The sequence below is a fragment of the Haliotis cracherodii genome, unplaced genomic scaffold, assembly GCF_022045235.1.
Source record: "Haliotis cracherodii isolate W230 unplaced genomic scaffold, xgHalCrac1.p SCAF_13, whole genome shotgun sequence".
In the NCBI taxonomy this organism is placed as follows: Eukaryota; Metazoa; Mollusca; class Gastropoda; order Lepetellida; family Haliotidae; genus Haliotis; species Haliotis cracherodii.
In genome coordinates, this window is record NW_027266268.1 from 35651428 (window position 1) to 35723516 (window position 72089).

At 40.2% G+C, this 72089-nt stretch overlaps 4 protein-coding genes across 4 annotated transcripts; all 4 read right to left on the reverse strand.

The window, feature by feature from the left end:
* Nucleotides 1-9540: 9540 nt before the first annotated feature.
* LOC139458657 (neuronal acetylcholine receptor subunit beta-4-like) lies at nucleotides 9541-10659 on the reverse strand. The gene has a single exon (XM_071240072.1). The coding sequence runs from the start codon at nucleotides 10657-10659 to the stop codon at nucleotides 9541-9543; it is 1119 nt and encodes a 372-aa protein (XP_071096173.1).
* An 11606-nt stretch (nucleotides 10660-22265) lies between these two features.
* On the reverse strand, nucleotides 22266-23198 carry LOC139458658 (acetylcholine receptor subunit delta-like). The gene has a single exon (XM_071240073.1). The coding sequence runs from the start codon at nucleotides 23196-23198 to the stop codon at nucleotides 22266-22268; it is 933 nt and encodes a 310-aa protein (XP_071096174.1).
* Nucleotides 23199-39579: 16381 nt separating this feature from the next.
* Nucleotides 39580-40707, reverse strand: LOC139458659 (neuronal acetylcholine receptor subunit beta-4-like). The gene has a single exon (XM_071240074.1). It carries the CDS (start codon nucleotides 40705-40707, stop codon nucleotides 39580-39582), a length of 1128 nt encoding a protein of 375 aa, XP_071096175.1.
* A 26367-nt stretch (nucleotides 40708-67074) lies between these two features.
* LOC139458660 (neuronal acetylcholine receptor subunit beta-4-like) lies at nucleotides 67075-68193 on the reverse strand. Its single transcript, XM_071240075.1, has one exon. It carries the CDS (start codon nucleotides 68191-68193, stop codon nucleotides 67075-67077), a length of 1119 nt encoding a protein of 372 aa, XP_071096176.1.
* Nucleotides 68194-72089: the final 3896 nt, after the last annotated feature.

The window sequence follows — 72089 nt, forward strand, 5'->3', positions numbered from 1 at the left end:
GGCGCCTTAGACGACTGGGCCACCCGTGCCCCCTGTCCTGTGAGGACTGAGTGATCTCCATATCCAGGTCCAAACAAGTTCTGTAGAGGAACTTCTGAAGATGCATGTAGGGACGGTTGGTGTTGTATTCTATTTAATTTTTCTTCTTTCTTTTTTTTTGTCAAAGGAACGGTGACTGGTTGTGAAACAGACGTTGGAGATTGTTTCTCAGGCTGACTGTCTGAGATCCAGCACTAGACTGAGTGACTAGGGAAATAGGCTGGGAACGAGTTGAGGTCTGATTTGTGAATTGTTTCTTGGCATCTAGGTATGATTTTTCACATATTTTTAATTCTCTTTGCTACACGGGGCAGAACCTTGATGAAGCAGTATTTGGGCCATGACAGTTAAAGTAGTTGAAATCATTTTCACAGTCAGAGTTTTCGAGGGTACCACCACAAAGATGGCATACCACAGAGTTGTTACGAGACTGTGATCCATGACCGAACTGTTGGCATTTGTAACATCGGAGTTGAATGGGGACATACACCTCCACTCCGATATTGAAATAATCTGCCTTAATTGATTGCGGAAGCGATGTACGCACAAAGGTCAAGAGATGAGTGTTTGTATTTGTGATGACATCATCTTTCTTGACAGTGATACGTTTTACTGTGGTGACAGTCTGCTCCTCCAACACTGCAGCAATGTCCTCTTTCGACATGTTGGACATGCAACCAGTCCGGTCGCGAACGATGCCTCCACAAGAATTTTATGTTCTGTGCACAGACACAGCAACCTCAATATTGGCAAATGTTTTGATAGACAAAAGATTGAGAGATCAACCAGAAGTGAGCCACTACGAAGACGGGTGACAATTTTCACCTCCCCACAAACTCCAGAAACTGCTTTAGGGAAAGCAAACGGGCTCTGTTTGATAGATAGTTGATCACTAGCCTCAATAACCAGGAATCTAGCCCAAGAATCAAAGCTTGGAGAATTATTTCCAGTTGAGTGATCTATATCCTCAATACGTCTCTTCTTTTCATTCCGAGATGAACCAAATTGTTGTAGTGACATGATGAAATAACATTATTCCGCACCCCTGCTCCCCAGCCACCACCGAGTGACAACAAGGATGATGTCAAATTGCACCCGATATCCAGGATCCTGACACAAGGAATACAGGGATGTTATACTCCAGGGAATATGATGCGAGCAGCTGTATTTGTCTTCTTCGTGTTCGACACCTGTCCATACGCTCAATAAATTGACTGTTGCTTTGCATGAACAATTGGACAGAATTCAATAGAATCAAATCCAGACATTGATCCAAAGAACGAGGAGGCATCTTGAAGCAGTTGTTTGGGTTCAGGGAGGTTACACAAGATACTGTTGGAAAGTCAATATTTGGACTTCCTCAATTCCGTGAACCAGAAGTGTGCATGGTACTGACAGTTTAGTCTGTGCAACAAAAGTGACATTCAAAATTTTTTGGACGTAATTGAAAATCTGTAACATCTCCAAAAACACACATTATTTCATGATAATCTTGGCTATGTTCCTCCTCAACCATTTTTTTCACTAAATAATATATTTGGTATGGAATTCCTTTACACATTTCATGCACAAGTTTATTGAGGATGCCCAGTCTGAGAATATACGGGTGTATCCATATGTCATGTAAGTCCATTTGACAATAGACTGGTTCTGGGAACTGATTGATCACTTATAATGTGACGTAATATATAAATGCGCACATTCCAGGAAAATTTGTAATGTGTGTGGGAGATGGGCGAGTGAGTCACGTTTAACAGTATTCCAGTTATATCACGGCTTGTCAGCTGTGTATGGGAGGAAAGCCCGAAGTAATGCAGCTCTCAGACGTTTATCACTTCGGTGAAACCCACGAGCACGGGTATGGTGCTGACAAACCTAGAAACTTAATACGGGCGAACCAGGATTCGAACCCACAATCATAGGTTTCTGGCGTGCCTAAGGGACGTAACTCTGCACAGCGAATCGCGTCGCCTCAGACGACTGGGCCACCCGTTCCCCTTTGTGTGAAGAGCAGATACCACAAGGCTGCGACACATGTTGCATGAGAAATATTGCCGACGTAATCCGAATGCTTATTTGTCTGAGCATTCACTTGTTTTCAACTCGCTGGGTTCTTTCGTTGGTTAAATACAACGGCAACACCAATAATCTCTAATGAACGTGATATATACAAACATGTGACGCAATGACGATGGAACGTAGCTGGTTATGATTGTCTGTAGGAATGCCAGTTAACCTGAAAGATTATGAACGCCGCCGAACACGCCTGAAATTCTACTTGGCCTCAAGCTTGAAACCGACTCGGACTAGCGAGGCGGTGCAACTTGTATCCCTGGTCTGTCCATCAACTGAAGATTCCCTCGCTTATGGTTTGTTTCGGTCTTATGCTATCTGTGTATGGGGCGCTGGGGTAGCCTAGTATATAGTTGAAGCGTTCGCTCGTCACGCCGAAGGTCTGGGTTCGATTCCCCACATCGGCCCATTTGTGAAGCCTATTTCTTTTGTACCCGGCAGTGATATTGCTTAAATATTGCTAAAAGCGGCATAAACCATACTCACTCAGTCACTCACTTACTACCCGCAGCCTGTCAACAGAATGAGTGACTGTGTGAATAAGTTGGTTTTGGTGAAAGTAAAACGTCGTATAGGTCCTTGATGTCACCACATCAGACAAATTCAGGATTCTGACAGACAATCTCAGGTTTCTGGCACGCTTTAGCGTCGCCAATCAAATTTGTCCCCAAAGAGATATTTTTTGCATGTTATGGGGATGGGTAAGAACAAGGTTTTAGCAGGCATTAAAAGCATGCGTCCAATATTGTGTTGTGCTTTTCCCAATGGTATTGTCTCGTGGGTGTTACTACATGTGATAAGTTGTTTTTAGTGTGTACACTGCCCGTAATGACGCAATATGAGCATGGTTGCAGCTGAGTCAGTCAAAAAGGACACAAACCACCCGTCTAGATTAGTATTTAGATCGTCTGACCTCAGCTGGCCTAAAATCAATGCCTAAAAAAATGCCTTCTCTTCAAAGAGATTCAATTTCTTAGGATTGCCGATATGATGTTAAAAATTAACTGACTCACTCGATTGTTGAGGATATGTTATTTCGGCTGACGGTGTTCACACCCAGCTGGAGAAAATGGAGGCAGTGAAATGTTGGCCTACCATAGATTCCGGGTTACCTTGGCCAGCCCAGTCACCAGATTTGTCCCCGATTGAGCATCTGTGGGACGAGTTGGATCGACGCGTTCGCAGAAGGAATCCACCGTCCCAAACACTTCCGGCGCATGAATGGCAGCACATCCAACAGCGTGTTATTGACAACTTGATTGCATCTATGGGTCGTCAGTGTCAAGCGGTGATTGATGCACGTGTTGGGCACAACCGATACTGACATTTTCTGTTTCCCTGTGACATTAACTGTATCGTGTACGTGTGTTTGTCTAGGTGACACGATTAATGTTTTGAACATTGTGTACATTAATCTTCAACCAGTGTTTCAGTTATGGTTTCTGTGTCCGATGTTGAAACAATCGCATTATATTACATTTTGAAAGTCAGTGTCAAGTTTCCTCTTTTTGAAGAGTATATATTCTGGACAATGTTCCTCATTCTGTCATAAGAATCTATACCGAAACGTTGCCTTTACAGTATTAAAGAAGTTGTTATCCATAAATTGTGTCTACATTGTCATCTGTCAACTTCTGAGTAATGTCTATCAAACAGGGTTACTGCCTATAACAACAATCCCAAACGAAAAAGGACCCCTTGAATGGAGGAGTATTGCGTGAGCTGCTTGGGAAAAAAGAACAGAAGACGCCACTTGGTACTAAGGAGTGAAGAAGACAACGACATATTTCTCATCCAATCATAATTTACTTATGAGGCTGTTGTTTTTCTCGGCCATCCATAACAGAAAGGAACAAGAAGTCTGCACACAAACACTCGGAATGCCAGACGATGTGACATTTAATACCGTTATACTAAAGTTGCAGGCCGACAAAAATAGTACACTTGCTTATTTCAGTTGGTGCAGATTTAGGGGATAGTTTATCTGGACGAAGAACATGACAATGACGAAGGACCCTATTGACTTAAGCATTGCACACTATGGGTTGTGTCGAAGTTAACTTATGACGCTGTTACGAGTTTGGTTGGTTGGTTGGTATGTTGTTTAACACCGCACTCAGCAATATTCCAGCTATATCAGGGCGGTCTGTGTAAATAATCCAGTCTGGACCAAAAAATCCAGTGATTATCATGAGCATCGATCCACGCAATTGGGATCGATGACATGCATCAACCGAGTCAGCGAGCCTGACCACCCTGTCCCGTTAGTCGCCTCTTACGACAAGCATAGTCGCTTTTTAAAGCAAGCATTGGTTGCTGAAGACCTATTCGACCCCGGATCTTCACGGGTCCTGTTAAGAGGAGACTACGAAATTGGAACGCAGTTTAACCCAGAAATCGGTAAGTACAGAACTCAATTACAGTAAATTCTAAATTAAAGAATTACAAAATTAGTAAATAAGCAGACAACATCAATTATAGAAATCGTATTCAAAGACATAGTTGACGATGAAAAAATCAACGCAATGAGTAAAAAAGGGGCAGCAACATTAAACAGTTTCTGTAATTAATATAAGTGCACCCACGAATGCACAGAATTTTGACACTTTCAAACGTCCTAAAACAGCCTTGATCTGAGTTTTTGAATTCAGAATAGTGTGGAAGGAATTCAGTGCTTACAACTAGGTATCTAATCCGCACTTGCAACGTAGATTAGACAAACGTCTCTTGTCTCTCGAAGGGTGGGTAAAACGTGGCTTATTTTTCAAAAGAATGATGTCTGATGTCTACACTCTTCTGTCAACGATTCTGGAGTACCTGGTTACTGTTTGGTACAGAAGGATTCCACATGGTGGTGTAAAAAAGTCCCCCACAGCAGTAACGGCGTCATCATCATTTGCATAATTCTTGTCATATTGTTCCTACTTCAAATGGAAATCTCACAGTGCCAAATTTGGTGAATATGGAGGATGTTCAATGACTTTAGAGCCACGGCTATTCATTGCAGCACATGGCGGCATGTGAACAGTTGAATTGTCCTGGTGGACATACCATGAGTTGTCCATGACGTTTAGCCTTGATATTCTCAGACAGTTGCCATAGCAGCTTAGCGTAATATTAGCAGTCAATTGTCTGGCCTTTCGAGAAGTAGAAGGGCAAGCTGTTTTTACATTTTAAACGGAAGTACTGATATCTTCGATTGTTTAAAAGATATCAATAATGTTTTCAAGACATCAAATTTCAATTAAAGATATCTTGAATTCATTTCTGATATCCAAAATACAGTAACTGATATTTTAAAATGTTACTGTGATATCAACAAAATATTTCCTGATATCTCTAAATGTATTTATGATATAATTAAACAAGTACCACCCTGCTGTACATAATGATATCAGAAATAATAAGTGTAAGATATCTTAAATTCAATTCAAGATATCTTGAAATAAGTTATACATATCCTAAAATGCATTACAGATACCATTTACTCGTTTTAGATGTCTTTAATTCAATTTGAGATATCTTTAATTCAATTAAAGATATAATTAATTTTGACGGTTATTGAAAATAAAAATCAGTTTAAAAATATTATCAATAATTGTGAAGATATCTTTATGCCAATTGTTAATGTCTGTAATATAATTTAGGTAACATGAAGGAAAAGCAAAAGAATTATTAAGGTCCCGAAAAGTTCGGGAAATGATTAACAGATATCTTCAAATATTTCCTGTTTGGCTACATATCCGTAAATTCTTATCGTTCCAAAATGGCGGCAAACCATGCCCAACTTGTGCAAGAACTAGCTTCAACAACAAGTCAAGCAATTCGCGGAGGAGTTGAGGGGAGTGACAATGACAGCAGTGATCAATTTTAAAACACTTCTCCCTAGAAAGTACCAAGAGTACTTAACAGACAGAAGTACTTGAAAGTATCTATAAATATTAATCTATTAATAATGGCAACAATTGAAGACATCAATAATTAATTCTACCATGAATTTGGAATTTACTCGACTCTGATTGGTCAATCAGAGGCTATTAAATCACAACAACCCCCTCTGATTAAAACAGCTGGTTTGACGGCCGCATCACCACGGAAGCTAATATTCATAGAATAGTACTATTTTCAGTCATTGTCGGTAGGCATATTTATATCTTTTGAGTCACAATGATCGATATGACGTCATAATGGTGACGTGCGATGTTAATTCCGTAATTCAGATCGATAACCCACTCAAGACACTGGACTCAACCCGTGCCGCTTCACTCAGTATATTTGCTAACACCAAAGAGTTCGCGTTTTATTTAGTCATGGTAGAATGGAGATAAACATACCGCGCTAAATTTAACATTTGAAATCTCACGCTGCACGTTCGGTTCCAAATTCAATTTAGCGGGGTTAAATCTACAGGTAACCTTGCTCTACATTGAAAACACAGTATGTTTATCTCCTAATAAATCTATTAATAATGGCAATAATTGAAGACATCAATAATTAATTATTGATATCTGTATTTAGTTTCTATATATCAAGAATTGAATAATTGATATAAAAAAACATGACTTTTCGATATCTTTAAATCACATTTTGTTACTAATCTAATTCAAGATATCAGCCATTCTTTTCAAGATATCAGTAACAAGCTTCACCATAACCTTAATTCATTTCGTGATATCTTCCATTCCATCCACGAGATCTTCTATTCAATCAAGACATCTTCAATTCAATTCAAGATATCAGTAATTCCGTAATAGATGTGACAACGGCTTGGCATAAGGTAGTTCACAGGGAGAATGCTTCTGGAATCCCAGCAAATCGAAATCTATCTTGACATCTGATGGAACAGACGGTTCATGTTTCTGGGAAGATGTTATTCAATGCTTTGACACTGTTGTGTAGTATCCAGTTGATGAACCCAAGACCCAAATCACAAATCGCTCAAACCAATTCAGCTGGGTCTGCTTCAAACCGATGTAAAATCACAAGAGACGATAGCTGAAATCTCATTGTCATTCCCAATACATTCATCTGTCATGAGAGTTGTCTTCTGTATTGATAATGTGACGTGTGGTGAGTCGTCGGTCATCCATAATCAGATCATGTACTTTATAAAATAATTCCTCAGTGTTGGTAGATCTTACGGATCTTGGATCATCTTCGAAGCTCTCTTCCCCTCCTGAAATCTGCTGCCCACCTCTTAACAGTGGCACAGGAAGGAACATCTTCCCATAAAGTTGACAACCATGTCAGCATGGATGGCTGTTAGCCCTTTCAGTTGGAGATGAACATTGTGACAGCCCCTTATTTTTTCATTTCAATCAACGGAGATGCCTCAGTTTGATGCCTCCAGAAATAGGCAGGAGATCTGGTTGTGTATTTGGCTCAAACATAGAACGAATTGAACGTATTGAACGTAAAACATGCAAACTGTAAACGGTACATCTCTCATATTTAGGCTCAGAACTCCTCAGCAACCCCTTGCATATCCCGACGACAACCAGGGGTTACAACACATAATTTTAAACTTTGGGTCGTATCGAAATAACCCAAAATGAAGCCCTTGAAATAGGTCAAATTATTAGTTCTACTACTACATCAAGGATCTGAAGAATGTATTTAAACTTTGGGAAACATTCTGCGCATCATCCCGGCCACGTTATATGTATGCACGTCGTTGTTTTCCTATATTTTTTTACTCTTTATACCATTATTTTCCCTAAACTTTCTTTGTTATTACTGCCCAGTGTCTGCTCTTTCCACAGATACCACACTGTTAAGGTTTTTGACATTGGTCTTGAAGCGTAAAGGGCTATTGATAAACAATTACAAGTCACCAACATTATTGAAAGTTCCAAATGCCAACCAAACTAACCTTGCGTTACCGGCTGATTTTGGTCTTTGGATTTTGGTGTTTGCGTCGTTTTATTTCATCCTAGACATGTCCCATGAGTGAGAGGTCTGGAACAACACTCGGACAAGGCAGTACAGCAATGTTATGCTGCCTCAAAAAGTCACGAGCAACATGGGGATGGGCATTATCCTGCTCCAATGTGACATTTGCACAAAGGGTAGAAGGTATGCCTTTCAAACTGCCAGTTTGTTATTCCATGAGTTGTTATGCATTGATTTTCTGCAAGCCATGGATTTTGTGTAAATATTTTTTACGGTTAAACAAAGGTGTTTCATAAGAAATCTCTGCTAAACTCAGTGACCATTGTACAGTTCTGACGAGATCATAAGCATGTGCTTATGAATCACTATCAAATAGCGATGATACCAGATATTCGCAAAAAGGTGAGCGTATCCTGCCCCGTCCGTGGCACAGCTAGTCACAAATGCATGCAAAGGGAAGTCAATTGTTCACCTGGAAAACAGGGAACATGTGGAAAGGAAGATAGGGAATTGCATCGGACATCACACGACTATCATAAAGCGTTTTGAAAGCCTTGCCAAGGCCTAGAATGGTGTCACCTTGATCAAACAACATTTGAAGAGTCGTTGGACACACTTTGAAATCTTCATACACAGAGCATGCTTGATTGTACATCAGACGTTGCCAAATGTAGACACAAAAGGGTTGAATGTCATGAAAGGAAATTTAACTTTTAGAAAGTTCAATTCATCCCACTTGTTAGACAGTATTTCGGACAGCTTTTTGTCACTCTGAATCTTTATGGATGTAACTAAACATGAAAGAGATGAGGCAGTTTCGCTGGTGTCCTTTGTTACCAGTGCATATGCGTAAAGAAGTGGAAGTGAATTGGCTGTCTGACCGTTTTTGAAAGATTTCAGATCATTATTCCATGTTTGATTTAAGAGACACAATGAAACGTGAGCGTGCCCCAGATGCTTAGAATGTTGTTCATGTTGTCAATCACTGGTTTGACTGGTCCAGTCTAGAATATTTACAGGCCGTTTATATCATAACTGGAATTATACTGGTTGCGTGGTGAACAACAGTCCCTATTTCATCAAGTTAATTCAATAATAAGGAATGTCGTACACAGCTTTAATGTAACTTTCCAAATAGAGGAACACAACAAATGGACTATAAGCCTACGTGTCAAATAATAACATTGAAGTTAACAATAGAGTCTTAAACACATGACTGAAGGATCCCACATTTGAAAATCCAATTACACATTCGAAATTCAGGAATTGATATCCGGCCGAATTCCTTCCTATGCAACATACACCACAGGGACATCAGTGCCAGAAGCAGAAACAACCCGAACAAAACGTGATGTGGGCGGCGGACGTCTGGGACAGACTTCACATGGAGACTTTCAGCGTTGCTCGTCTTAACATTGTCGTTCGCTGTACACCCGTCTGAAATAGGAAACCGTTATTGCGGACATTGAGTGTGGCCATGGTGGTGATGATAACACAGTGTGGGGTTCGGACGTCGAGGTCCGGACGAGTTCCTTCTTACACACAAAACACCAGCAGGGACATCAGTGCTAGAAGCAGGAAGATCCCGAACAAAACGTGGTCTGCGCGGCGGACGTTTGACGCAGACTTCACATACGGACGTTCAGTGATTTTCGTGTTTACAAGGTCATGTTCTGGCTGTACATCCGTCTTGGTCTGAAATAGGTGACCATTATTGCGGACATTGAGTGTGGCCATGGTGGTGATGATAGCCAGGCAGCTCTGACAGAGGATGAGGGTCAGGTACACAGACAGTCGACACACGTCTCCAGACTTGGGGATCGAGTCGTTGACGAAGTTCATGAATACTGCATAGGACACACATATTGAGATGAGGTAGGACATCTTCTCTCCGGAGTCAGCTGGTAGGAGGAACACACAGGCGTTGAGCAGAGAGAGAAGAGCCATAGGAAAGATGATACTAACTATATAGAACATGCTCTTGCGTTTCAAAAAGAACTCAAACGATACCAGACTTGATATCTGTTTCATTTGGACGTCTACGTTCTTGGCAAGTATGTCAATCAACTCCCATTCACTGTTCTCAATAAAGAAAGAAGGTAATCCCGTAATAATAGAACCGGTGCTGTCAACTCCAAGATCGAAAGTATTTACAGGCGTGAACAGGATGCTACATCGCTGCTGATCAAACGGGTACCGAGTGATGTCTATTTGACAACTGGTCTTTAAGCTCTCAATGAATTGAAGTGATGCAATTCCATTACTGGATATCTTTGGAGATTGTATTGAAGCCAAGGTAGCGCTGTCGATACCGTTAGGGATGGCAATGGTCGGTATCCATACAAACTTCTCAGAGACGGTCACTTCCGTAATATTATCATAATCAGTTTTGTTCCAAGCCAGATTTGGGTCGAGCCACGTCATGCGGATACCAGCACTGAAAGTGAATATCTGCTCGGCAGCATTGAGATTGGAGATGGACATCAGCAACATACTTATGTTGACCTGTTTGTCATCGGAGAGATCAACACTGATGCCATAAGCATCAGTTTCCCCTTGGAGATATGCCTTCAGTCTTCCTAATAACGACTCAGTGCTATCACAGGTACTGGCGATTGATAATATGACGACTAAGTTAAGGATTTTAGCCGGCATGTAAAACATGATTTCAGTGTTCAGTGGTGATGTTCCAAATGACAGATATTGTCAGGCAGGTGTTTATCCATTTATAATTTTGCTTAAATTATGACAATGAACCTTTGAACTGGAATACGAGTCAACACGGATCACGCAATCAATAATGCCAGGCGCCTTGCGCACACCCATTAGTGAAAATGTAAGTAAGCGCTTTAGATTAATATTAATGATTCTATAGTAATACCTGTCCCCACCTTCATTGGACAAAGCCGTATCTCTTTATAGCCCCTACTGCAATTACGTACAAATAATGGAGGTGGTAATGCCAACAGATTGCCATGGAAAAAATCTTTTATTAAATTCTCAGTAATCAGTGTTTCCAAAGCATCGTTAATATACTTTTTAGTGACAAGTACTGTGTGTATCTTTGCTTTCTGCAATATGAGTAGACTGGAAACATTTAAATGCGTCATGTCCCTGGAATGCATAGGCAACGTAAATACGCATTAATGTATGGCCAACGAATTGATTAATGCCATTGCCTGAGAATATATGTGGTATGCACTTCAATTTGTGCAAAGGCATTACACAGACAACGCAATTAAATGAACCTGGTGCTGACACGGACGTTACTACACCTACATACGATTAAATATGAAATTAAAGCTGGGGTTAATACAGAGTGAGTGAGTAAGTTTAACATTTAACGTAACATCGGCAATATTTCAGCCATATTATGACGAGAGGTTATTCATTAAGAATACATATATTAAGACTAAATAAAAACCTGTCATCGATGGACAGTAAATAACTAGAATATCACAGATTAAAACTTAAGACTAGCTTACAACTATAAAAATATATCACTATATTCCACAATACAATATAAAAAAGGGCTGTAGATCGCCAGCAACTAAAGGTAGATCGCCATACCTGGGGGGGGGGGGGGGGGGGGGGGGGGGGGGGGGGTGGTGGTTGCGAATACCAGGTATCATAACTATTTGTTAGTGATTCATTATGAAATGCTTATGATATAGTCGGAATTTGTCAATCGAATCTGCTTTATGCAGAGATTTCTATTGGATATTGAAAGCGTTTTGTCGCCTTATTTACAGTACCTTTGCTACCTGCATGGATCCCAGCAATATTTCAGAGGCTGGCGTTTGTACGTAATGTTATCCACAATTAAAATTACAAATATTCTACGCTTAAAGGAATAGTAAGCAAAATATTCATTTGACACGAACAAACGAGGGGAACAATAATTTTACACTACTTCAACCCGCTTCGATGAAATAGCCACTTATATAAACTCAGATAGAAATTCATTATACCAATTTTAAAGGTATTTTATTTCATACAAAACATATGATCAAAATTTATTATACAATTCTTTTTCTTTTAAAAACCAAATAATTAAAAGAGAACTAATATTTTCATAAATATCCTTTATGGATTATCACTTGTGATGGAAAAATCAACACAGTTAAGCTGGACATGCTTGACGGTGTGATTCTCTCATCTTGGGTTCTTGGTGTGGTTTTATAATCAGAAGAGGTGTTACAGATTTGTTGAGTGCTGCTTCTGCATAGTTCGTTGAGGAAGAATTTTTAGCCACAGTTTAACCAAGTTTTTTGGCAATATCAGATTTATCCGTTAGTAGTACATCCTCATTCTTGAGATGGTGGATGCTGGATTCGGAACCCATACCTTGTATTTTCTGAATCATGTTCCATACATTAGACATGGTAAGTATATTTTTGAGACATAAGTTTGTCAAGACGTCGGCGTTTATTTACAATAAAGATAGAAATTAAATTTTGACGGTATTCAAATTATGTATCATGGGGTGGCAACGGAAATTGTGTTCAGCCATTTTCCGTGCCGTCCTTGCTTGTTTGTTTGCAGTCATTGTGGTTTACGGGTGTGTAGAATTGCAGAGGACTTTGGAATACATTCATCAGCAATTTTGTTCATCAGAGAGTATTTGGACATGATCAGGAACGTAACGGTTGATAAACAAATCAGGTGTTAATTTGTTTGAGGACAGTATTCCAAACAAAGGCAACTTTGTCTTCGTAAAGTTCCATCTTGATCATAGAGGAACATCAGATGGGGTAAACGTTTTTAGAAAGGTTGGAAAGTGGTCACTCCAAAAGAGGTCATCGTGAACTCACCACTCAAATTCATTCAACAGATTAGAGTCTGTAATGGTTGGTTGGTTGGTTGTTTAACGCCTCACTCAGCAATATTCCAGCTATATGACGGCGGTCTGTAAATAATCGAGTCTGGACTAGACAGTCCAGTGATTAATATCATGAGTGCGTTGGATTTAACTCTTCTTTATCATTATTCAAGTTATATCACGGTGTGCCAGCTTAATGTGGGAGGAAAGCCCTAAGTGATGCAGGTCTCGGACGTTTACCACTTTGTTGAAAGCCACGAGCACGGGTATGGCGCTGACAATCCTAAAACATAATCGGGGCGAACCGAGATTCCAGCAATCATAGGTTTCTGGCGTGCCCAAGGGACGCACCTCTGCGCAGCGAACCGCGGCGCATTAGACGACTGGGCTACTCGTACCCCCGAGCAATATCATGAGCATTGGTCCACTCAATTTGGTGAGGTGAGTTGAAATGGGGTTTAACGTCGCGTCCAAGATTATTACACTTATATAGCGACGTGCATGTACGTGTGTGTGTTTGTGTGGCTGCTTGTACTAGTCCGGACTGATGCCGATTTATAGTGCTAGCTCATTGAGATACCATGCCGCAGTTTAACATGAATACCCCACTCAGACTCAGTATACTGACTCCAAGCCGACCAGTCCTTGTTTTAGCCCCTTAATGCCGAGCGCCAGACAGGGTAACAAGAAGGAACCATCTTTTAACTTCTTTTGGTATGACGCGGTCGGGTATCGAACCCCGGACCTTCCGCTCTCCGGGTATACGCTCTACCACTAGACCACGGAGGCGGTCTCACGCAATTTGGATCCATGACATGCATCAACCAAGTCATAGAGTCTGTAATGGACAAATCAAGAGTATGTACCTGTGCCAGGATGTAAATATGTTTTAGAGTTCAGAGGGAAAAAGCATTGTTGGAAATAAACGTTTCTGGACTCTTTCCCTTACTGCTGGTATGATCACTTCCCTATAGTGGATTATGTCCATTCTAATCCCCACTCAGATACAGACCTTAGGAAGCTGGTCATATAGTGCTTGAAGATCATTTGGCTGAATATACGAAGATGGAGGAGTATATAGAGAACACAAAGTAAAGACAATAATGTGTAATGTTTTTCAGAAAGCAACGGCTTTGAGGGGAGTATCGAAAGGAACAGGACTGTAAATGACACCTTGCTCACCGACACTGAAGAACCCCCAGTGGCCTTAACCACTGGAGGTGAAACGAAATGATTGGAATTAAACTGCCTGATGTCGATTTGATCGGTATTTTTCAAGTCGGTTTCTTGAAGACATAAAGCTGATGGTATAAAATCTTGTTGGAGTTGGAGACCATTTTAATTTAGTCGGAGACCTCTGCAATTCCATTGTTTGATTGGGGGCACGGTTGGCCAAGTCGTCTAAGGCGCCGCGATTCGCTGTGCAGAGGTGCGTGATTGCCAGAAACCTACGATTGTGGGTTCGAATCCCGGCTCGCCCCAATTATGTTTCTAGGTTTGTCAGCACACTACCCGTGCTCGTGGGTTTCACAGAAGTGGTAAACGACTTAGACCTGCATCACTTGGGGCTTTCCTCCCACATTAAACTGACACGCCGCGATATAACTGGAATATTGTTAAAAGCGGGGTTAAACCCAACTCACTAACTCACTCACCCATTGTATGATTTGACTTGAGAAGCTCATGGCTGCTCAACTCGGGATATAGAGCAGGAGGTACGCCCACTCCCAAGGACTTGTTGTGTGGGAGTGACGTCCATCTCCAGGGGCTCAAACGGATTTATGAACCTCAACAGATGTTCAACAGGCCCTAGGAGAAGGCACCGCCAAGTGTTGGGGTGTCCTGGCTTTTCTCCTATTCTGCTTTTTAGCCTTTTTTGATAAATGGGCTTCAGCCTGAAACATTCCTATTTCGGTTACAGGGTTTGGTTCTGGTTCTAAGTGGTGATATTTGATCAGACGGTATTGATTGAAAGTTTTGTTTTGGATGGCAGATGTCGGTATCATTGGAGAGTTTTGAGAAGCCTGAATGGTGTCATTGATGGTAATTTGGTCATTCTTCAACCAAGAGATAGAAGAGAGATGGTATTGTATGGAGACCATAGTTACTTTGGTAACTGAAACTGGTGAAGAAGAGACGGCAGCTGAATAGCTTTTAGAAGGTGTTTGGGACGGAATGAGTAACTGTTTTGCCACGGTGTAAGAGTGAGTGAGTATGGTTTTACGCCGCTTTTAGCAATATTCCAGCAATATCACGGAGGGGGACACCAGAAATGGGCTTCACACATTGTACCCATGTCGGGAATCGAACCCAGGTCTTCGGCGTGACGAGTGAACGCTTTAACCACTAGGCTACCCGACCGCCCGCCACGGTGTAAGAGATGTTGTTGGTATGCTTGAGTTTCAATATTTTGGTTTCCCGATCAAAAACAGGACAGGATTTTAAGGAGGACAAGTGCTCTCCATTGCAGTTTGAAGCTAGAAGTACCTTGCCTTGTTAGTGTAAGTTTTGGCCCAATGACCGAGTGTTTGACACTTGTAACATCAGACTGGATTTGGAACATAGACCTCAACTCCGATGTTAAAGTAACCTGCTTTTATGGACTTATGGAAGAGTTGTAAGACAAAAAGTGGAACGGTAAGTTTGGGTATTGATAATATTTCCATCTTCTGATTTTTGGGTTAACCGCTCAACTGCGGTGACACATAGAGTTTTTAGTTCTTCTATCTCTTCTTCTGTCAAGTCTGACAGACAGCAATTTCGATCTCGAACGATTCCCCCACTACAGTTCAGTGTCTTGTGCACTGAGACAACAACCCGTGTACTTACAACAAGTGTATTAACAAACTTCTGAGACCCGTGAAGATCCGGGGTAAAAGAAGTATTCAGTAACCAATGCTTGCCGTAAAAGGCGCAACGTGATCTGGTGGTTAAGCTTGCTGACTTGTTTGATACATGTCATTGTATCCCAATTGCGTTGATCGATACTCATGTCAATCACTAGACTGTTTTGTCCAGACTCGATTATTTACAGACCGCCGTCATAAAGCTGGAATATTGCTTAGTGCGGCGTTTAACAACAAACAGACAAACAGATTGCTGTCTCCTTGCACATTGCATACTGCTTAATCCACCACGGGAAATGTTTAACCTCACCACAGGCACTTTGCGTATGCAAACGGGTTGAGTTTTAAAGAACTGTCACCTAGAGTTGAAATGACTTAGAACATTGCCCTAGATTCTTTAATTATTGGAGATGATGAAGAAACTTTTATTAGCTTGAGATGAACCAGTGGGTGTTCTGTTAGCCATGGTATGAACATATTATTTCACATCCCTGCTCCCCATCCGCCATCGAGGGTCAACAAGGACGATGTTTCTCCAGAAATAAAGACGTGAACAGATGTTGTTAATAGAAGGAGAATATCAGGCTGGTTCGGACCATGGCATTTTCCTATAAAAACAAAGAAATCAGCGGTCTGTATAACCAGTTTGGCCCATGAGCCCTGAGTGAGTGAGTGAGTTAAGACTTAACGTCACATCGGCAATATTTCAGCCATATCGTGACGAACAGTACATTAATAATACATATATTTCGACAATATAAAAAGCTGTAAACGATGGACAGTACTATATCTAGAAAATCACAGAGTCGATTTAAAAGTAGTTGAGAATATATAAAAGGCATAAGTATTAGTGAACAACACAATATAAAAATGGGCTAGAGCTCGTCAGTAACTAAAGGGAGATCACCATACTAGGGACCATGGGGACTTACAGTGCCTTTGCTTCCTGGATGGACCCCGGCAGGATTTATATCATCCCTTCAGTCACTTGGGACAGTGTACCAATGAGCCAAAGATTAAAATGACGAATATTCTACGTTTAAAAACTAGGCATGCAGAAAAATAGTTCGAATGATATGGGACTTACATACCCTCTTAGGGGGACAATAATTTTACGCTACTTCAACCCAATTAATAGTTTGTATGTGGGAGCAGATGAACCATACGTTAAACGCCGTCGCATTAAATAATCTTTGCAGTATATCTATAAATTACGTTCTACTCACTCGAATCCAGCATGTGACTGAGTTTTTAATCTGCGGCTAAAATAAATCTTGACAATATAACCCCCACTTTTCTTTCGTCTTCTCCACCATTCTGGCATTTAGTAAAACCAGAGGTGGATCATACATTAACTGAACTAAGGAATTCTGAAACAAATCAACTAATTTATCAATATAATCAATAAAACAGATTTTACAATACCTACAAAACTTTTCAGATGGATCCAAGGATGTTGACGCAGTTGCCAGCGCAACTGTCATTAGATCACGGGCTATATCATACCAGATAACTGTTCCATTTTTATGGCCGAAATAAAGGCCATATTCTCAGGACTAAAATACATAAGTAAACAATCAAAGCATAAACAATTTACATATGTTTTCCGACTCTCTTTCCTGTCTACATGCAATTAAAAATCAGTCTTCCAAACATCGACTTTTAATCGAAATTCTTAAATTAAATAACTAATGTGCCACTGGCCAAAACGGCATCGTTGCTTTTTCCATCACAAGGGACACGTATTTCAAATCTTCATCTATTAAGGGTCTTTATAATAGTATTAGTTCTCATTTGTTTATTGGGTTTTTAATGTATGTAAGAACTCATAATTCAAAGTACATTTATTGATACCTCAGTTTTAAACGTATTATATTTGTTTTATAGTCCCCACGGCCCCTAGTATGGCGCGTAACTTGAGATGCTGGTGATCTATAACCCATTTATATATTGTATTGTTTAATTCATTCTTTCAAATGCTCTCAGTTAGTTTTAAAATCAATCGAAACTGTGTTCGTCTACCTATTATACTTCCATCGCTAATAGGTTTTATTCAGGCTGAGAATATCTGTATTTTAAATGGCTACGTTCTCGTTACGACATTGCTAAAATATTGCCTACGTGACGTTAAATTTCGACTCACTCACTCCCTCACTCTTTTTATAGAACTTATATTCTGGTAACAAATTGTCCTACGGCTAGCTTTTTGCAATACCTGTCTTCACCTTTAGAATAACATAATATGCGTAGCGATATGATTAGGCATTAAAATTGATGCTGTCTTCAACAAAGAGACTGTGACGACTAAGTTCATAAGAAAGGGAGTAAGTCATTCCTCATTTTAATACTTGCTAGGGTTGTTGAAACAAAATGTTTCAACACAATCTGCTGTGAAATATCAGGCCATATCTAATCTCGACATCTGCTAAAATGTTGACAATAAAGGAATTCGTCACGTATCAAATTGTGAAGGTCTTAACTCAAATAGATAAAACTTATAAACCAAGCAAATGGCTCTTTTTATACTGCGCCCCTCCTATGTTTGGATTGCAGCTGAATCGTACCACAATATATACTGAACAACAGTGACATTGAATAATATTTAATGCAAAGTTATGTTTTTTACCAAGTCTGAAACAATTTCGGTTTGCAACAGAAAAAGACTCCTGTAAGTGTTCCAATGGTTTCATTTGCCATACTGACTTCAGAAAATGCGTGATTTCATAACAAAAACATGAACATGCCAAAATGTCAATTTACAAATTAATAGCTGTGCTGTGCTGTGGGATATCTGTCCATATCTGCTGTTCCTTGAGTGTCTGTGGAACACGTGGTTGACGTCGAAGGCGCCGATCCATCTCATCCGACATGTGCTCAGTTGGTGAGAGATCAGGGGATAGAGCCGGCCAGGGGATGACATTCACGTTGTTTTGTTGACGAGAGTCCTGAACAAGTCGAACAATATGAGGCCGGCCGTTTCTATGATACAATGATTGACGTAACGTTCACCTCGACGCAGGTACACTCGAATCCGTCCATTGCTGTGGCTGAGGTGAAAACGAGACTCGTCAGTGAATAGAACTCCACTGCATGGCCGTCTAGCGTAGACGCTGTCTGCACTACTGTAGATGTGCTTGACGGTGGTTTCCTGTCGAAATGCAGTCACTGTTGCTGGCTGGAAACGATTTCGTAGGTGTGTTGTTCGAATCCGGTTGTCTGATTATTGGTTACGCGTGGCCTGCCACTTCGAGGATGGTCTGTGACTGCATTCGTCTGTTGCCAACGTTGCCATAAACACCAAATGGGATTTTCTGTGGATGTTACATTGTCTTGCAACATCAAGTTGACTCGATTCTGCTTCAAGCATACCAATGGCTCGCAGACGCTAATTTTCGGACAGGTGTTGCGTTTCGTAATGTTGAATAATTGCGTCATTCTGTTGTTTTTTTTTTGAGTGGTTGTTGTCAGCACGATGCTAAATAATGCATATGGAATCCCGTTAACGCACATGTATTTATACCCATTCTTGGGTAGTGAAATGCATGGGGCTTGCATAAAAGTCAACTTTTGCATGGACTGCATGCTTTTCTGTAGCAGTTGCGTTTTTGTGACTTGATTCCATACATGTACTACAATATTGAAAACCAAACTTGTTTGAAAAATACACTAAAATATTGGTGTCACAGGAACTTTTGTTGTTGAGTATATAATATAGTGCAAAGGTGACACCTTAGAAAACATGAGGATGGGAGGGAATAGCATTGAAACTAAAAAAGCACACGGGATAACTCTACCGGCAGTGAAACTTAATTTCTTTGAAATGGTGATCATTTGTGATTAAAATAGGCTACAATTAATCTATCCCACATTGAATTACAAATAAAAGCAACAATACTCATTCCATATCCGTAAGAAATCTCGCCAAAAAGCAGAGTCGATTCTGACAAAATCACGATCACATGTTAATAAATCACAATCAAATAGTTAAAGGGGCACTGATCTAAAACAATTCCCCGGGACTGGTTGTTGCCTTTGTTATTGTTCTTTCCCGTGAGTACCCGGATGATATAACAGAGACCTAGACTAGTTCGCAACCTGTGCCGCGCAATTCGTTGGCGAATTTGTCACTTTTATTGATAGTATAAGGGCGTATGGTCACATCAACAAAATGAAATACAGTTTTGGAAATAATAAGGAAATGTAGGTATCGTTGTGGTTAGCATCGGTAACGGTGACGAAGTTTTGATAAGTCACTTGCTTGGTAATTGTGCGATTTTCGTTTACACTATTTTGACTTGCTACACAAAGTAAATATTTCTCCTTAGCATTGCTTATTTTATCGTGTTTATATTTTTACAGTCAAAATGTGCAAAATTTTACACTTACGAAATTTGTTTAACGCCTGAATATTCAGGTATTGTACAAACTGACTGAAAAATATGTCCATCTGTATTATTATGACAACGAATTCCAAACATTTTTATGTTTAATATCATCACCAATAGACTGAAAATGTTACGATGAAAAGTACATTTCTATATTGTTTGGCTTCTAATCCTACATAATAATCTGTTGTGATGTTTTTAGGCCCTATTGATCGTCTTAATCAATTTTGGTCAATCTGTTAAAGAAATGGACAGATTTTTCAGTTAAAATCACTGAAATATTCACACATTTTATAAATTGCCTGAGAGAATCACATTTTACAACTTGACTATAATATATTTCAGGTGTTTTACATAGGTGTCAAGTCTCATAGGTCGGCTGAGAAAGCCCATGTGACAATTTTTTTTTATAACGTCCACTGTTCCTAAAGAAAAATCCATAGAGTTAGATATCAATGAGCAATTAATCAACGTATTGTCGGTTAACCCTTTGAACAAAGTATGTTGTTTTTACATCGGCACTTCACGCAAGGATATGAGGATATTCCCTTTGTTTTAGTAAACCTAGACATGTAAATACTCACTTTTTACACTATCCACTGTGCAAGATAACAGCAATTAATCAATCAATGTATTTTCTGTTAATCCTTTGATGACTACAAACTATCCGCTGATTTACAAAAAAAGTAAATCAACTGATCATTCATCTCTTGCTGGGGTGCCACGTGCATATTTACATAACACACATTTCACCTCACTTCAAACCTGGATTTAGATTGAATAATTACCCCAGACACTATAAATGCCAAATGGGAAGCTTCCTCGGGTATTCGGAGTGGTGCTACCACCAATTATACCTGTAATGAATTCATTAACTGAGCATCAAGTGAATGACGACAAATACGCAAGTGTAGGGGTATACCAGAAAACGTGGATGACAACAAGGAAGTAGTAATCGTATTATCGACGCAATCCGAAATCCGAAAATGCTTTCACTGCATTGATACTTTTTTTAAACGATAACAATCAGGGGTATTTCCAAATGACGACAACCGATGATCTCCGCCGTTCTTTTTGTCTGTTTGTTTAGGCTGAAGAAATTAATTAACATGCGCCCTTTGTCGAAATCTTTATAGATCACGGTTAACCAATCAGTGTTCAAAAATGGGTAAAACAAATATTGCATCCAAGTTTATTTTGCTGTCCGTGCAGACGGTAACTTGTCTCTTGTCACGTTCAGTTGCGTTGCGTATCATCCGGGTGCTTACGGGGAAAAAACAATAACAAAGGCAACAACCAGTCCTGGGGAATTGCTTTAGATAAGTGCCCCTTTAAAGTACAAGTGTTCGCAAAAAGGTAAGTGTGTCCCGCGCCCGCCACAAACACATGCAAGTCAAATCAACTGTTCACAAGAAAACACACAGGAACATGTTGCACAACACCATAAAGATAATTGCGTCGGACATCATGTTTACTCATTGATGCGTCAAATTTGGAAATGTCCACATGTGACGTGATACAAACAAGAAGTACGAATAAATTTATTTAAAAAACAGATAGAACCAAAAGACATGGAAGAAAAGAAAAGGGAATATTTGTATAAATGCTAAATGAGCTAAATTTGTAGTCCTCTGGTATTCTGTACTCATAGACCATCTAACGTTAACGTACATAAATCTCAAATTGGATAATCCAATAAATAGCCGGGATGTAGCTACATTTATTTTCTCTTTTGATCACAAAGCCTACCGCTGGTACATGAAAATCCGAAAACCAAATGTTTGGCCAAGATAAAATTACAATCGTTTTGTGTGTGTTTTCATGTCATGGCGGATTTGATCATTTGCAGGTTGTAATGGTTTTGAATATTGATGACAGTACTGCTAATCAAACTTTCTAATTTCCCAAATCATTTTAAACAACATAGTACTCACTGTAAGCACATGGTGCAGAAAGTCACATTGAAGGCAACAAGAGAGTTACACTAGCCTACACACATGCCACTGATCACAGAGTAAATAATTACTGAAGGAATCGACGTGTCACATTAAATCACTGCAAATCCACGTTTGAAAAGCTTATCACAACGGAGGCATTCCCTAACACAGTGGGGGGGAGGAGGAGATCAGACGTCGAGCTCCGGACGAGTTCCTTCTTATACCAGCAGGGACATCATGATCAGTGCCAGGGCTCCAGACAAATGTCGCCTTATACACAAAACACTAGCAGGGACATCAGTGCCAGAAGCAGGAAGACCACGAACAAAACGTGGTCTGAGCGGCGGACCTTTGACGGACGTTCAGTGCTTTTCGTGTTTACAAGGTCGTGTTCTGGCTGTACATCTGTCTTGGTCTGAAATAGGTGACCATTATTGCGGACGTTGAGTGTGGCCATGGTGGTGATGATAGCCAGGCAGCTCTGACAGAGGATGAGGGTCAGGTACACAGACAGTCGACACACGTCTCCAGACTTGGGGATCGAGTCATTGACGAAGTTCATGAACACTGCATAGGAGACAAATATTGAGATGAGGTAGGACATCTTCTCTCCGGAGTCAGCTGGTAGGAGGAACACACAGGCGTTGAGCAGAGAGAGAAGAGCCATAGGAAAGATGATACTAACTATATAGAACATGCTCTTGCGTTTCAAAAAGAACTCAAACGATACCAGACTTGATATCTGTTTCATTTGGGCGTCTACAGTCTTGGCAAGTATGTCAACCAACTCCCATTCACTGTTCTCAATAAAGAAAGTAGGTAATCCCGTAATAATAGAGCCAGTGATATCAACCACAAGATTAAGGTCATTTGCAGGCGCGAACAGGATGCTACATTGCTGCTGGTCAAACGGGTACAGTGTGATGTCTATTTGACAACTGGTCTTGAAACTGTCAGTGATTACAAGTACTGCTCTTCCATCACTAGAAAGTTCTGGAGATTGAATTGAAATAGGTACAATGCTGTCAATCCCGTTTGGGACAACCACCAAAGGTATCCACACAAACTTCTCAGAGATAGTCACAAGTTCAATGTCATCATAATCAGTTTTGTTCCAAGCCAGACCCGTGTCGAACCACGTCATGACGACCCCCGCACTGAAAGCGAATGTCTGTTTGGCTGCATTGAGACTGGAGATGGACATTGGCAAAATACTTATGTTAACCTGTATCTTATCGGAGATGATACTGATGCCATCATTAGCAATTTCCCCTTGGAGATATATCTTCAGTCTTCTTAATGTCAACTGGGTTCTATTGGAGACACTAGCTCCTGATAAGATGAAGAGCAGTGACAGTGTTATCGCGGACATGAAAAACATGATGTCAGTGTTCGGTGGTGATGTTCGCAATGACATGTATTGATATGCAGGTGTTATTCCATTTAGCTGTTGCTTAGGTTACTGCAGACAGTGACTATGATTGGATAATACGCTGCCGCATGTGCTGGGATATGAGTGCACACGGATCCTAATCAGGGAATTAAACGCCAGGAGCATTTGATCATCTAGGTAAATGCTTCATAAACAGATGCCTATTTCTATTTCTGTTAACATACCTGACCCCACCTTCTGTGAGCAGAGGGCTTTAAGTTTATATTGAATTATGCAGTTTTGCACCAGTACTGGAAATGGTAATGTCATCGCTGTCAAGGAAACATCCCGCTGTACTGATAAACTGAGTATTTGCAAAACATTGTTTATTGACGCTTTGCTCACAAGTCAGACGTATTATTTACATTTCCACTTCCTGCAATATGAAGTGAACCACGGAAATGTGTGATCTATTCAATGTTAAGATAAAAGGCAATGGAACCTGAAAGTACATTAATGTAATAAGTGCTTATAGAATTGAATATCGATCGAGAGAAGGTGCCATCGGTAGATAATTTATATTATCACACCATGGGTGGGTTTCTCGGCAGGATAAAGCCAACGGATAACAACAATATCAGGATTGTCGCTTATTTTGTTTAAAAGCACTTCGTGCCTTGGCATTTGTAATTTTATCCTTATCTAAATTATGGACTGTAGGATGTTGGCGAAAATATTTTCTGCTTTCTTCATACACTTTCTTGCCTGTTTGAATTCAGTTGTGAACCATGCTTTACGAATGTGGGGATTTGCAGAGGAATTCGGAGTGGTTTGATCAGCAATGTCATTCAGTATGTCCGAAAACAACTGTCGGATCTGGAATATTCTTGCAAATGTCATGTTTTATGTTGCCAATACACAGTACCTCATATAAGGACAATTTAGCCTTGGTAAAGTTCCACCTGGATGATGGTGGCTCATCACTAGGGTTAACAGTTTTAAGAATAGTAGGAAAATGATCACTCCCGCAGAGGTCATCATGGACTTACCATACAAACTGATTGTACAAGATCGTCACGATATGGCTGAAATATTGCCGATGTGACGTAAAGCATAAACTCACTCATTGTACAAGTTTGAGTCTGTGAGTGACAGATCGAGGGCAAAATACGTTCCAGTGGCTTGATGTTAATAAGGTCTGGAATCATCATTAAACATACATAAGTTAATGTCAGAAAGAAATTCCTCAATGATTTTTCCTTTAAATTTTAGCATCTGTACTCACCCACAGCAGGTTGGTTTTTTTTCAGATCAACCACCTCCGTGGTCTACCCAGCTAACACACGACGTTGTCACAACGTTGTGGAAAGGTTGTGGATAGGTAACGTCGTGAAATAACGTTGTCACAACGTTATTATAACGTCAACGTGCAACGTTATTTCACAACGTTATGACAACGTTGCACATTAACGTTGTGAAAACGTTGTACATCGGACATCGCACAACGTTTTGTAACTACGTTTCTGAAACGTCGGTTATAACGTTTGCTTCTTGATAGTCATAAAGGAATAGAACTGCTTTATCAAAATCAACATGGATTTGTCAGAATACCAAGGCAGTAATGCTTTACCTTTCTGTATATTCAGCATTTGAATTTTCATCTCTTAATTCTAAAATTTCCAGAACGTAATTGCGTATCTCTATTACAACGTTAGTATTACGTTACATTGTAACGTTATTCCACAACGTAACAACAACGTTGCAAATTAACGTTGTAATAACGTTATGCTTTGGACATTACAACACTTTTTGTAAATGATGTTTAGGAAACCACTTGTAGATCTATCATCTCGTAGTTTTATTTTTTTTAAACATATATATCTATGAAGGAAGTTATCTGTCTACTAAATGTTGTCACAAGCAAAATTACAGTTAAAAACACATTGGCGCGCATTTTTTGCGGCGTGAGAGTGACTGCTGAAAAGTTTAGCCTGTTGCCTCGTGAAGTGACGTCAAAATGACGTCACCAGCCATCTTAGTTCAAGCTCACTCTAGACATATTACAACCAAGTGATTGTGCAGCAACGGGAACTGGACAGATGTTCTGTGAATTCGGATAAGGTAAGTTATTTTTCAAAAGCAGTCTCCGCTTGTTGATATGTTTTTGTACATGCAGATAGTCAAATGATTTAAATGTATCGTATTATTCAGAAGTGGCGGGGTTTAGAATGCAGTTTGCCGATCATTTTCACTGAGCTGAGCGTCAGTGTTGATAGTAATATTTGATACACAGAACGTGATGTATATAGAGGTGAAGGAAGCCCATGACTTTTTACAATATTATTATTTTATGGATACCAAGTGAAATTACCAAGGGCAAGTAGTTTATGTTTGACCAGAATTCAGTCTGGCGGCGTTTTGTGGTCGTCATATTATGTTCGGGTTTCGATCGTAAGGGTATAAGGTCTGTAGGCCTAAATAGGCCTAACGTATGCATCGCCTACTGACCACTGACAGTTATTGCCATTTCTTCAGTGTTATTTCTGAAATCTGAAAGTTTACATGTACTGACTTTGATTTTTGTGAAACAATGTGGCTCATTCAGGCCATGGGAAAGGTTGAGTAGATTTCTCTTATACAGCGAAGAGAGGGAATCAAAACAATGGAAGTATTTTCAGATCGACTCTCTGTAGGCTCCTAGTTATAGCCCTAGTCTAAAGGGCTCAATGATGTTATGAACAATTGTATTTTCGGGAAGAGACAGAAACATACTTGTTGTTCCCGAAAAGGCCCAATTAGCACTGACTGAAGTAGCCTAAATGTGGATCATATATGGTTGTTGGTGCTATCTATAAAGTTTATTTGAGCAAGGCGCTTATCATATGTATTTTTAATATTTCCAAAAAAAAGAATCAATTCATCATTTTCCGATAACTAGATCTATGTCCGACTCCCTTCTAATGAAAACGAGCAAAAGTAAAACGAGTCTCGTCGCGCGCTATAACGGGGTGTTTGCGGTATTGTTCTCGCTGAAGATAGCTAGTCGATAGTCAAAAGTTAAATATCACCATACATTGTCAGTGATTTGGTCATCGTTTGTTGATTATTAAGGTGAGATAGGTGTAGATCTAGTCAATGTGCACCAATGAAAAATACAATGGAATTGATAGCAACCATATTCGTTCTCCGTATGTTGCCAGGAAGGCTACCATACTACAGAATTATATTTAACGATATTGAACTGTATTATGTTAATAAACGTAGTAAGTATATGATACTTGGTTCTCTGAAACATTTTGGCAATGAGAGAGAATAAAATGGTGATCGAAAACTGAACGAGTAAGTTTTAGTGCTCGCTACGAAATCGTACTGTAGCTAGATCTATATAAACAACGCTGCGATGAAGATGTGATTCGTAATTAGCTACAATGCCTGTCTAATATATATATGTTCCCGTTTGGATTCCGGTTTAGAAAAGGTCCCCAACAAACCATATTTGTACTAACATGATTGTGTGTCATTGTACTCTGACAGAGGTTGTGAGACGTGGCTCACTAAAACAATCACTGGTTTGCCTGACCGGGTTTGTCAGACCGGTGTATATGTAAAACCAAATTACATTAGGTGTTGGTTTTTTTATGATGGTACTCATAATTTTGTTACTTATATACTCATAATTTTGTTACTTATATCTGTAGCCTTAGTTTATTTCCGATCGGACCTTATACATGAAGACTTTAGATTTACAGTTTTCCTAAATTTTAGGCAATTATACAATGTGTGTTATCTTTTTGTTTAGACTACAGATCTAAATGTATGCTTATTGAATATAGTTTTAGTTTTGACTTTTTTAATATGTTTTCTTTGCAGCAAGGGGGAAAATGTTACACGACCACTCCAGGAGATAAAATCAAGAATGTTGAATCATTGAGGAACACACCAAATAAACCCTGGGCTGTGAATTATGTTAACGTAAGTACAATTGTTTACAGTTACATTCCATTGTCTATATCCATGTTAATTGGTGTGTTTTTTTGTTGCTTGAAATGAATGCTAAGAATGTAGATCTATTTATATAAATCTATGCTCGTACCACGTTTTGTATTCAACCTGATTCTTGATGTCTCTGAATGAATGTTAAAATTTGTTTCCATCAGTTACTTGAATTATACATTATTGTTTGAATATTGATAAAACCTTATCTCCAAATGAATGTTTCTCGTCATATGAAATCTTTCATATACCTGCTTGAGATTTATTAAGCTGTTTGTATTTCAGGGAAGTGGAAGTGAACACCAAAGGAAGAAGATTCTGGCATTCAATAATTTAGAAAAGTGTATACATTTTCTATAATCTAAAAATAATAAAATGTCAACGCAAATATGTCTTGGAGTTCTTTGTTGAATGGTGACTTCGCATGACTGAAAGTATACAATATGGACTTGTTTAGAGACCGACCATTTAATATTCAAGGAGGTGGGGACCTGGAACCTTTCTATGGAGATTACATATGTTTTCGGTCACAGCTACAAAAGCAGATATATGATTTTCTTTAACTCTATGAGCCTGAAGATAAGCACCTTGCATCTAGATCTATGTCATTTTTTTTTGTGGCAGGCATTTTTTTCACCAGTCTGAACCGTTATTATTTTTGTCAAGTATTTTCGGTGACAATATATTTTTTCGATAATATTCCAGGACCCGACCCTCCCCAGAAAATATCACATGGTCAACCCCTTACATTGTCTGCCATTCTTTTTTTTGTTTCTTTCAGTACAAGCCTAAAGGGTAATGGTGTCTAACTTTCTAATAGTCAAATCATGTATCTAGTTAACAGCTCAGTGGTGTTTTTACATTTTGAACATTGTTAGCAAAACAGGATCTAACTCACTGTTAACCGGGCTATTCGACGCCCTGGTTTTCAAATATTGGTAAAAGGTATCTCGAATCATACACATTCACGTGACTAAAGCATATTCTAAAACATTTTTTGGGGTTGTTTTTACAACATTTTAGTGTGGAATGGTCACAACCGTATTTCATCCTTGTAACAAAGTTATTTCACGTCGTGACAACGTCCGTGGTAGTACGCATTATTATAACATTGCCACAACGTAAATTACAACATAACCACAACGTCAAATACAACGTTCCCTCAACGTAAAAATACAACGTTCCTACAACGTAAAATACAACGTCATCACAACGTTGTGACGACGTGAATATGACGTAACACAACGTTAGGCCATGACGTTGTGACAACATAAATGGGAGTCCACAGAATAACGTTATATGGACGTAACATCCGCAACGTTACCACAACGTAAACACAACGTTCCCACAACGTAAAATACAACGTCATCACAACGTTGTGACGACGTGAATATGACGTAACACAACGTTAGGCCATGACGTTGTGACAACATAAATGGGAGTCAACAGAATAACGTTATATGGACGTTACATCCACAACGTTGCCACAACGTAAACACAACGTTGTCACGACGTTGTCACAACGTGAAATTGTTAGCTGGGTAGTGATAGAGCGTCCGCCCGGAGAGCGGAAGGTCCGGGGCTCGATACCCGGCCGCGTCATACCAAAAGACGTTAAAAGATGGTACTTGTTGTTACCCTGTCTGGCGCTCGGCATTAAGGGGCTAAAACAAGGACTGGTCGGCTGGGAGTCAGTATCCTGTGTCTGAGTGTGGTATTCATGCTAAACTGCAGCATGGTATCTAATTGGGCTAGCACTATAAATCAGCACCAGTCCAGACTAGTACAAGCAGCCACACACACACACTCACACATACGTGCATGTCCGTCCCTATAGAAGTGCAATAATCTTGGACGCGACGTTAAACACAATTTCACCTCACCTCACCGTTCAGATCATCCATGATAATGCAGGGCTTTGGAAGTTGATCATATGGATTTTGATGATCAGACTGTCAGAGGAAGGAGGGATATATAAGGAGCACAGCGTAAAAGCAATGTGCAGAGTCAGGAGAACAGGAACAGTTTGATGATTTGTATTAAGAGTGACAGGGCTATGTATGATGTCCTGCAGCACCAAGATAGTTGTGCCTCCCGTTGCTTTATCTCCCGGAGGAGAAAAGGAATGATAATCATCGTACTGTCTTAAAGTGAACCTATCTGTACTTTTGAGCCTGGTTTCTTGGAGATATAGTGCAGAGGGCTGTAAATCTTGTATCAATAATGGGATCTCATTGAAATAATGTAAAAGTGCATGGCATTAGATTGCATTAGATTGGCCAATTGCGTCATGGTGACTCAATTGGAGATCTTTCACGTGAATGTGAGGAGGAGGTACTCCGCCACCTGTCCTGTGAGTGAGTGAGAAAGTGAGTTGGGTTAAACGCCGCTTTTAACAGTATTCCAGTTATATCGCGGCATGTCAGCTTAATGTGGGAGGAAAGCCCGAAGTGATGCAGGTCTCAGACGTTTACCACTTCGGTGAAACCCACGAGCAGGGGGTATGGTGCTGACAAACCAAGAAACATAATCGGGGTGAACCGGGATTAGAACCCACAATCATAGGTTTCTGGCGTACCCAAGGGACGCAACTCTGCACAGCGAATCGAGGCGCCTTAGACGACTGGGCCACCCGTGCCCCCCTGTCCTGTGAAGACTGAGTGATCTCCATATCCAGGTCCAAACAAGTTCTGTAGAGGAACCTCTGAAGATGTATGTAGGGACGGTTGGTGTTGTTTCTATTTAATTTTTCTTCTTTCTTTTTTTGTCAAAGGAACGGTGACTGGTTGTGAAACAGACGTTGGAGATTGTTTCTCAGGCTGACTGTCTGAGATCCAGCACTAGTCTGAGTGACTTGGGAAAGAGGCTGGAAACGAGTTGAGGTCTTATTTGTGAATTGTTTCTTGGCATCTAGGTATGATTCTTCACATATTTTTAATTCTCTTTGCTACACGGGGCAGAACCTTTATGAAGCAGTATTTTGGCCATGACAGTTAAAGCAGTTGAAATCATTTTCACAGTCAGAGTTTTCGAGGGTACTACCACAAAGATGGCATACCACAGAGTTGTTACGAGACTGTGATCCATGACCGTACTGTTGGCATTTGTATCATCAGAGTTGAATGGGGACATACACCTCCACTCCGATATTGAAATAATCTGCCTTAATTGATTGCGGAAGCGATGTACGCACAAAGGTCAAGAGATGAGTGTTTGTATTTGTGATGACATCATCTTTCTTGACAGTGATACGTTTTACTGTGGTGACAGTCTGTTCCTCCAACACTGCAGCAATGTCCTCTTTCGACATATTGGACAAGCAACCAGTCCGGTCGCGAAAGATGCCTCCACAAGAATTTTATGTTCTGTGCACAGACACAGCAACCTCAATATTGGCAAATGTTTTGATAGACAAAAGATTGAGAGATCAACCAGAAGTGAGCCACCACGAAGACGGGTGACAATTTTCACCTCCCAACGAACTCCTGAAACTGCTTTAGAGACAGCAAACGGGCTCAGTTTGATAGGTAGTTGATCACTAGCCTCAATAACCAGGAATCTAGCCCAAGAATCAAAGCTTGGAGAATTATTTCCAGTTGAGTGATCTATATCCTCAATACGTCTCTTCTTTTCATTCCGAGATGAACCAAATTGTTGTAGTGACATGATGAAATAACATTATTCCGCACCCCTGCTCCCCAGCCACCACCGAGTGACAACAAGGATGATGTCAAATTGCACCCGATATCCAGGATCCTGACACAAGGGATACAGGGATGTTATACTCCAGGGAATATGATGCGAGCAGCTGTATTTGTCTTCTTTCCATCAGTGTCTTGTGTCTGGGGAATTCTGTCCCATTTTAGGCCTTCGTGTTCGACACCTGTCCATACGCTCAATAAATTGACTGTTGCTTTGCATGAACAATTGGACAGAATTCAATAGAATCAAATCCAGACATTGATCCAAAGAACGAGGAGGCATCTTGAAGCAGTTGTTTGGGTTCAGGGAGGTTACACAAGATACTGTTGGAAAGTCAATATTTGGTCTTCCTCAATTCCGTGAACCAGAAGTGTGCATGGTACTGACAGTTTAGTCTGTGCAACAAAAGTGACATTCAAAATTTTTTGGACGTAATTGAAAATCTGTAACATCTCCAAAATAAACACATTATTTCATGATAATCTTGGCTATGTTCCTCCTTAACCATGTTGTTCACTAAATAATATATTTGGTATGGAAATCCTTTACACATTTCATGCACAAGTTCATTGAGGATGCCCAGTCTGAGAATATACGGGTGTATCCATATGTCATGTATGTCCATTTGACAATAGACTGGTTCTGGGAACTGATTGATCACTTACAATGTGACGTAATACATAAATGCGCACATTCCAGGAAAATTTGTAATGTGTGTGGGAGATGGGCGAGTGAGTCACGTTTAACAGTATTCCAGTTATATCACGGCTTGTCAGCTGTGTATGGGAGGAAAGCCCGAAGTAATGCAGCTCTCAGACGTTTATCACTTCGGTGAAACCCACGAGCACGGGTATGGTGCTGACAAACCTAGAAACATAATACGGGCGAACCAGGATTCGAACCCACAATCATAGGTTTCTGGCGTGCCTAAGGGACGTAACTCTGCACAGCGAATCGCGTCGCATCAGACGACTGGGCCACCCGTGCCTCTTTGTGTGAAGAGCAGATACCACAAGGCTGCGACACATGTTGCATGAGAAATATTGCCGACGTAATCCGAATGCTCATTTGTCTGAGCATTCACTTGTTTTCCACTCGCTGGGTTCTTTCGTTGGTTAAATACAACGGCAACACCAATAATCTCTAATGAACGTGATATATGCAAACATGTGACGCAATGACGATGGAACGTAGCTGGTTATGATTGTCTGTAGGGATGCCAGTTAACCTGAAAGATTATAAACGCCGCCGAACACGCCTGAAATTCTACTTGGCCTCAAGCTTGAAACCGACTCGGACTAGCGAGGCGGTGCAACTTGTATCCCTGGTCTGTCCATCAACTGAAGATTCCCTCGCTTATGGTTTGTTTCGGTCTTATGCTATCTGTGTATGGGGCGCTGGGGTAGCCTAGTATATAGTTGAAGCGTTCGCTCGTCACGCCGAAGGTCTGGGTTCGATTCCCCACATCGGCCCATTTGTAAAGCCTATTTCTTTTGTACCCGGCAGTGATATTGCTAAAATATTGCTAAAAGCGGCATAAACCATACTCACTCAGTCACTCACTTACTACCCGTGTATGATACTAAGTATTCCGGACACAAACATCAGCAGCCTCTCAACAGAATGAGTGACTGAGTGAATAAGTTGGTTTTGGTGAAAGTAAAACGTCGTATAGGTCCTTGATGTCACCACATCAGACAAATTTAGGATTCTGACAGACAATCTCAGGTTTCTGGCACGCTTTAGCGTCGCCAATCAAATTTGTCCCCAAAGAGATATGTTTTGCATGTTATGGGGATGGGTAAGAACAAGGTTTTAGCAGGCATTAAAAGCATGCGTCCAATATTGTGTTGTGCTTTTCCCAATGGTATTGTCTCGTGGGTGTTACTGCATGTGATAAGTTGTTTTTAGTGTGTAAACTGCCCGTAATGACGCAATATGAGCATGGTTGCAGTTGAGTCAGTCAAAAAGGACACAAACCACCCGTCTAGATTAGTATTTAGATCGTCTGACCTCAGCTGGCCTAAAATCAATGCCTAAAAAAATGCCTTCTCTTCAAAGAGATTCAATTTCTTAGGATTGCCGATATGATGTTAAAAATTAACTGACTCACTCGATTGTTGAGGATATGTTATTTCGGCTGATGGTGTTCACACCCAGCTGGAGAAAATGGAGGCAGTAAAATGTTGGCCTACCATAGAGTCCGGGTTACCTTGGCCAGCCCGGTCACCAGATTTGTCCCCGATTGAGCATCTGTGGGACGAGTTGGATCGACGCGTTCGCAGAAGGAATCCACCGTACCAAACACTTCCGGCGCATGAATGGCAGCACATCCAACAGCGTGTTATTGACAATTTGATTGCATCTATGGGTCGTCAGTGTCAAGCGGTGACTGATGCACGTGTTGGGCACAACCGATACTGACATTTTCTGTACCCCTGTGACATTAACTGTATCGTGTACGTGTGTTTGTCTAGGTGACACGATTCATGTTTTGAACATTGTGTACTTTAATCTTCAAACAGTGTTTCAGTTATGGTTTCTGTGTCCGATGTTGAAACAATCGCATTATATTACATTTTGAAAGTCAGTGTCAAGTTTCTTTTTTTGAAGAGTATATATTCTGGACAATGTTCCTCATTCTGTCATAAGAATCTATACCGAAACGTTGCCTTTACAGTATTAAAGAAGTTGTTATCCATAAATTGTGTCTACATTGTCATCTGTCAACTTCTGAGTAATGCCTATCAAACAAGGTTACTGCCTATAACAACAATCCCAAACGAAAAAGGACCCCTTGAATAAAGGAGTATTGCGTGAGCTGCTTCGGAAAAAAGAACAGAAGACGCCACTTGGTACTAAGGAGTGAAGAAGACAACGACATATTTCTCATCCAATCATAATTTACTTATGAGGCTGTTGTTTTTCTCGGCCATCCATAACAGAAAGGAACAAGAAGTCTGCACACAAACACTCGGAATGCCAGACGATGTGACATTTAATACCTTTATACTAAAGTTGCAGGCTGACAAAAATAGTAAAATTGCTTATTTCAGTTGGTGCAGATTCAGAGAATAGTTTATCTGGACGAAGAACATGACAATGACGAAGGACCCTATTGACTTAAGCATTGCACACTATGGGTTGTGTCGAAGTTAACTTATGACGCTGTTACGAGTTTGGTTGGTTGGTTGGTATGTTGTTTAACACCGCACTCAGCAATATTCAAGCTATATGAGGGCGGTTTGTGTAAATAATCCAGTCTGGACCAAAAAAACCAGTGATTATCATGAGCATCGATCCACGCAATTGGGATCGATGACATGCATCAACCGAGTCAGCGAGCCTGACCACCCTGTCCCGTTAGTCGCCTCTTACGACAAGCATAGTCGCTTTTTAAAGCAAGCATGGGTTGCTGAAGACCTATTCGACCCCGGATCTTCACGGGTCCTGTTAGGAGGAGACTACGAAATTGGAACGCAGTTTAACCCAGAAATCGGTAAGTACAGAACTCAATTACAGTAAATTCTAAATTACAGAATTACAAAATTAGTAAATAAGCAGACAACATCAATTATAGAAATCGTATTCAAAGACATAGTTGACGATGAAATAATCAACGCAATGAGTAAAAAAGGGGCAGCAACATTAAACAATTTCTGTAATTTAAATAAGTGCACCCACGAATGCACAGCAGTTTGACACTTTCAAACGTCCTAAAACAGCCTTGATCTGAGTTTTTGTATTCAGAATAGTGTGGAAGGAATTCAGTGCTTACAACTAGGTATCTAATCCGCACTTGCAACGTAGATTAGACAAACGTCTCTTGTCTCTCGAAGGGTGGGTAAAACGTGGCTTATTTTTCAAAAGAATGATGTCTGATGTCTACACTCTTCTGTCAACGATTCTGGAGTACCTGCTTACTGTTTGGTACAGAAGGATTCCACATGGTGGTGTAAAAAAGTCCCCCACAGCAGGAACGGCGTCATCATCATTTGCATAATTCTTGTCATATTGTTCCTACTTCAAATGGAAATCTCACAGTGCCAAATTTGGTGAATATGGAGGATGTTCAATGACTTTAGAGCCACGGCTATTCATTGCAGCACATGGCGGCATGTGAACAGTTGAATTGTCCTGGTGGACATACCATGAGTTGTCCATGACGTTTAGCCTTGATATTCTCAGACAGTTGCCATAGCAGCTTAGCGTAATATTAGCAGTCAATTGTCTGGCCTTTCGAGAAGTAGAAGGGCAAGCTGTTTTTACATTTTAAACGGAAGTACTGATATCTTCGATTGTTTAAAAGATATCAATAATGTTTTCAAGACATCAAATTTCAATTAAAGATATCTTGAATTCATTTCTGATATCCAAAATACAGTAACTGATATTTTAAAATGTTACTGTGATATCAACAAAATATTTCGTGATATCTCTAAATGTATTTATGATATAATTAAACAAGTACCACCCTGCTGTACATAATGATATCAGAAATAATAAGTGTAAGATATCTTAAATTCAATTCAAGATATCTTGAAATAAGTTATACATATCCTAAAATGCATTACAGATACCATTTACTCGTTTTAGATATCTTTAATTCAATTTGAGATATCTTTAATTCAATTAAAGATATAATTAATTTTGACGGTTATTGAAAATAAAAATCAGTTTAAAAATATTATCAATAATTGTGAAGATATCTTTATACCAATTGTTAATGTCTGTAATATAATTTAGGTAACATGAAGGAAAAGCAAAAGAATTATTAAGGTCCCGAAAAGTTCGGGAAATGATTAACAGATATCTTCAAATATTTCCTGTCTGGCTACATATCCGTAAATTCTTATCGTTCCAAAATGGCGCCAAACCATGCCCAACTTGTGCAAGAACTAGCCTCAACAACAAGTCAAGCAATTCGCGGAGGAGTTGAGGGGAGTGACAATGACAGCAGTGATAAGTTTTAAAACACTTCTCCCTAGAAAGTACCAAGAGTACTTAACAGACAGAAGTATTTGAAACTATCTATAAATATTAATCTATTAATAATGGCAACAATTGAAGACATCAATAATTAATTCTACCATGAATTTGGAATTTACTCGACTCTGATTGGTCAATCAGAGGCTATTAAATCACAATAACCCCCTCTGATTAAAACAGCTGGTTTGACGGCCGCATCACCACGGAAGCTAATATTCATAGAATAGTACTATTTTCAGTCATTGTCGGTAGGCATATTTATATCTTTTGCGTCACAATGATCGATATGACGTCATAATGGTGACGTGCGATGTTGATTCCGTAATTCAGATCGATAACCCACTCAAGACACTGGACTCAACCCGTGCCGCTTCACTCAGTATATTTGCTAACACCAAAGAGTTCGCGTTTTTTTTAGTCATGGTAGAATGGAGATAAACTTACCGCGCTAAATTTAACATTTGAAACCTCACGCTGCACGTTCGGTTCCAAATTCAATTTAGCGGGGTTAAATCTACAGGTAACCTAGCTCTACATTGAAAACACAGTATGTTTATCTCCTAATAAATCTATCAATAATGGCAATAATTGAAGACATCAATAATTAATTATTGATATCTGTATTTAGTTTCTATATATCAAGAATTGAATAACTGATATAAAAAAACATGACTTTTTGATGTCTTTAAATCACATTTTGTTACTAATCTAATTCAAGATATCAGCCATTCTTTTCAAGATATCAGTAACAAGCTTCACCATGACCTTAATTCATTTCGTGATATCTTCCATTCCATCCACGAGATCTTCTATTCAATCAAGACATCTTCAATTCAATTCAAGATATCAGTAATTCCGTAATAGATGTGACAACGGCTTGGCATAAGGTAGTTCACAGGGAGAATGCTTCTGGAATCCCAGCAAATCGAAACCTATCTTGACATCTGATGGAACAGACGGTTCATGTTTCTGGGAAGATGTTATTCAATGCTTTGACACTGTTGTGTAGTCTCCAGTTGACGGCTGGGAACCCAAGACCCAAGTCTCAAATCGCTCAAACCAATTCAGCTGGGTCTGCTTCAAACCGATGTAAAATCACAAGAGACGATTGCTGAAATCTCATTGTCATTCCCAATACATTCATCTGTCATGAGAGTTGTCTTGTATTGGCAATGTGACGTGTGATGAGTCGTCGGTCATCCATAATCAGATAATGTACTTTATAAAATAATTCCTCAGTGTTGGTAGATCTTACGGATCTTGGATCATCTTCGACGCTCTCTTCCCCTCCTGAAATCTGCTGCCCACCTCTTAACAGTGGCACAGGAAGGAGCATCTTCCCATAAAGTTGACAACCATGTCAGCATGGATGGCTGTTGGAGTTAGCCCTTTCAGTTGGAGATGAACATTGTGACAGCCCCTTATGTTTTCATTTCAATCAACGGAGATGCCTCAGTTTGATGCCTCCAGAAATAGGCAGGAGATCTGGTTGTGTGTTTGGCTCAAACATAGAACGGATTGAACGTATTGAAGGTAAAACATGCAAACTGTAAAGGATACATCTCTCATATTTAGGCTCAGAACTCCTCAGCAACCCCTTGCATATCCTGACGACAACCAGGGGTTACAACACATAATTTTTAACTTCGGGTCGTATCGAAATAACCCAAAATGAAGCCCTTGAAATAGGTCAAATTATTAGTTCTACTACTACCTCAAGGATCTGAAGAATGTATTTGTAACTTGGGGAAACATTCTGCGCAACATCCCGGCCACATTATATGTATGCACGTTGTTTTTTTCCTATATTTTTTACTCTTTATACCATTACTTTCCCTAAACTTTCTTTGTTATTACTGCCCAGTGTCTGCTCTTTCCACAGATACCACACTGTTAAGGTTTTTGACATTGGTCTTGAAGCGTAAAGGGCTACTGATAAACAATTACAAGTCACCAACATTATTTAAAGTTCCAAATGCCAACCAAACTAACCTTGCGTTACCGGCTGATTTTGGTCTTTGGATTTTGGTGTGCGTCGTTTTATTTCATCCTAGACATGTCCCATGAGTGAGAGGTCTGGAACAACAGTCGGACAAGGCAGTACATCAATGTTATGCTGCCTCAAAAAGTCACGAGCAACATGGGGATGGGCATTATCCTGCTGCAATGTGACATTTGCACAAAGGGTAGAAGGTATGCCTTTCAAACTGCCAGTTTGTTATTCCATGAGTTGTGATGCATTGACTTTCTGCAAGCCATGAATTAAACAAAGATTAAACAAAGGTGTTTCATAAGAAATCTCTGCTAAACTCAGTGACCATTGTACAGTTCTGACGAGATCATGAGCATGTGCTTATGAATCACTATCAAATAGTGATGATACCAGGTGTTCGCAAAAAGGTGAGCGTATCCTGCCCCGCCCGTGGAACAGCTAGTCACAAATGCATGCAAAGGGAAGTCAATTGTTCACCTGAAAAAGACAGGGAACATGTGGAAAGCAAGATAGGGAATTGCATCGGACATAATTTTGGCACCACATGACTATCATAAAGCGTTTTGAAAGCCTTGTCAAGGCCTAGAATGGTGTCACCTTGATCAAACAACATTTGAAGAGTCGTTGGACACACTTTGAAATCTTCATACACAGAGCATGCTTGATTGTACCTCAGACGTTGCCAAATGTAGACACAAAAGGGTTGAATGTCATGAAAGGAAATTTAACTTCCAACTTGTTAGACAGTATTTCGGACAGCTTTTTGTCACTCTGAATCTTTATGGATGTAACTAAACATGAAAGAGATGAGGCAGTTTCGCTGGTGTCCTTTGTTACCAGTGCATATGCGTAAATAAGTGGAAGTGAATTGGCTGTCTGACCGTTTTTGAAAGATTTCAGATCATTATTCCATGTTTGATTTTAGAGACACAATGAAACGTGAGCGTGCCCCAGATGCTTAGAATGTTGTTCATGTTGTCAATCACTGGTTTGACTGGTCCAGTCTAGAATATTTACAGGCCGTTTATATTATAACTGGAATTATACTGGTTGCGTGGTGAACAACAGTCCCTATTTCATCAAGTTAATTCAATAATAAGGAATGTCGTACACAGCTTTAATGTAACTTTCCAAATAGAGGAACACAACATATTGACTATAAGCCTACGTGTCAAATAATAACATTGAAGTTAACAATAGAGTCTTAAACACATGACTGAAGGATCCCACATTTGAACATCCAATTACACATTCGAAATTCAGGAATTGATATCCGGCCGAATTCCTTCCTATGCAACAAACACCACAGGGACATCAGTGCCAGAAGCAGAAACAACCCGAACAAACCGTGATGTGGGCGGCGGACGTCTGGGACAGACTTCACATGGAGACTTTCAGCGTTGTTCGTCTTAACATTGTCGTTTGCTGTACACCCGTCTGAAATAGGAAACCGTTATTGCGGACATTGAGTGTGGCCATGGTGGTGATGATAACACAGTGTGGGGTTCGGACGTCGGGGTCCCGACGAGTTCCTTCTTACACACAAAACACCAGCAGGGACATCAGTGCTAGAAGCAGGAAGATCCCGAACAAAACGTGGTCTGCGCGGCGGACGTTTGACGCAGACTTCACATACGGACGTTCAGTGATTTTCGTGTTTACAAGGTCGTGTTCTGGCTGTACATCCGTCTTGGTCTGAAATAGCTGACCATTATTGCGGACATTGAGTGTGGCCATGGTGGTGATGATAGCCAGGCAGCTCTGACAGAGGATGAGGGACAGGTACACAGACAGTCGACACACGTCTCCAGACTTGGGGATCGAGTCGTTGACGAAGTTCATGAATACTGCATAGGACACAAATATTGAGATGAGGTAGGACATCTTCTCTCCGGAGTCAGCTGGTAGGAGGAACACACAGGCGTTGAGCAGAGAGAGAAGAGCCATAGGAAAGATGATATTCACTATATAGAACATGCTCTTGCGTTTCAAAAAGAACTCAAACGATACCAGACTTGATATCTGTTTCATTTGGACGTCTACGTTCTTGGCAAGTATGTCAATCAACTCCCATTCACTGTTCTCAATAAAGAAAGAAGGTAATCCCGTAATAATAGAACCGGTGCTGTCAACTCCAAGATCGAAAGTATTTACAGGCGTGAACAGGATGCTACATCGCTGCTGATCAAACGGGTACCGAGTGATGTCTATTTGACAACTGGTCTTTAAACTCTCAATGAATTGAAGTGATGCAATTCCATTACTGGATATCTTTGGAGATTGTTCTGAAGCCAAGGTAGCGCTGTCGATACCGTTAGGGATGGCAATGGTCGGTATCCATACAAACTTCTCAGAGACGGTCACTTCCGTAATATTATCATAATCAGTTTTGTTCCAAGCCAGATTTGGGTCGAGCCACGTCATGCGGAAACCAGCACTGAAAGTGAATATCTGCTCGGCAGCATTGAGATTGGAGATGGACATCAGCAACATACTTATGTTGACCTGTTTGTCATCGGAGAGATCAACACTGATGCCATAAGCATCAGTTTCCCCTTGGAGATATGCCTTCAGTCTTCCTAATGACGACTCAGTGCTATCACAGGTACTGGCGATTGATAATATGACGACTAAGTTAAGGATTTTAGACGGCATGTAAACCATGGTTTCAGTGTTCAGTGGTGATGTTCCAAATGACAGATATTGTCAGGCAGGTGTTTATCCATTTATAATTTTGCTTAAATTATGACAATGAACCTTTGAACTGGAATACGAGTCAACACGGATCACGCAATCAATAATGCCAGGCGCCTTGCGCACACCCATTAGTGAAAATGTAAGTAAGCGCTTTAGATTAATATTAATGATTCTATAGTAATACCTGTCCCCACCTTCATTGGACAAAGCCGTATCTCTTTATAGCCCCTACTGCAATTACGTACAAATAATGGAGGTGGTAATGCCAACAGATTGCCATGGAAAAAATCTTTTATTAAATTCTCAGTAATCAGTGTTTCCAAAGCATCGTTAATATACTTTTTAGTGACAAGTACTGTGTGTATCTTTGCTTTCTGCAATATGAGTAGACTGGAAACATTTAAATGCGTCATGTCCCTGGAATGCATAGGCAACGTAAATACGCATTAATGTATGGCCAACGAATTGATTAATGCCATTGCCTGAGAATATATGTGGTATGCACTTCAATTTGTGCAAAGGCATTACACAGACAACGCAATTAAATGAACCTGGTGCTGACACGGACGTTACTACACCTACATACGATTAAATATGAAATTAAAGCTGGGGTTAATACAGAGTGAGTGAGTAAGTTTAACATTTAACGTAACATCGGCAATATTTCAGCCATATTATGACGAGAGGTTATTCATTAAGAATACATATATTAAGACTAAATAAAAACCTGTCATCGATGGACAGTAAATAACTAGAATATCACAGATTAAAACTTAAGACTAGCTTACAACTATAAAAATATATCACTATATTCCACAATACAATATAAAAAAGGGCTGTAGATCGCCAGCAACTAAAGGTAGATCGCCATACCTGGGGGGGGGGGGGGGGGGGGGGGGGGGGGGGGGGGTGGTGGTTGCGAATACCAGGTATCATAACTATTTGTTAGTGATTCATTATGAAATGCTTATGATATAGTCGGAATTTGTCAATCGAATCTGCTTTATGCAGAGATTTCTATTGGATATTGAAAGCGTTTTGTCGCCTTATTTACAGTACCTTTGCTACCTGCATGGATCCCAGCAATATTTCAGAGGCTGGCGTTTGTACGTAATGTTATCCACAATTAAAATTACAAATATTCTACGCTTAAAGGAATAGTAAGCAAAATATTCATTTGACACGAACAAACGAGGGGAACAATAATTTTACACTACTTCAACCCGCTTCGATGAAATAGCCACTTATATAAACTCAGATAGAAATTCATTATACCAATTTTAAAGGTATTTTATTTCATACAAAACATATGATCAAAATTTATTATACAATTCTTTTTCTTTTAAAAACCAAATAATTAAAAGAGAACTAATATTTTCATAAATATCCTTTATGGATTATCACTTGTGATGGAAAAATCAACACAGTTAAGCTGGACATGCTTGACGGTGTGATTCTCTCATCTTGGGTTCTTGGTGTGGTTTTATAATCAGAAGAGGTGTTACAGATTTGTTGAGTGCTGCTTCTGCATAGTTCGTTGAGGAAGAATTTTTAGCCACAGTTTAACCAAGTTTTTTGGCAATATCAGATTTATCCGTTAGTAGTACATCCTCATTCTTGAGATGGTGGATGCTGGATTTGGAACCCTTACCTTGTATTTTCTGAATCATGTTCCATACATTAGACATGGTAAGTATATTTTTGAGACATAAGTTTGTCAAGACGTCGGCGTTTATTTACAATAAAGATAGAAATTAAATTTTGACGGTATTCAAATTATGTATCATGGGGTGGCAACGGAAATTGTGTTCTGTCATTTTCCGTGCCGTCCTTGCTTGTTTGTTTGCAGTCATTGTGGTTTACGGATGTGTGGAATTGCAGAGAACTTTGGAATACATTCATCAGCAATTTTGTTCATCAGAGAGTATTTGGACATGATCAGGAACGTAACGGTTGGTAAACAAATCAGGTGTTAATTTGTTTGAGGACAGTATTCCAAACAAAGGCAACTTTGTCTTCGTTAAGTTCCATCTTGATCATAGAGGAACATCAGATGGGGTAAACGTTTTTAGAAAGGTTGGAAAGTGGTCACTCCAAAAGAGGTCATCGTGAACTCACCACTCAAATTCATTCAACAGATTAGAGTCTGTAATGGTTGGTTGGTTGGTTGTTTAACGCCTCACTCAGCAATATTCCAGCTATATGACGGCGGTCTGTAAATAATCGAGTCTGGACTAGACAGTCCAGTGATTAATATCATGAGTGCGTTGGGTTTAACTCTTCTTTATCATTATTCCAGTTATATCACGGTGTGCCAGCTTAATGTGGGAGGAAAGACCGAAGTGATGCAGGTCTCGGACGTTTACCACTTTGTTGAAAGCCACGAGCACGGGTATGGCGCTGACAATCCTAAAAACATAATCGGGGCGAACCGAGATTCCAGCAATCATAGGTTTCTGGCGTGCCCAAGGGACGCACCTCTGCGCAGCGAACCGCGGCGCATTAGACGACTGGGCTACTCGTACCCCCGAGCAATATCATGAGCATTGGTCCACTCAATTTGGTGAGGTGAGTTGAAATGGGGTTTAACGTCGCGTCCATGATTATTACGCTTATATAGCGACGTGCATGTACGTGTGTGTGTTTGTGTGGCTGCTTGTACTAGTCCGGACTGATGCCGATTTATAGTGCTAGCTCATTGAGATACCATGCCGCAGTTTAACATGAATACCCCACTCAGACACTGTATACTGACTCCAAGCCGACCAGTCCTTGTTTTAGCCCCTTAATGCCGAGCGCCAGACAGGGTAACAAGAAGGAACCATCTTTTAACTTCTTTTGGTATGACGCGGTCGGGTATCGAACCCCGGACCTTCCGCTCTCCGGGTATACGCTCTACCACTAGACCATGGAGGCGGTCCCACGCAATTTGGATCCATGACATGCATCAACCAAGTCATAGAGTCTGTAATGGACAAATCAAGAGTATGTACCTGTGCCAGGATGTAAATATGTTTTAGAGTTCAGAGGAAAAAAGCATTGTTGGAAATAAACGTTTCTGGTCTCTTTCCCTTACTGCTGGTATGATCACTTCCCCATAGTGGATTATGTCCATTCTAATCCCCACTCAGATACAGACCTTAGGAAGCTGGTCATATAGTGCTTGAAGATCATTTGGCTGAATATACGAAGATGGAGGAGTAAATAGAGAACACAAAGTAAAGACAATAATGTGTAATGTTATTCAGAAAGCAACGGCTTTGAGGGGAGTATCGAAAGGAACAGGACTGTAAATGACACCTTGCTCACCAACACTGAAGAACCCCTAGTGGCCTTAACCACTGGAGGTGAAACGAAATGATTGGAATTAAACTGCCTGATGTCGATTTGATCGGTATTTTTCAAGTCGGTTTCTTGAAGACATAAAGCTGATGGTATAAAATCTTGTTGGAGTTGGAGACCATTTTAATTTAGTCGGAGACCTCTGCAATTCCATTGTTTGATTGGGGGCACGGTTGGCCAAGTCGTCTAAGGCGCCGCGATTCGCTGTGCAGAGGTGCGTGATTGCCAGAAACCTACGATTGTGGGTTCGAATCCCGGCTCGCCCCGATTATGTTTCTAGGTTTGTCAGCACACTACCCGTGCTCGTGGGTTTCACCGAAGTGATAAACGACTTAGACCTGCATCACTTCGGTCTTTCCTCCCACATTAAACTGACACGCCGCGATATAACTGGAATATTGTTAAAAGCGGGGTTAAACCCAACTAACTCACTCACCCATTGTATGAATTGACTTGCTCAACTCGGGATATAGAGCAGGAGGTACGTCTACTCCCAAGGACTTGCTGTGTGGGAGTGAGGTCCATCTCCAGGGGCTCAAACGGATTTATGAACCTCAACAGATGTTTAACAGGAGAAGGCACCGCCAAGTGTTGGGGTGTCCTGGCTTTTCTCCTATTCTGCTTTTTAGCCTTTTTGATAAATGGGCTTCAGCCTGAAATATTCCTATTTCGGTTACAGGGTTTGGTTCTGGTTCTAAGTGGTGATATTTGATCAGACGGTATTGATTGAAAGTTTTGTTTTGGATGGCAGATGTCGGTATCATTGGAGAGTTTTGAGAAGCCTGAATGGTGTCATTGATGGTAATTTGGTCATTCTCCAACCAAGAGATAGAAGAGAGATGGTATTGTATGGAGACCATAGTTACTTTGGTAACTGAAACTGGTGAAGAAGAGACGGCAGCTGAATAGCTTTTAGAAGGTGTTTGGGACGGAATGAGTAACTGTTTTGCCACGGTGTAAGAGTGAGTGAGTATGGTTTTACGCCGCTTTTAGCAATATTCCAGCAATATCACGGAGGGGGACACCAGAAATGGGCTTCACACATTGTACCTATGTCGGGAATCGAACCCAGGTCTTCGGCGTGACGAGTGAACGCTTTAACCACTAGGCTACCCGACCGCCCGCCACGGTGTAAGAGATGTTGTTGGTATGCTTGAGTTTCAATATTTTGGTTTCCCGATCAAAAACAGGACAGGATTTTAAGGAGGACAAGTGCTCTCCATTGCAGTTTGAAGCTAGAAGCACCTTGCCTTGTTAGTGTAAGTTTTGGCCCCATGACCGAGTGTTTGACACTTGTAACATCAGACTGGATTTGGAACATAGACCTCAACTCCGATGTTAAAGTAACCTGCTTTTATGGACTTATGGAAGAGTTGTAAGACAAAAAGTGGAACGGTAAGTTTGGGTATTGATAATATTTCCATCTTCTGATTTTGGGGTTAACCGCTCAACTGCGGTGACACATAGAGTTTTTAGTTCTTCTATCTCTTCTTCTGTCAAGTCTGACAGACAGCAATCTCGATCTCGAACGATTCCCCCACTACAGTTCAGTGTCTTGTGCACTGAGACAACAACCCGTGTACTTACAACAAGTGTATTAACAAACTTCTGAGACCCGTGAAGATCCGGGGTAAAATAGGTATTCAGCAACCCATGCTTGCCGTAAAAGGCGCAACGTGATCTGGTGGTTAGGCTTGCTGACTTGTTTGATACATGTCATTGTATCCCAATTGCGTTGATCGATACTCATGTCAATCACTAGACTGTTTTGTCCAGACTCGATTATTTACAGACCGCCGTCATAAAGCTGGAATATTGCTTAGTGCGGCGTTTAACAACAAACAGACAAACAGATTGCTGTCTCCTTGCACATTGCATACTGCTTAATCCACCACGGGAAATGTTTAAGCTCACCACAGGCACTTTGCGTATGCAAACGGGTTGAGTTTTAAAGAACTGTCACCTAGAGTTGAAATGACTTAGAACATTGCCCTAGATTCTTTAATTATTGGAGATGATGAAGAAACTTTTATTAGCTTGAGATGAACCAGTGGGTGTTCTGTTAGCCATGGTATGAACATATTATTTCACATCCCTGCTCCCCATCCGCCATCGAGGGTCAACAAGGACGATGTTTCTCCAGAAATAAGACGTGAATAGATGTTGTTAATATATCAGGCTGGTTCGGACCATGGCATTTTCCTATAAAAACAAAGAAATCAGCGGTCTGTATAACCAGTTTGGCCCATGAGCCACCGCCTTCAGGCAGAGTGAGTGAGTGAGTTAAGATTTAACGTCACATCGGCAGTATTTCAGCCATATCGTGACGAAAAGTACATTAATAATTCATATATTTCGACAATATAAAAAGCTGTAAACGATGGACAGTACAATATCTAGAAAATCACAGAGTCGATTTAAAAGTAGTTGAGAATATATAAAAGGCATAAGTATTAGTGAACAACACAATATAAAAATGGGCTAGAGCTCGTCAGTAACTAAAGGGAGATCACCATACTAGGGACCATGGGGACTTACAGTGCCTTTGCTTCCTGGATGGACCCCGGCAGGATTTATATAATCCCTTCAGTCACTTGGGACAGTGTACCAATTGAGCCAAAGATTAAAATGACGAATATTCTACGTTTAAAAACTAGGCATGCAGAAAAATAGTTCGAATGATATGGGACTTACGTACCCTCTTAGGGGGACAATAATTTTACGCTACTTCAACCCAATTAATAGTTTGTATGTGGGAGCGGATGAACCATACGTTAAACGCCGTCGCATTAAATAATCTTTGCAGTATATCTATAAATTACGTTCTACTCACTCGAATCCAGCATGTGACTGAGTTTTTAATCTGCGGCTAAAATAAATCTTGACAATATAACCCCCACTTTTCTTTCGTCTTCTCCACCATTCTGGCATTTAGTAAAACCAGAGGTGGATCATACATTAACTGAACTAAGGAATTCTGAAACAAATCAACTAATTTATCAATATAATCAATAAAACAGATTTTACAATACCTACAAAACTTTTCAGATGGATCCAAGGATGTTGACGCAGTTGCCAGCGCAACTGTCATTAGATCACGGGCTATATCATACCAGATAACTGTTCCATTTTTATGGCCGAAATAAAGGCCATATTCACAGGACTAAAATACATAAGTAAACAATCAAAGCATAAACAATTTACATATGTTTTCCGACTCTCTTTCCTGTCTACATGCAATTAAAAATCAGTCTTCCAAACATCGACTTTTAATCGAAATTCTTAAATTAAATAATTAATGTGCCACTGGCCAAAACGGCATCGTTGATTTTTCCATCACAAGGGATACGTATTTCAAATCTTCATCTATTAAGGGTCTTTATAATAGTATTAGTTCTCATTTGTTTATTGGGTTTTTAATGTATGTAAGAACTCATAATTCAAAGTACATTTATTGATACCTCAGTTTTAAACGTATTATATTTGTTTTATAGTCCCCACGGCCCCTAGTATGGCGCGTAACTGTAGATGCTGGTGATCTATAACCCATTTATATATTGTATTGTTGAATTCATTCTTTCAAATGCTCTCAGTTAGTTTTAAAATCAATCGAAACTGTGTTCGTCTACTTATTATACTTCCATCGCTAATAGGTTTTATTCAAGCTGAGAATATCTGTATTTTCAATGGCTACGTTCTCGTTACGACATTGCTAAAATATTGCCTACGTGACGTTAAATTTCGACTCACTCACTCCCTCACTCTTTTTATAGAACTTATATTCTGGTAACAAATTGTCCTACGGCTACCTGTCTTCACCTTCAGAATAACATAATATGCGTAGCGATATAATTAGGCATTAAAATTGATGCTGTCTTCAACAAAGAGACTGTGACGACTAAGTTTATAAGACAGGGGGTAAGCCATTCCTCATTTTAATACTTGCTAGGGTTGTTGAAACAAAATGTTTCAACACAATCTGCTGTGAAATATCAGGCCATATCTAATCTCGACATCCGCTAAAATGTTGACAATAAAGGAATTCGTCACGTATCAAATTGTGAAGGTCTTAACTCAAATAGATAAAACTTATAAACCAAGCAGATGGCTCTTTTTATACTGCGCCCCTCCTATGTTTGGATTGCAGCTGAATCGTACCACAATATATACTGAACAACAGTGACATTGAATAATATTTAATGCAAAGTTATGTTTTTTACCAAGTCTGAAACAATTTCGGTTTGCAACAGAAAAAGACTCCCGTAAGTGTTCAAATGGTTTCATTTGCCATACTGACTTCAGAAAATGCGTGATTTCATAACAAAAACATGAACATGCCAAAATGTCAATTTACAAATCAATAGCTGTGGGATATCTGTCCATATCTACTGTTCCTTGAGTGTCTGTGGAACACGTGGTTGACGTCGAAGTCGCCGATCCATCTCATCCGACATGTGCTCGGTTGGTGAGAGATCAGGGGATAGAGCCGGCCAGGGGATGACATTCACGTTGTTTTGTTGACGAGAATCCTGAACAAGTCGAACAATATGAGGCCGGCCGTTTCTATGATACAATGATTGACGTAACGTTCACCTCGACGCAGGTACACTCGAATCCGTCCATCGCTGTGGCTGAGGTGAAAACGAGACTCGTCAGTGAATAGAACTTGTCTCCATTGCATGGCCGTCTAGCGTAGACGCTGTCTGCACTACTGTAGATGTGCTTGACGGTGGTTTCCTGTCGAAATGGGACGTCTGGTGGGTCTTCTGGCGACAATCCCTGCACATCTGAGGCGACGACGTACGGTTTGTGAAGATATTCGTCGAAGGCCAGGGATGCTTCATGCAGTCACTGTTGCTGGCTGGAATCGATTTCGTAGGTGTGTTGTTCGAATCCGGTTGTCTGATTATTGGTTACGCGTGGCCTGCCACTTCGAGGATGGTCTGTGACTGCATTCGTCTGTTGCCAACGTTGCCATAAACACCAAATGGGATTTTCTGTGGATGTTAAATTGTCTTGCAACATCACGTTGACTCGATTCTGCTTCAAGCATACCAATGGCTCGCAGACGCTAATTTTCGGACAGGTGTTGCGTTTCGTTACGTTGAATATTTGCGTCATTCTGTTGTTTTTCTGAGTGGTTGTTGACAGCACGATGCTAAATAATGCATATGGAATCCCGTTAACGCACATGTATTTATACCCATTCGTGGGTAGTGAAATGCATGGGGCTTGCATAAAAGTCAACTTTTGCATGGACTGCATGCTTTTCTGTAGCAGTTGCGTTTTTGTGACTTGATTCCATACATGTACTACAATATTGAAAACCAAACTTGTTTGAAAAATACACTAAAATATTGGTGTCACAGGAACTTTTGTTGTTGAGTATATAATATAGTGCAAAGGTGACACCTTAGAAAACATTGGGATGGGAGGGAATAGCATTGAAACTTAAAAAAGCACACGGGATAACTCTACCGGCAGTGAAACTTACTACAATTAATCTATCCCACATTGAATTACAAATAAAAGCAACAATACTCATTCCATATCCGTAAGAAATCTCGCCAAAAAGCAGAGTTGATTCTGACAAAATCCCGATCACATGTTAATAAATCACAATCAAATAGTTAAAGGGGCACTGATCTTAAACAATTCCCCGGGCCTGGTTGTTTACTTTGTTATTGTTCTTTCCCGTGAGTACCCGGATGATATTGCAGAGACCTAGACTAGTTCGCAACCTGTGCTGCGCAATTCGTAGGCGAATTTGTGACTTTTATTGATAGTATAAGGGCGTATGGTCACATCAACAAAATGAAATTCAGTTTTGGAAATAATAAGGAAATGTAGGTATCGTTGTGGGTAGCATCGGTAACGGTGACGAAGTTTTGATAAGTCACTTGCTTGGTAATTGTGCGATTTTCGTTTACACTATTTTGACTTGCTACACAAAGTAAATTTTTCTTTTTAGCATTGCTTATTTTATCGTGTTTATATTTTTACAGTCAAAATGTGCAAAATTTTACACTTAGGAAATTTGTTTAACGCCTGAATATTCAGTTATTTTACAAACTGACTGAAAAATATGTCCATCTGTATTATTATGACAACGAATTCCAAACATTTTTATGTTTAATATCATCACCAAGAGACTGAAAATGTTACGATGAAAAGTACATTTCTATATTGTTCGGCTTCTAATCCTACATAATAATCTATTGTGATGTTTTTAGGCCCTATTGATCGTTTTAATCAATTTTGGTCTATCTGTTAAAGAAATGGACAGATTTTTCAGTTAAAATCACTGAAATATTCACACATTTTATAAATTGCCTGAGAGAATCACATTTTACAACATGACTATAATATATTTCAGGTGTTTTACATAGGTGTCAAGTCTCATAGGTCGGCTGAGAAAGCCCACGTGACAACTATTTTCATAACGTCCACGGTTCCTAAAGAAAAATCCATTGAGTTAGATATCAATGAGCAATTAATGAACGTATTGTCGGTTAACCCTTTGAACAAAGTATGTTGTTTTTACATCGGCACTTCACGCAAGGATATGAGGATATTCCCTTTGTTTTAGTAAACCTAGACATGTAAATACTCACTTTTGACACTATCCACTGTGCAAGATAACAGCGATTAATCAATCAATGTACAGTATTTTCTGTTAATCCTTTGATGACTACGAACGATCCGCTGATTTACAAAAAAAGTAAATCAACTGATCATTCATCTCTTGCTGGGGTGCCACGTGCATATTTACATAACACACATTTCACCTCACTTCAAAGCTGGATTTAGATTGAATAATTACCCCAGACACTATAAATGCCAAATGGGAAGCTTCCTCGTGTATTCAGAGTGGTGCTACCACCAATTATACCTGTAATGAATTCATTAACTGAGCATCAAGTGAATGACGACAAATACGCAAGTGTAGGGGTATACCAGAAAACGAGGATGACAACAAGGGAGTAGTAATCGTATTATCGACGGAATCCGAAATCCGAAATCCGAAAATGCTTTCACTGCATTGATACTTTTTTTAAACGATAACAATCAGGGGTATTTCCAAATGACGACAACCGATGATCTCCGCCGTTCTTATTGTCTGTTTGTTTAGGCTGAAGAAATTAATTAACATGCGCCCTTTGTCGAAATCTTTATAGATCACGGTTAACCAATCAGTGTTTAATAATGGGTAAAACAAATATTGCCTCCAAGTTTATTTTGCTGTCCTTGCAGACGGTAGCCCAGTCTCTTGTCACGTTCAGTTGCGTTGCGTATCATCCGGGTGCTTACGGGGAAAAAACAATAACAAAGGCAACAACCAGTCCTAGGGAATTGCTTTAGATCAGTGCCCCTTTAAAGTACAAGTGTTCGCAAAAAGGTAAGCGTGTCCCACGCCCGCCACAAACACATGCAAGTCAAATCAACTGTTCACAAGAAAACACACAGGAACATGTTGCACAACACCATAAAGATAATTGCGTCGGACATCATGTTTACTCATTGATGCGTCAAATTTGGAAATGTCCACATGTGACGTGATACAAACAAGAAGTACGAATAAATTTATTTAAAAAACAGATAGAACCAAAAGACATGGAAGAAAAGAAAAGGGAATATTTGTATAAATGCTAAATGAGCTAAATTTGTAGTCCTCTGGTATTCTGTACTCATAGACCATCTAACGTTAACGTACATAAATCTCAAATTGGATAATCCAATAAATAGCCGGGATGTAGCTACATTTATTTTCTCTTTTGATCACAAAGCCTACCGCTGGTACATGAAAATCCGAAAACCAAATGTTTGGCCAAGATAAAATTACAATCGTTTTGTGTGTGTTTTCATGTCATGGCTGATTTGATCATTTGCAGGTTGTAATGGTTTTGAATATTGATGACAGTACTGCTAATCAAACTTTCTAATTTCCCAAATCATTTTAAACAACATAGTACTCACTGTAAGCACATGGTGCAGAAAGTCACATAGAAGGCAACAAGAGAGTCACACTAGCCTACACACATGCCACTGATCACAGAGTAAATAATTACTGAAGGAATCGACGTGTCACATTAAATCACTGCAAATCCACGTTTGAAAAGCTTATCATAACGGAGGCATTCCCTAACACAGTGGGGGGGGGGGGGGGGGGAGGGGGGGGGGGAGGGTGGGGGGGGGGAGGAGATCAGACGTCGAGCTCCGGACGAGTTCCTTCTTATACCAGCAGGGACATCATGATCAGTGCCAGGGCTCCAGACAAATGTCGCCTTATACACAAAACACTAGCAGGGACATCAGTGCCAGAAGCAGGAAGACCACGAACAAAACGTGGTCTGAGCGGCGGACCTTTGACGGACGTTCAGTGCTTTTCGTGTTTACAAGGTCGTGTTCTGGCTGTACATCTGTCTTGGTCTGAAATAGGTGACCATTATTGCGGACGTTGAGTGTGGCCATGGTGGTGATGATAGCCAGGCAGCTCTGACAGAGGATGAGGGTCAGGTACACAGACAGTCGACACACGTCTCCAGACTTGGGGATCGAGTCATTGACGAAGTTCATGAACACTGCATAGGACACAAATATTGAGATGAGGTAGGACATCTTCTCTCCAGAGTCAGCTGGTAGGAGGAACACACAGGCGTTGAGCAGAGAGAGAAGAGCCATAGGAAAGATGATACTCACTATATAGAACATGCTCTTGCGTTTCAACAAGAACTCAAACGATACCAGACTTGATATCTGTTTCATTTGGGCGTCTACAGTCTTGGCAAGTATGTCAACCAACTCCCATTCACTGTTCTCAATAAAGAAAGTAGGTAATCCCGTAATAATAGAGCCAGTGATATCAACCACAAGATTAAGGTCATTTGCAGGCGCGAACAGGATGCTACATCGCTGCTGGTCAAATGGGTACCGAGTGATGTCTATTTGACAACTGGTCTTGAAACTGTCAGTGATTACAAGTACTGCTCTTCCATTACTAGAACGTTCTGGAGATTGAATTGAAATAGGTACAATGCTGTCAATCCCGTTTGGGACAACCACCAAAGGTATCCACACAAACTTCTCAGAGATAGTCACAAGTTCAATGTCATCATAATCAGTTTTGTTCCAAGCCAGACCCGTGTCGAACCACGTCATGACGACCCCCGCACTGAAAGCGAATGTCTGTTTGGCTGCATTGAGACTGGAGATGGACATTGGCAAAATACTTATGTTAACCTGTCTCTTATCGGAGATGATACTGATGCCATCATTAGCAATTTCCCCTTGGAGATATATCTTCAGTCTTCTTAATGTCAACTGGGTTCTATTGGAGACACTAGCTCCTGATAAGATGAAGAGCAGTGACAGTGTTATCGCGGACATGAAAAACATGATGTCAGTGTTCGGTGGTGATGTTCGCAATGACATGTATTGATATGCAGGTGTTATTCCATTTAGCTGTTGCTTAGGTTACTGCAGACAGTGACTATGATTGGATAATACGCTGCCGCATGTGCTGGGATATGAGTGCACACGGATCCTAATCAGGGAATTAAACGCCAGGATCATTTGATCATCTAGGTAAATGCTTCATAAACAGATGCCTATTTCTATTTCTGTTAACATACCTGCCCCCACCTTCTGTGAGCAGAGGGCTTTAAGTTTATATTGAATTATGCAGTTATGCACCAGTACTGGAAATGGTAATGTCATCGCTGTCAAGGAAACAATCTCGCTGTACTGATAAACTGAGTATTTGCAAAACATTGTTTATTGACGCTTTGCTCACAAGTCAGACGTATTATTTACATTTCCACTTCCTGCAATATGAAGTGAACCACGGAAATGTGTGATCTATTCAATGTTAAGATAAAAGGCAATGGAACCTGAAAGTACATTAATGTAATAAGTGCTTATAGAATTGAATATCGATCGAGAGAAGGTGCCATCGGTAGATAATTTATATTATCACACCATGGGAGGGTTTCTCGGCAGGATAAAGCCAACGGATAAAAACGATATCAGGATTGTCACTTATTTTGTTTAAAAGCACTTCGTGCCTTGGCATTTGTAATTTTATCCTTATCTAAATTATGGACTGTAGGATGTTGGCGAAAATATTTTCTGCTTTCTTCATACACTTTCTGGCCTGTTTGAATTCAGTTGTGAACCATGCTCTACGAATGTGGGGATTTGCAGAGGAATTCGGAGTGGTTTGATCAGCAATGTCATTCAGTATGTCCGAAAACAACTGTCGGATCTGGAATATTCTTGCAAATGTCATGTTTTATGTTGCCAATACACAGTACCTCATATAAGGACAATTTAGCCTTGGTAAAGTTCCACCTGGATGATGGTGGCTCATCACTAGGGTTAACAGTTTTAAGAATAGTAGGAAAATGATCACTCCCGCAGAGGTCATCATGGACTGACCATACAAACTGATTGTACAAGATCGTCACGATATGGCTGAAATATTGCCGATGTGACGTAAAGCATAAACTCACTCATTGTACAAGTTTGAGTCTGTGAGTGACAGATCGAGGGCAAAATACGTTCCAGTGGCTTCATGTAAATAAGGTCTGGAATCATCATTAAAGATACATAAGTTAATGTCAGAAAGAAAATCCTCAATGATTTTTCCTTTAAATTTTAGCATCTGTACTCACCCACAGCAGGTTGGTTTTTTTTCAGATCAACCGCCTCCGTGGTCTAGTGATAGAGCGTCCGCCCGCGTCATACCAAAAGACGTTAAAAGATGGTACTTGTTGTTACCCTGTCTGGCGCTCGGCATTAAGGGGCTAAAACAAGGACTGGTCGGCTGGGAGTCAGTATCTTGTGTCTGAGTGGGGTATTCATGCTAAACTGCAGCATGGTATCTAATTGGGTTAGCACTAAAAATCAGCATCAGTCCAGACTAGTACAAGCAGGCACACACCCACACTCACACGTACATGCATGTCCGTCCCTATAGAAGTGCAATAATCTTGGACGCGACGTTAAACACAATTTCACCTCACCTCACCGTTCAGATCATCCATGATAATGCAGGGCTTTGGAAGTTGATGATATGGATTTTGATGATCAGACTGTGTCAAGATCACAGATAATCTTGTATATTTTAATTATATGTTAGTACTTCAGATAGATGTATTACGGTATGGTTACATTAGTATATTAAGCTTAGCGAGTTGTTTTTAGATATTGTCAGGTAATACTATGGGAACAGGTTAGGGTCAGGGAAGCGTGACTGGGTACGGCTGATAGCTGGGGAGTTAATTGGTGTAACAATAGGGAGGTCAGGGGTAGCTTGGGCTTTGGGGTCAGTTTAAATAGCGGGGCAGGGTAATAATTTGTACAGTCAGCCAGAATCAGCATGGTCATGTAAGGCATGGACTAATATTGTGGGAGACTTCTACTCTGGTTGGCGTAAGTTTTTACATTTATTGTTTCATGTTGAATTGTATTTTAGAGGATAGAATTTTGAGTTATGTATTTTTTCCAAACGTAATTATATACACATATTGATGGTAATAGCGTAAAGCCACTGTAACAAATAACCACAACATGATCAAAGTATAAACAGTTCAACTCAGTAATATGTAAATCGGAGTATTGGTGCATGGCTGTATGTATTGTGAGGTAGTGACACATACCTCAGTGACTGTAATTGCGTATATTACATTGTAGTGTCCCGGAACTGGCCGGTTAACCTTAGAGTGCGTAGGAGGGAAGAACCTCCGATATTACGTAGGAGGAAGTAACAACCTCCAACATCACGTAAGGAGAGAAGTTCTCCGACCCAACGTAAGGAGAGAAGTATCTTCGTCTCCGTGGCACATCGTAGGATGAACACAGCCGTGGCATCCATGTAAAGAGGCACCCCTAACTCCGTGGGGACAACATCGCCTGGGTGGAAAGATCACCATTCGTTATTACGAGGAAGAATTCTCGTATGAACTGCTCAATAACATCAGAGATTCTAAAGTTCTGTATAGAACTGTTGTGACAGTGACAGTGGAGTGGCTTTGTATCTTTTGGTTGGTTTTTTTTTTGTGGTTGTGTGTTGTTGTTGTATATATATACACACACAAAGTTTTACTGTGTATTAGTTGTGTTATTCTTAGAACATCTGTATTAGTGTTAGTATTTTTAGAAGTAGACTATTAGTATTAGGATAGTGTATCGTGATAGTTGTATTGTTAGTAGGAGATAGTTGTATTATTAGTAGTAGACATTTGTACTGTTAGTATTAAGATATTAGTATTAGTAGTAGGTGGTAGTATTGTTATTGGTAGGAGAAGCTAGTTTAGTTAGTTGTGTTAGTTAATTTGGTATTAGTTTGAATTTAGATATTGTTATTGGGATTTAAAATTACTTTAAGGGAGGGAATAAATCTGTATTACAACTTCATTTGTGTTTGTGGTTGATTCAATACGTGACATTTTGGTGGCAGCGGTGGGATATTTAATTATTGTCACTATTGAATTAACTCAGACCATCATTCTATGAGAGATTAGGAGTTACTTCCTTGATGGGTTATCCTTGTAGTATTTGTTTGGCCAGAAGTGTGATAGGACCTCCGGCACCACTTCTACATCCTTGAGTGTTCGAGTTAGAATCAAGGTTGGTAGGGTGTATTTCATTTATTGGTCAGATTAGGCTATTGGTTGGAATTTTATATTTTTGGGTTCCATTCTATGCATGAATGTACTTTTGTATAGTCTAAGTTCCTATTGGTAGCATTCATTATTCACAGTTGTCCAAGACTAAGCCTGCTGGGTTTAACTGTACTTGTACTTCATACTATCACCATACAGCTAGATATGGATCTTGAAAAGATTATCAAATTGGGTCAGAGTTTAGGGTATGAGCAAAATGATTTGAGGACGTTTGTAAAAGAACAAACTGAGTTAGAGAGAGAGAAAGAGAAGGAAAAGTTAGAAAGAGAGGAAAGAGCAAGGGAGCGGGAAATCAAGAAATTAGAATTGGAGGAGAGAAAGGAGAGAGAAAAGTTAGAATGGGAGAAAGAAAAATTAGAATTGGAGGAGAGAAAGGAGAGAGAAAAGTTAGAATGGGAGAAAGAAAAATTAGAATTGGAGGAGAGAAAAGAGAGAGAAAAGTTAGAATGGGAGAAAGAAAAATTAAGAGTGCAATCAGAGGAGAGAATAGAATTAGCCAAGTTAGAAAAGAGTTATGCTGGAAATTATGAAGGACAGGTAGGAGAGAAACAATCAGGTGCTGCACCTAAGATGCCTAAGATGCCTCCGTTTGAAGACCGCAATGACAACATTGATGCATATCTTCAACGGTTTGAACGGGTAGCTGTAGCACAAGGTTGGAAGCCTTGTCATTGGGCAGCATATCTTTGTACGCTACTAAAAGGTAAGGCTTTGGAAGTATACTCCAGATTAAGTGTAGATGACGCAGAAGATTATACTGCTGTTAAGACTGCATTGCTAAAACGCTATGAAATGACAGAGGATGGATTTCATCAGAAATTTAGAACTGCTAAAACTGATACAGGTGAGATATTCACACAGTTTGTAGTTAGAATTGAGAACTATTTCAACAGATGGATTGAGCTTAGTGGTACTCAAAAGACTTTTGAAGGTGTGAAGGATTTATTGTTGCGTGAACAGATTTTAAATGTAACTGGAAGGGATCTTAGTATATTCTTGAAAGAGAGAAAACCAAAAGATGCTATGGAAATGGCCAGACTAGCAGAACAATTTATAGAAGCCAGAGGTACAGGTCCTGTTAGATATGGTAAGCAAGGTAGTTTTGGTCAACATGACAAAACAGAGGTCCGAGGTAAACCAGGAGAGAACAAGGCGCCAGGTGGTACAAAACCCAAACCATTTATTCCTATTAAAGAAAGGACATGTTACAACTGTAGTCAAATTGGACATTTGGCAGCACAGTGTAAGAAACCCAAATATAACGTGGCAAGTATCCAAGTAAGTGAATACACCAGTAACGTGTCTGCAGTCCTTCCAGATTGTATAGATGTTGAGGCAAGAATACCTGAAGTTGTAGATGGTGATGCCACAACTTCAGAGAGGGTGAGTGAACCAGATGTAGCCTCAGGAAGCATGTTTACTACAGACCACAACATGCCTATTCACAAGGGAAAGGTAAATGGCAAGCCAGTGGATGTCCTGAGAGACAGTGGCTGTACTGGCGTAATAGTGAGGAGGTCAAAGGTAGAGGATGAATGTTTGTCCTCAGAAACACAATCTTGTAAGTTGGCTGATAGTAGGGTGCTAATACTTCCCGTAGCATGGATTACCGTGGACACACCCTTTTATACTGGAAAGGTAAGAGCTGCATGTATGGACACACCACTCTGTGACCTGATATTAGGCAATATTCCAGGAGTGAGAGAACCAAGCGATCCAGATCAGACGTGGGATAAGGATGATATCCAGATGGTAAGTGCTGTGGAAACAAGAGGCCAAAGAAGAGTAAGACAAGAAGGCATGAAACCACTGAAGGCACTGAAACCTGTGGGGCTGACATTGAGTCGAGGTGAGTTCATTACCCAGCAACAACAGGATTCCAGTTTGGACAAAGCCAGGAAATTAGTGGAGGAAGGGAAAATTAGGGAGACCAGGCATAGTACTTCCTCTTACTATATTGAGAATGATATGCTCTATAGGAAGCATACCTTCACCAAGTTTTACAAGGGTAAGCAAGTTGTACAGGCAGTTGTACCAGTCGGGCTGCGTACCCAAGTGATGAAAGTAAGCCATGAAGCATTGATGGGAGGGCACCTTGGAATCAAAAAGACTTTAGATCGGGTTATGTCTCAGTTTTATTGGCCAGGAATAATGGGTGATGTTAGAAGACATGTGCTGTCCTGTGATATTTGTCAACGCACAACCCCCAAGGGCAAGGTAAGAAGAATACCACTAGGACAAATGCCATTAATCGAAGTACCATTTGAGAGAATAGCCGTTGACCTGATAGGCCCGTTGTATCCTGTCACTGACAAAGGTAATAGGTATCTTTTGACGGTAGTTGACTATGCAACCAGATACCCAGAGGCAGTACCTTTGCCAAGGATTGAAACTGAGTATGTTGCTGAAGCTCTTTTCGAAATATTCAGTAGAGTAGGTATCCCCAAGGAGATCTTGACGGACATGGGAGCCCAGTTCACTTCAGGTGTAATGAAGGAGGTAAGTAGATTATTATCCTTGCATCAGCTAACTACTACCCCATATCATCCAATGTGTAATGGCCTTGTGGAAAAATTCAACGGTACTCTGAAGACAATGTTGAAACGAATGTGTGCAGAACGGCCATGTGACTGGGACAGGTATGTAGCTGCTTTGTTATTTGCATACCGAGAAGTACCTCAAGAGAGTTTGGGATTTGCTCCCTTTGAACTACTGTACGGGCGTACAGTTAGAGGGCCAGTGCAAATTCTCAGAGAAATCTGGACTAAAGACATACAAAATCCTGAGGTAAGAACTACTTATGAGTATGTGTTAGATTTGCAAAACCGACTGGAAGATACTATTCATATAGCACAACAAGAACTAAAAAAAAAATCAGATAAGTACAAAAAGTTCTTTGATGCAAAATCACAAGCACGGAAAATGGAAGTAGGTGACAAAGTGTTACTTCTGTTACCTACTGATTCCAACAAACTCCTACTCCAGTGGGAAGGACCATATGTAATTTTGGAGGCCTTTGGTATTGGCAATTACAGGATACAGGTAGGTAATAAGACTAAAACCTATCATGCAAACCTACTGAAAAAGTACATTGACCGAGAGGAGATCAAGGACACAACTGTATGTGACGTCAGCATAGCTCACCTGATGTATGCTAGTGCCGGGCTAGTAGATGTCAACTGAAGATTCCCTCGCTTATGGTTTGTTTCGGTCTTATGCTATCTGTGTATGGGGCGCTGGGGTAGCCTAGTATATAGTTGAAGCGTTCGCTCGTCACGCCGAAGGTCTGGGTTCGATTCCCCACATCGGCCCATTTGTAAAGCCTATTTCTTTTGTACCCGGCAGTGATATTGCTTAAATATTGCTAAAAGCGGCATAAACCATACTCACTCAGTCACTCACTTACTACCCGCAGCCTGTCAACAGAATGAGTGACTGAGTGAATAAGTTGGTTTTGGTGAAAGTAAAACGTCGTATAGGTCCTTGATGTCACCACATCAGACAAATTCAGGATTCTGACAGACAATCTCAGGTTTCTGGCACGCTTTAGCGTCGCCAATCAAATTTGTCCCCAAAGAGATATGTTTTGCATGTTATGGGGATGGGTAAGAACAAGGTTTTAGCAGGCATTAAAAGCATGCGTCCAATATTGTGTTGTGCTTTTCCCAATGGTATTGTCTCGTGGGTGTTACTGCATGTGATAAGTTGTTTTTAGTGTGTACACTGCCCGTAATGACGCAATATGAGCATGATTGCAGTTGAGTCAGTCAAAAAGGACACAAACCACCCGTCTAGATTAGTATTTAGATCGTCTGACCTCAGCTGGCCTAAAATCAATGCCTAAAAAAATGCCTTCTCTTCAAAGAGATTCAATTTCTTAGGATTGCCGATATGATGTTAAAAATTAACTGACTCACTCGATTGTTGAGGATATGTTATTTCGGCTGACGGTGTTCACACCCAGCTGGAGAAAATGGAGGCAGTGAAATGTTGGCCTACCATAGATTCCGGGTTACCTTGGCCAGCCCGGTCACCAGATTTGTCCCCGATTGAGCATCTGTGGGACGAGTTGGATCGACGCGTTCGCAGAAGGAATCCACCGTCCCAAACACTTCCGGCGCATGAATGGCAGCACATCCAACAGCGTGTTATTGACAACTTGATTGCATCTATGGGTCGTCAGTGTCAAGCGGTGATTGATGCACGTGTTGGGCACAACCGATACTGACATTTTCTGTTTCCCTGTGACAATAACTGTATCGTGTACGTGTGTTTGTCTAGGTGACACGATTAATGTTTTGAACATTGTGTACATTAATCTTCAAACAGTGTTTCAGTTATGGTTTCTGTGTCCGATGTTGAAACAATCGCATTATATTACATTTTGAAAGTCAGTGTCAAGTTTCCTCTTTTTGAAGAGTATATATTCTGGACAATGTCATAAGAATCTATACCGAAACGTTGCCTTTACAGTATTAAAGAAGTTGTTATCCACAAATTGTGTCTACATTGTCATCTGTCAACTTCTGAGTAATGCCTATCAAACAGGGTTACTGCCTATAACAACAATCCCAAACGAAAAAGGACCCTTTGAATGGAGGAGTATTGCGTGAGCTGCTTGGGAAAAAAGAACAGAAGACGCCACTTGGTACTAAGGAGTGAAGAAGACAACGACATATTTCTCATCCAATCATAATTTACTTATGAGGCTGTTGTTTTTCTCGGCCATCCATAACAGAAAGGAACAAGAAGTCTGCACACAAACACTCGGAATGCCAGACGATGTGACATTTAATACCGTTATACTAAAGTTGCAGGCCGACAAAAATAGTACACTTGCTTGTTTCAGTTGGTGCAGATTTAGGGGATAGTTTATCTGGACGAAGAACATGACAATGACGAAGGACCCTATTGACTTAAGCATTGCACACTATGGGTTGTGTCGAAGTTAACTTATGACGCTGTTACGTGTTTGGTTGGTTGGTTGGTATGTTGTTTAACACCGCACTCAGCAATATTCCAGCTATATCAGGGCGGTCTGTGTAAATAATCCAGTCTGGACCAAAAAATCCAGTGATTATCATGAGCATCGATCCACGCAATTGGGATCGATGACATGCATCAACCGAATCAGCGAGCCTGACCACCCTGTCCCGTTAGTCGCCTCTTACGACAAGCATAGTCGCTTTTTAAAGCAAGCATTGGTTGCTGAAGACCTATTCGACCCCGGATCTTCACGGGTCCTGTTAAGAGGAGACTACGAAATTGGAACGCAGTTTAACCCAGAAATCGGTAAGTACAGAACTCAAATACAGTAAATTCTAAATTAAAGAATTACAAAATTAGTAAATAAGCAGACAACATCAATTATAGAAATCGTATTCAAAGACATAGTTGACGATGAAAAAATCAACGCAATGAGTAAAAAAGGGGCAGCAACATTAAACAGTTTCTGTAATTAATATAAGTGCACCCACGAATGCACAGAATTTTGACACTTTCAAACGTCCTAAAACAGCCTTGATCTGAGTTTTTGAATTCAGAATAGTGTGGAAGGAATTCAGTGCTTACAACTAGGTATCTAATCCGCACTTGCAACGTAGATTAGACAAACGTCTCTTGTCTCTCGAAGGGTGGGTAAAACGTGGCTTATTTTTCAAAAGAATGATGTCTGATGTCTACACTCTTCTGTCAACGATTCTGGAGTACCTGGTTACTGTTTGGTACAGAAGGATTCCACATGGTGGTGTAAAAAAGTCCCCCACAGCAGGAACGGCGTCATCATCATTTGCATAATTCTTGTCATATTGTTCCTACTTCAAATGGAAATCTCACAGTGCCAAATTTGGTGAATATGGAGGATGTTCAATGACTTTAGAGCCACGGCTATTCATTGCAGCACATGGCGGCATGTGAACAGTTGAATTGTCCTGGTGGACATACCATGAGTTGTCCATGACGTTTAGCCTTGATATTCTCAGACAGTTGCCATAGCAGCTTAGCGTAATATTAGCAGTCAATTGTCTGGCCTTTCGAGAAGTAGAAGGGCAAGCTGTTTTTACATTTTAAACGGAAGTACTGATATCTTCGATTGTTTAAAAGATATCAATAATGTTTTCAAGACATCAAATTTCAATTAAAGATATCTTGAATTCATTTCTGATATCCAAAATACAGTAACTGATATTTTAAAATGTTACTGTGATATCAACAAAATATTTTTCGTGATATCTCTAAATGTATTTATGATATAATTAAACAAGTACCACCCTGCTGTACATAATGATATCAGAAATAATAAGTGTAAGATATCTTAAATTCAATTCAAGATATCTTGAAATAAGTTATACATATCCTAAAATGCATTACAGATACCATTTACTCGTTTTAGATATCTTTAATTCAATTTGAGATATCTTTAATTCAATTAAAGATATAATTAATTTTGACGGTTATTGAAAATAAAAATCAGTTTAAAAATATTATCAATAATTGTGAAGATATCTTTATACCAATTGTTAATGTCTGTAATATAATTTAGGTAACATGAAGGAAAAGCAAAAGAATTATTAAGGTCCCGAAAAGTTCGGGAAATGATTAACAGATATCTTCAAATATTTCCTGTCTGGCTACATATCCGTAAATTCTTATCGTTCCAAAATGGCGGCAAACCATGCCCAACTTGTGCAAGAACTAGCTTCAACAACAAGTCAAGCAATTCGCGGAGGAGTTGAGGGGAGTGACAATGACAGCAGTGATCAATTTTAAAACACTTCTCCCTAGAAAGTACCAAGAGTACTTAACAGACAGAAGTATTTGAAAGTATCTATAAATATTAATCTATTAATAATGGCAACAATTGAAGACATCAATAATTAATTCTACCATGAATTTGGAATTTACTCGACTCTGATTGGTCAATCAGAGGCTATTAAATCACAATAAACCCCTCTGATTAAAACAGCTGGTTTGACGGCCGCATCACCACGGAAGCTAATATTCATAGAATAGTACTATTTTCAGTCATTGTCGGTAGGCATATTTATATCTTTTCCGTCACAATGATCGATATGACGTCATAATGGTGACGTGCGATGTTGATTCCGTAATTCAGATCGATAACCCACTCAAGACACTGGACTCAACCCGTGCCGCTTCACTCAGTATATTTGCTAACACCAAAGAGTTCGCGTTTTATTTAGTCATGGTAGAATGGAGATAAACATACCGCGCTAAATTTAACATTTGAAATCTCACGCTGCACGTTCGGTTCCAAATTCAATTTAGCGGGGTTAAATCTACAGGTAACCTAGCTCTACATTGAAAACACAGTATGTTTATCTCCTAATAAATCTATTAATAATGGCAATAATTGAAGACATCAATAATTAATTATTGATATCTGTATTTAGTTTCTATATATCAAGAATTGAATAATTGATATAAAAAAACATGACTTTTTGATATCTTTAAATCACATTTTGTTACTAATCTAATTCAAGATATCAGCCATTCTTTTCAAGATATCAGTAACAAGCTTCACCATAACCTTAATTCATTTCGTGATATCTTCCATTCCATCCACGAGATCTTCTATTCAATCAAGACATCTTCAATTCAATTCAAGATATCAGTAATTCCGTAATAGATGTGACAACGGCTTGGCATAAGGTAGTTCACAGGGAGAATGCTTCTGGAATCCCAGCAAATCGAAACCTATCTTGACATCTGATGGAACAGACGGTTCATGTTTCTGGGAAGATGTTATTCAATGTTTTGACACTGTTGTGTAGTATCCAGTTGATGGCTGGGAACCCAAGACCCAAATCACAAATAGCTCAAACCAATTCAGCTGGGTCTGCTTCAAACCGATGTAAAATCACAAGAGACGATAGCTGAAATCTCATTGTCATTCCCAATACATTCATCTGTCATGAGAGTTGTCTTCTGTATTGATAATGTGACGTGTGGTGAGTCGTCGGTCATCCATAATCAGATCATGTACTTTATAAAATAATTCCTCAGTGTTGGTAGATCTTACGGATCTTGGATCATCTTCGAAGCTCTCTTCCCCTCCTGAATTCTGCTGCCCACCTCTTAACAGTGGCACAGGAAGGAACATCTTCCCATAAAGTTGACAACCATGTCAGCATGGATGGCTGTTAGCCCTTTCAGTTGGAGATGAACATTGTGACAGCCCCTTATTTTTTCATTTCAATCAACGGAGATGCCTCAGTTTGATGCCTCCAGAAATAGGCAGGAGATCTGGTTGTGTATTTGGCTCAAACATAGAACGAATTGAACGTATTGAACGTAAAACATGCAAACTGTAAAGGGTACATCTCTCATATTTAGGCTCAGAACTCCTCAGCAACCCCTTGCATATCCTGACGACAACCAGGGGTTACAACACATAATTTTAAACTTTGGGTCGTATCGAAATAACCCAAAATGAAGCCCTTGAAATAGGTCAAATTATTAGTTCTACTACTACATCAAGGATCTGAAGAATGTTTTTAAACTTTGGGAAACATTCTGCGCATCATCCCGGCCACGTTATATGTATGCACGTCGTTGTTTTCCTATATTTTTTTACTCTTTATACCATTATTTTCCCTAAACTTTCTTTGTTATTACTGCCCAGTGTCTGCTCTTTCCACAGATACCACACTGTTAAGGTTTTTGACATTGGTCTTGAAGCGTAAAGGGCTATTGATAAACAATTACAAGTCACCAACATTATTGAAAGTTCCAAATGCCAACCAAACTAACCTTGCGTTACCGGCTGATTTTGGTCTTTGGATTTTGGTGTTTGCGTCGTTTTATTTCATCCTAGACATGTCCCATGAGTGAGAGGTCTGGAACAACACTCGGACAAGGCAGTACAGCAATGTTATGCTGCCTCAAAAAGTCACGAGCAACATGGGGATGGGCATTATCCTGCTGCAATGTGACATTTGCACAATGGGTAGAAGGTATGCCTTTCAAACTGCCAGTTTGTTATTCCATGAGTTGTTATGCATTGATTTTCTGCAAGCCATGGATTTTGTGTAAATATTTTTTACGGTTAAACAAAGGTGTTTCATAAGAAATCTCTGCTAAACTCAGTGACCATTGTACAGTTCTGACGAGATCATAAGCATGTGCTTATGAATCACTATCAAATAGCGATGATACCAGATATTCGCAAAAAGGTGAGCGTATCCTGCCCCGTCCGTGGCACAGCTAGTCACAAATGCATGCAAAGGGAAGTCAATTGTTCACCTGGAAAACAGGGAACATGTGGAAAGGAAGATAGGGATTTGCATCGGACATCACACGACTATCATAAAGCGTTTTGAAAGCCTTGCCAAGGCCTAGAATGGTGTCACCTTGATCAAACAACATTTGAAGAGTCGTTGGACACACTTTGAAATCTTCATAGACAGAGCATGCTTGATTGTACATCAGACGTTGCCAAATGTAGACACAAAAGGGTTGAATGTCATGAAAGGAAATTTAACTTTTAGAAAGTTCAATTCATCCCACTTGTTAGACAGTATTTCGGACAGCTTTTTGTCACTCTGAATCTTTATGGATGTAACTAAACATGAAAGAGATGAGGCAGTTTCGCTGGTGTCCTTTGTTACCAGTGCATATGCGTAAAGAAGTGGAAGTGAATTGGCTGTCTGACCGTTTTTGAAAGATTTCAGATCATTATTCCATGTTTGATTTAAGAGACACAATGAAACGTGAGCGTGCCCCAGATGCTTAGAATGTTGTTCATGTTGTCAATCACTGGTTTGACTGGTCCAGTCTAGAATATTTACAGGCCGTTTATATTATAACTGGAATTATACTGGTTGCGTGGTGAACAACAGTCCCTATTTCATCAAGTTAATTCAATAATAATGTAACTTTCCAAATAGAGGAACACAACAAATTGACTATAAGCCTACGTGTCAAATAATAACATTGAAGTTAACAATAGAGTCTTAAACACATGACTGAAGGATCCCACATTTGAAAATCCAATTACACATTCGAAATTCAGGAATTGATATCCGGCCGAATTCCTTCCTATGCAACATACACCACAGGGACATCAGTGCCAGAAGCAGAAACAACCCGAACAAAACGTGATGTGGGCGGCGGACGTCTGGGACAGACTTCACATGGAGACTTTAAGCGTTGTTCGTCTTAACATTGTCGTTCGCTGTACACCCGTCTGAAATAGGAAACCGTTACTGCGGACATTGAGTGTGGCCATGGTGGTGATGATAACACAGTGTGGGGTTCGGACGTCGAGGTCCGGACGAGTTCCTTCTTACACACAAAACACCAGCAGGGACATCAGTGCTAGAAGCAGGAAGATCCCGAACAAAACGTGGTCTGCGCGGCGGACGTTTGACGCAGACTTCACATACGGACGTTCAGTGATTTTCGTGTTTACAAGGTCGTGTTCTGGCTGTACATCCGTCTTGGTCTGAAATAGGTGACCATTATTGCGGACATTGAGTGTGGCCATGGTGGTGATGATAGCCAGGCAGCTCTGACAGAGGATGAGGGTCAGGTACACGGACAGTCGACACACGTCTCCAGACTTGGGGATCGAGTCGTTGACGAAGTTCATGAATACTGCATAGGACACACATATTGAGATGAGGTAGGACATCTTCTCTCCGGAGTCAGCTGGTAGGAGGAACACACAGGCATTGAGCAGAGAGAGAAGAGCCATAGGAAAGATGATACTCACTATATAGAACATGCTCTTGCGTTTCAAAAAGAACTCAAACGATACCAGACTTGATATCTGTTTCATTTGGACGTCTACGTTCTTGGCAAGTATGTCAATCAACTCCCATTCACTGTTCTCAATAAAGAAAGAAGGTAATCCCGTAATAATAGAACCGGTGCTGTCAACTCCAAGATCGAAAGTATTTACAGGCGTGAACAGGATGCTACATCGCTGCTGATCAAACGGGTACCGAGTGATGTCTATTTGACAACTGGTCTTTAAGCTCTCAATGAATTGAAGTGATGCAATTCCATTACTGGATATCTTTGGAGATTGTATTGAAGCCAAGGTAGCGCTGTCGATACCGTTAGGGATGGCAATGGTCGGTATCCATACAAACTTCTCAGAGACGGTCACTTCCGTAATATTATCATAATCAGTTTTGTTCCAAGCCAGATTTAGGTCGAGCCACGTCATCCGGAAACCAGCACTGAAAGTGAATATCTGCTCGGCAGCATTGAGATTGGAGATGGACATCAGCAACATACTTATGTTGACCTGTTTGTCATCAGAGAGATCAACACTGATGCCATAAGCATCAGTTTCCCCTTGGAGATATGCCTTCAGTCTTCCTAATGACGACTCAGTGCTATCACAGGTACTGGCGATTGATAATATGACGACTAAGTTAAGGATTTTAGCCGGCATGTAAAACATGATTTCAGTGTCCAGTGGTGATGTTCCAAATGACAGATATTGTCAGGCAGGTGTTTATCCATTTATAATTTTGCTTAAATTATGACAATGAACCTTTGAACTGGAATACGAGTCAACACGGATCACGCAATCAATAATGCCAGGCGCCTTGCGCACACCCATTAGTGAAAATGTAAGTAAGCGCTTTAGATTAATATTAATGATTCTATAGTAATACCTGTCCCCACCTTCATTGGACAAAGCCGTATCTCTTTATAGCCCCTACTGCAATTACGTACAAATAATGGAGGTGGTAATGCCAACAGATTGCCATGGAAAAAAATCTTTTATTAAATTCTCAGTAATCAGTGTTTCCAAAGCATCGTTAATATACTTTTTAGTGACAAGTACTGTGTGTATCTTTGCTTTCTGCAATATGAGTAGACTGGAAACATTTAAATGCGTCATGTCCCTGGAATGCATAGGCAACGTAAATACGCATTAATGTATGGCCAACGAATTGATTAATGCCATTGCCTGAGAATATATGTGGTATGCACTTCAATTTGTGCAAAGGCATTACACAGACAACGCAATTAAATGAACCTGGTGCTGACACGGACGTTACTACAGATACATGCGAATACCAGGTATCATAACTATTTGTTAGTGATTCATTATGAAATGCTTATGATATAGTCGGAATTTGTCAATCGAATCTGCTTTATGCAGAGATTTCTATTGGATATTGAAAGCGTTTTGTCGCCTTATTTACAGTACCTTTGCTACCTGCATGGATCCCAGCAATATTTCAGAGGCTGGCGTTTGTACGTAATGTTATCCACAATTAAAATTACAAATATTCTACGCTTAAAGGAAAAGTAAGCAAAATATTCATTTGACACGAACAAACGAGGGGAACAATAATTTTACACTACTTCAACCCGCTTCGATGAAATAGCCACTTATATAAACTCAGATAGAAATTCATTATACCAATTTTAAAGGTATTTTATTTCATACAAAACATATGATCAAAATTTATTATACAATTCTTTTTCTTTTAAAAACCAAATAATTAAAAGAGAACTAATATTTTCATAAATATCCTTTATGGATTATCACTTGTGATGGAAAAATCAACACAGTTAAGCTGGACATGCTTGACGGTGTGATTCTCTCATCTTGGGTTCTTGGTGTGGTTTTATAATCAGAAGAGGTGTTACAGATTTGTTGAGTGCTGCTTTTGCATAGTTCGTTGAGGAAGAATTTTTAGCCACAGTTTAACCAAGTTTTTTGGCAATATCAGATTTATCCGTTAGTAGTACATCCTCATTCTTGAGATGGTGGATGCTGGATTCGGAACCCTTACCTTGTATTTTCTGAATCATGTTCCATACATTAGACATGGTAAGTATATTTTTGAGACATAAGTTTGTCAAGACGTCGGCGTTTATTTACAATAAAGATAGAAATTAAATTTTGACGGTATTCAAATTATGTATCATGGGGTGGCAACGGAAATTGTGTTCAGCCATTTTCCGTGCCTTCCTTGCTTGTTTGTTTGCAGTCATTGTGGTTTACGGATGTGTGGAATTGCAGAGGACTTTGGAATACATTCATCAGCAATTTTGTTCATCAGAGAGTATTTGGACATGATCAGGAACGTAACGGTTGATAAACAAATCAGGTGTTAATTTGTTTGAGGACAGTATTCCAAACAAAGGCAACTTTGTCTTCGTTAAGTTCCATCTTGATCATAGAGGAACATCAGATGGGGTAAACGTTTTTAGAAAGGTTGGAAAGTGGTCACTCCAAAAGAGGTCATCGTGAACTCACCACTCAAATTCATTCAACAGATTAGAGTCTGTAATGGTTGGTTGGTTGGTTGTTTAACGCCTCACTCAGCAATATTCCAGCTATATGACGGCGGTCTGTAAATAATCGAGTCTGGACTAGACAGTCCAGTGATTAATATCATGAGTGCGTTGGGTTTAACTCTTCTTTATCATTATTCCAGTTATATCACGGTGTGCCAGCTTAATGTGGGAGGAAAGACCGAAGTGATGCAGGTCTCGGACGTTTACCACTTTGTTGAAAGCCACGAGCACGGGTATGGCGCTGACAATCCTAAAAACATAATCGGGACGAACCGAGATTCCAGCAATCATAGGTTTCTGGCGTGCCCAAGGGACGCACCTCTGCGCAGCGAACCGCGGCGCATTAGACGACTGGGCTACTCGTACCCCCGAGCAATATCATGAGCATTGGTCCACTCAATTTGGTGAGGTGAGTTGAAATGGGGTTTAACGTCGCGTCCAAGATTATTACACTTATATAGCGACGTGCATGTACGTGTGTGTGTTTGTGTGGCTGCTTGTACTAGTCCGGACTGATGCCGATTTATAGTGCTAGCTCATTGAGATACCATGCCGCAGTTTAACATGAATACCCCACTCAGACTCAGTATACTGACTCCAAGCCGACCAGTCCTTGTTTTAGCCCCTTAATGCCGAGCGCGAGACAGGGTAACAAGAAGGAACCATCTTTTAACTTCTTTTGGTATGACGCGGTCGGGTATCGAACCCCGGACCTTCCGCTCTCCGGGTATACGCTCTACCACTAGACCACGGAGGCGGTCCCACGCAATTTGGATCCATGACATGCATCAACCAAGTCATAGAGTCTGTAATGGACAAATCAAGAGTATGTACCTGTGCCAGGATGTAAATATGTTTTAGAGTTCAGAGGGAAAAAGCATTGTTGGAAATAAGCGTTTCTGGACTCTTTCCCTTACTGCTGGTATGATCACTTCCCTATAGTGGATTATGTCCATTCTAATCCCCACTCAGATACAGACCTTAGGAAGCTGGTCATATAGTGCTTGAAGATCATTTGGCTGAATATACGAAGATGGAGGAGTATATAGAGAACACAAAGTAAAGACAATAATGTGTAATGTTATTCAGAAAGCAACGGCTTTGAGGGGAGTATCGAAAGGAACAGGACTGTAAATGACACCTTGCTCACCAACACTGAAGAACCCCCAGTGGCCTTAACCACTGGAGGTGAAAAGAAATGATTGGAATTAAACTGCCTGATGTCGATTTGATCGGTATTTTTCAAGTCGGTTTCTTGAAGACATAAAGCTGATGGTTTAAAATCTTGTTGGAGTTTTTAATTTTGTCGGAGTCCTCTGCAAATCCATTGTATGATTAGGGGCACGGTTGGCCCAGTCGTCTAAGTCGCCGAGATTCGCTGTGCAGAGGTGCGTGATTGCCAGAAACCTATGATTGTGGGTTCGAATCCCGGTTCGCCCTGATTATGTTTCTAGGTTTGTCAGCACCATACCCGTGCTCGTGGGTTTCACCGAAGTGGTAAACGACTTAGACCTGCATCACTTCGGGCTTTCCTCCCACATTAAACTGACACGCCGCGATATAACTGGAATATTGTTAAAAGCGGGGTTAAACCCAACTAACTCACTCACCCATTGTATGATTTGACTTGCTCAACTCGGGATATAGAGCAGGAGGTACGTCTACTCCCAAGGACTTGTTGTGTGGGAGTGATTCCATCTCCAGGGGCTCAAACGGATTTATGAACCTCAACAGATGTTTAACAGGAGAAGGCACCGCCAAGTGTTGGGGTGTCCTGGCTTTTCTCCTCATCTGCTTTTTAGCCTTTTTTGATAAATGGGCTTCAGCCTGAAATATTCCTTTTTCGGTTACAGGGTTTGGTTCTGGTTCTAAGTGGTGATATTTGATCAGACGGTATTGATTGAAAGTTTTGTTTTGGATGGCAGATGTCGGTATCATTGGAGAGTTTTGAGAAGCCTGAATGGTGTCATTGATGGTAATTTGGTCATTCTTCAACCAAGAGATAGAAGAGAGATGGTATTGTATGGA

Excerpts from the sequence above, each read along its gene's own strand:
- LOC139458658 (XM_071240073.1), bottom strand. The coding sequence starts at position 23,198 with ATGTCCATCTCCAGTCTCAATGCAGCCAAACAGACATTCGCTTTCAGT.
- LOC139458657 (XM_071240072.1), bottom strand. The coding sequence starts at position 10,659 with ATGCCGGCTAAAATCCTTAACTTAGTCGTCATATTATCAATCGCCAGT.
- LOC139458659 (XM_071240074.1), bottom strand. The coding sequence starts at position 40,707 with ATGGTTTACATGCCGTCTAAAATCCTTAACTTAGTCGTCATATTATCA.
- LOC139458660 (XM_071240075.1), bottom strand. The coding sequence starts at position 68,193 with ATGCCGGCTAAAATCCTTAACTTAGTCGTCATATTATCAATCGCCAGT.